The 72089-nt window shown below is 38.1% G+C and overlaps 5 protein-coding genes and 1 non-coding gene across 6 annotated transcripts; 5 read left to right on the forward strand and 1 right to left on the reverse strand.

The window, feature by feature from the left end:
- The first annotated feature begins 4716 nt into the window (after window positions 1-4716).
- Window positions 4717-6995, forward strand: LOC107791027 (RNA-binding protein 1). Its single transcript, XM_016613011.2, has 2 exons — window positions 4717-5074; window positions 5810-6995. Exons 1-2 carry the CDS (start codon window positions 4850-4852, stop codon window positions 6644-6646), a joined length of 1062 nt encoding a protein of 353 aa, XP_016468497.2. The 5' UTR covers window positions 4717-4849; the 3' UTR covers window positions 6647-6995.
- A 1217-nt stretch (window positions 6996-8212) lies between these two features.
- Window positions 8213-8316, reverse strand: LOC142167630 (U6 spliceosomal RNA). Its single transcript, XR_012697720.1, has one exon. It is a non-coding gene; the product is annotated as a U6 spliceosomal RNA (small nuclear RNA).
- A 23299-nt stretch (window positions 8317-31615) lies between these two features.
- On the forward strand, window positions 31616-43139 carry LOC107804776 (uncharacterized). Its single transcript, XM_016628708.2, has 5 exons — window positions 31616-32061; window positions 32356-32483; window positions 32577-32689; window positions 41939-42124; window positions 42820-43139. The coding sequence occupies exons 1-5, from the start codon at window positions 31685-31687 to the stop codon at window positions 42847-42849; spliced, it is 834 nt and encodes a 277-aa protein (XP_016484194.1). The 5' UTR covers window positions 31616-31684; the 3' UTR covers window positions 42850-43139.
- A 5644-nt stretch (window positions 43140-48783) lies between these two features.
- Window positions 48784-49233, forward strand: LOC107804775 (uncharacterized). The gene has a single exon (XM_016628707.1). It carries the CDS (start codon window positions 48784-48786, stop codon window positions 49231-49233), a length of 450 nt encoding a protein of 149 aa, XP_016484193.1.
- A 3856-nt stretch (window positions 49234-53089) lies between these two features.
- LOC142167049 (secreted RxLR effector protein 161-like) lies at window positions 53090-53755 on the forward strand. Its single transcript, XM_075227203.1, has one exon. It carries the CDS (start codon window positions 53090-53092, stop codon window positions 53753-53755), a length of 666 nt encoding a protein of 221 aa, XP_075083304.1.
- Window positions 53756-62296: 8541 nt separating this feature from the next.
- Window positions 62297-66616, forward strand: LOC107809390 (AP2-like ethylene-responsive transcription factor ANT). The gene is made up of 10 exons (XM_016634002.2): window positions 62297-62867; window positions 62959-63370; window positions 63474-64038; window positions 64264-64346; window positions 64518-64526; window positions 64615-64703; window positions 64791-64864; window positions 64999-65049; window positions 65173-65249; window positions 65608-66616. The coding sequence occupies exons 2-10, from the start codon at window positions 62998-63000 to the stop codon at window positions 66216-66218; spliced, it is 1932 nt and encodes a 643-aa protein (XP_016489488.1). The 5' UTR covers window positions 62297-62867; window positions 62959-62997; the 3' UTR covers window positions 66219-66616.
- Window positions 66617-72089: the final 5473 nt, after the last annotated feature.

The following is a 72089-nucleotide window of genomic DNA, read 5'->3' on the forward strand; positions in this document are numbered from 1 at the left end:
AGGTGGTGCCTGAGCTAGTGCATCAACAACTGGAACCTGGTCCTGATCTGGGACAACCGGTGGATCTGCAGGTACTGCCCCGGCTGCTGTACAAGCTGCACCTCTGCCCCTACCACGGCCTCTACCGTGGCCTCGGCCTCTCGCAACCCTGGCTGGTGGTACTGGTGGCTGGCCCTCCTGGCCGGTAGCATGAGTCCTCACCATCTGTAAGAGAATGAAACAACAAATGTTTAGTTAATAGAATCAACAGATTCGCACGACAAGAATTCAAGAATGTGGAGTTTCCTAAAGGTTCTGCAGCCTCTCGAAGATAAGTACAGACGTCTCCATACCGATCCGCAAGACTCTACTAAACCCGCTCATGACTCTTGAGACCTATGTAACCTAGTGCTCTGATACCAATCTGTCACGACCCAAACTAACCCCTATCGTGATGGCACCTATCATGGAACTAGGCAAGCCGACTCATTTCCAAAACAAACCGATATTTTCATTTCAAAGATAATTTCAATGTTATTTAACATAAAAACCTTCGTAAAGGAGTTTCAATCAAAATAAAAGTGCGGAAAGAAAAGCCCGACATCGGGGTGTCACTACTCGTGAGCATCTACTATAATCTGTCTTATAATATCAAGGCTAACTCAGCTTGGAAAATAGCTAAATACAACTAGAGGAAGATAAGAGGGAGAAGAGCAGGGGCTGCGATCGCCAACAGCTACCTTGCTATCTCCGAAAAAATCTACAATCAGAATAATCAACAACCGCTACCGTGTCCAGCTACACCTGGATCTGCATACAAGGTGCAAGGAGTAACGTGAATACGCCAACTCAGTAAGTAACAACAATAAATAAAGACTGAGCAATAGTGACGAGCAATAAAGCATATAACATTCATATCATGAAATCTCAGTAAAGTACAACATGCTTTAAAAATTAGTGTTTGAATCAAATCCTCTCGTTTAAACCCGGTTCCAATAGAAATCATTTAAAGATATTTTTCCATAGTTTTTCAAACAAAGTCTCAATGCAAAGGTGAGCAAAAATGATAAAATCATAAACAGCCCTTCGGGCAAAACATCGCTCATATACTGCCCCTCGAGCAAACCTCACAGTCACTCGTGCCACTCGGGCATACCTCACAATCACTCTTGCCACTCGGGCATACCTCACAATTACTCATGCCTCCCAGTCACTCAGCACTCGTCACTCGCACTCAGTAGGTACCTGCGCTCACTGGGGGTGTGTACAGACTCCGGAGGGGCTCCTTCAGCCCAAGCGCTATAATCTGCACGAACAACTCACGTGCTATAATAATAAAGTATGTTGCAGGTGGGCAGCCCCGATCCACGCTCATCCTCACAATCAGGCCCTCGGCCTCACTCAGTCATAAACCTCTCAAGCCACTCGGGCATTTCAGTAAAACAGGGTGCTCAGCCCAAAACAACATTAGTCATAAAACTGAGTTATGCAGTAAACAAGTATAATCATGACTGAGTATAGATTTTCAATCGAAAACAATGAGAGGATAGTAAGAAAAAGCCCCTAAGGGTCCAAACAGTACTGGCACAAGGCCCAAACATGGCATTCAGCCCAAATTTACAAAAACTCTTTCTAAAACATATAAGTATCATATAGTTTCAACAAAGTATGCAACTTTACAGTTGCTACGGGACAGACCCAGTCACAATCCCCAACAGTGCACGCCCACACGCCCGTCACCTAGCATGTGTGTCACTAAAAATAGTAGAATGATACAAAATCCGGGGTTTCATACCCTCAGGACTAGATTTACAATCGTTACTTACCTCAAACCGGTCAAATTTCTACCCCGCAATACTCTTGCCTCTGAACTCAGCCTCCAAATACTCCAAATCTATTCACAATCAGTACAATACCATCAATATACGCTAATGGAATGAATTCCACAAGAAAAGCTATAAAATTAGACCAAACCCTGAAATTGGCTCAAACCCGTCCTCCGGGCCCACATCTCGAAATCCGACAAAATTCACAAAACTAGAAAGCTCTTTCACTCACGAGTCTAACCATACCAAATTCATCAAAATCTGACATCGTTTGGTCCTTCAAATCCTTAAATTGCTCTCCAAACATTCCAAGCCCTAACCCCTTATTTTCACTAATTACATGATTAAACAACGGAAAAATCACCATATATACGAGTATTGGGCTCAAGTAACTTACCTCAACGAAACTCCCTTGATTCCCTCTTCAAATCTCTCCCCAAAACCTCCAAAAATCGGATAGAAATGGTGAAAAATGCACCAAAATTCGCGAAGTGTTCCTATATACCTTCTGCCCAGGAAATCTCGCACCTGCGGCCCCTTTTCTCGCACCCGCGCGACCGCACCTGCGGTCTAGGGAGCCGCACCTGCGCAACTCACTTATTCGCCCAAACTCCGCATCTGCACTAAAATTCGTCGCACCTGCGCGTTTCCTCCGCTTCTGCGAAGCCTGCTCAACATTCCCCTTTCCGCATCTGTGCCCCAGGCTTCGTACCTGCGGGCTCGCAGACGTGACCTCCAACTCGCACCTGCACAACTTTCCTAGCCCAGCGTTTCCCGTACCTGCGCACTCCTTACGCACATCAGCGGCCTCGCACCTGCGACTCTTCCTTCCGTAGGTGCGGAAATAGCAGAAGCAGCAGCTCCAGCTACAAATTCCAACTTCGACAAATCCGTTAACCACCTAGAATCACCCCGAGGCCCTCGGGACCTCAACCAAAAATACCAACAAGTCATATATCAACATACAAACTTAGTCGAACCTTCGAATCACTCAAAACAATATCCAAACACCAAATTACCCTCGGATTCAAGCCTAAGAACTTCTAAATTTCCAAATTCGGCAACCGATGCCGAAACCAACCAAACCACATTCGAATAATCTCAAATTTTGCACACACGTCACAAATGACACTACGAACCTACTCGAACTTCCGAAATTCTATTCCGACCCAGATATCAAATTTTTTACTGCCGACCGAAATCGCCAAATTTTTAATTTCGCCAATTCAAGCCTAATTCTACCACGGACCTCTAAATCATATTCCGGACATACTCCTAAGTCCAAAATCACCTAACGGAGCTAACGGAACCATCAGAATTCAAAATCCGAGATCGTTTACACATAGGTCAATATCCGGTTGACTTTTCCAACTTAAGTTTCTACTTAAGAGACTAAGTGTCTCAATTCACTCTGAAACTACTCCGGTCCCGAACCAACTAACCCGATATAACATAATATAGCTGAATAACACAAAAAGAAGTAGAAATGGGAAAAACGGGGCTATAACTCTCGAAACAACCGGTCGGGTCGTTACATACTACTAAAAAGAATGGGGAACTCTCGACTACCTACTAGCCAACTATCCTAATTTTCGACCTCCATACCCTTCTATCCTGGGTCATGTCCTCAGTGAGTTGAAGTAGTGTCATATCCTACCTAATCACCTCTCTCCAATACTTCTTCGGCCTACCTCTACCCCTTCTCAGCCCCCGCCACGGCCAGCCTCTCACACCTCATAATAGGAGCATCCGTACTCCTCCTCTGCACGTGCCCGAACCATCTCAGCCTCAACTCCCGCATCTGAACAATGCATATATCATAATAATTTAAATTTCATATTTAACCTTGAACTATTCATTCGCCTCTTTTAGGTATAAAACACACGCGCGTGAGCTGTAAAAAGTGATGTATCTAAGGCACACTTTGAAAAATTTAAGTATGTAAGGTAATTTTTGTCCACAAAAAATGTGAAATAACGATTTGGTCCATAGTTTAAGAGGTAACCTATGTATTTTGCCTACTGGAAATCATAAACATTTGGCTTAATAGCCTAAAATTATTTACAACATTTTTTGCCTCGCTGAAATTTAAACTTGAGATGTCGTAACTTTTAATCTATTTTATTGATCAGTAGGCAAACCCTAATGTGCAATATCTATGAACGTTTATTCACGTGACAATTGATTTTTTTTGTTTGCTTGCTTTTATCTTTTTACAGTTTGTGGTTTTAACTATTTTCACAACATTACACTTGAGTGCCACAGCAAATTTTTGTCCGATCCTTCATTGACGATCTTCTTCATTTTCCGCGGAATATGCTCAAGGCCATACTAAAGATTAATTATTATCATAAATCAATATTCATATAAAGCAATCTTCCAATCAGGACTGGTCAGTCAAGTCGCGATGCTTACTAAAACATATTTTACTGGTAGTTTGGATCATTTTAGGCTAAAAAAATATTAAAAGTCACTCGAAAACTCTAAAGTAAAAACAAATTAAATTTGTTCCTAAACCATCAAATATTAAGAGATTTCAATTTGAATTGAAGTATACCAAACTTGAATCTCAATACTGCTGCTGAATTAGTTTTTTTTCTTATTAACCATGTAAATAAATAAAATCAATTCCTTTAAATTTTCCTATCTTTTCGGTTTTTAATTTCTAAGACAGTTTAGACAAAAAAAAACAGGTGGCTCACGATCCCCTACTAAGGGAGTGAAAGGCGAGAATAAAGGGTTTTGGTATGAGTGTGTGACCTATTCGACTGCTTTTTCACAACTCCTAAAACACTTGCAAACAAATCATAACCAAGTGTGTACTTTACTTTCTCAACAACACTACTTAAATCCCTTTCACAATAACAAATCTAGGTTGACTTCAACATACAAAATCCCCTATTAATCCCATATACAATTCCAACTTCCAACTTTTCCCCCAAAAACCCTCTAGCCAGTAGGGTCCATTAGGGTTTCTTGTTTTCGCTGTAAAAATTATAAAGCGACGATTTTTGGGGTTTTTTACACTATATTGTATCTTGGGTATGGAGGATTTGGACAAAAACAAGCTATTTTGTGGTGGGATTCCAAGGGATACGACTGAGCAGATGCTTAAGGAGCATTTTTCTAAGTATGGAACTGTGGTTAGCTCTGTTATTGCCAAGGACCGTGAAACTGGTAGACCTAGAGGCTTTGCTTTTGTTTCCTTTTCCGATTCATCTGCAGTTGATAAAGCACTCCAAGATACTCATGAAATTCTTGGAAGAATGGTTTGTCTTCAAACCCCTTGTTGTTGATTTTGTTTCTCAGTCTAATTTATGTTTTTACTTGTTTAATTCTTGTTTTTTAGGACCCCTTTTCTCTTCTTGTTCAATTGGATTTTCTAAAAAAAAGGTTTTTCCGTTAATATTTGAGAAAAAGTCATATATTTTTCTCCATTTTTTGAGTTAAAACACTATTTTTTTCTGAATATTTTTTGTTTATTTTTTAAAATAGAATTGTTGTGACACCCTAGGCGATTCTTACGTGACAAAACATGGGATGTTTATAAGTAAACAAGCCTTGAACCCTAGTGATGCGTAGTAGAGCCGTGCGGGCCTCGAGCGGGGCTGTTACACTTTTCATGTTGAGATAAAAATGTATAGATGGAAGTTGTTGCTCTGTTTTTTGGCTATCTTTGTTGCTGATACATGTATGTATGTTCTGTTATACAAAAGGTGAAGTCTTTTTTATGGTGTATTAACTTCAATTGGCTACCTGAAGGACAGATGTTTGGTTAACCTTTTTAGTTGGGCTAACCTCTCTCATGTAAATAACTCTGATGTATTTTTGGACTTTGTCGACTCTCTAGTTTTGTAGCACTTCGATTTTAAATGAGCTGATAAACTTTGTTTTGTAATCTTTTTGCATCTTCTTGATGCCTTTAATGATATCCTGCTTACTTCGTCAAAAAGGTGAAGTCTTTTTTTGTTTATCTGATATGTGGTATATTATGTCATTTATAGGTAGAGGTGAAAAAAGCCATACCCAGAAGTGAACAACACCAACAACAGAGTCAACAACAACAACAACAACAACAACAAAATAGTAGGGGGTTGAATAGGAATAGTAGAACTAATTGTAGAAGCAATGATCAGTTTAGGACGAAGAAGATCTTTGTAGGGGGTCTATCAGCTAACCTAACTAAGGAAGACTTCAAGAGTTACTTTGAAAGATTTGGTAGGATTACAGATGTTGTTGTGATGCATGACAATGTTACCCATCGACCAAGGGGATTTGGTTTTATTACCTTTGATTCGGAGGATGCAGTTGAGGAGGTTATGCAGAAGAATTTCCATGAATTAAGTGGCAAGCTTGTGGAGGTGAAGAGGGCTATACCAAAAGATGAAAATAGCAATAGTAGTAATGGTTATCATGTTAGAATAGGTAATGGAAGTGGTTCTAATTATAACCCTTACCAACAAGGGATGTATCCATCTTACAGTCCTAGATATGTATATTGTTGTGGGCCTGTCTCAGGTTATGGGAATGTTGCGGGATATCCTTATGGAGTTGGAACTTTTGGAGGTAATTACCCTGCTGGAGCATACCCTGGAATTGGTTATGGTATCGCTTCTTTGGTGCCGCCTAGAGGTCCTTGGAATAACCCCACGATGACTGGTCTGAGGGGAAGTAGTCCATTGCCTTATGGCAATACCGGGGCAATCTATCCCACCTACATGAATGGTGGCATCGGAGTAATGGGCGTGGCTACTAATGAATATGGAGGGATTTTGGGTGCTGGGGTAAATGAGAAATCCGGTCAAGTTATTATTAGAGATGTTCAAGGGGTGTCTGATTAGGTGCCTATACTAATTAGATGGGGAACTGTAGATATCAATTCTTTTATTCTGCTGGAAGCTTCAGTGCTGCTGCTACCAAACAGAGTGAAAAGGTAATGAGGAGCAACTTAAGCCTTATTATGCTGGTCATTCTAACCGACTGCTTGACTGAATGTGGATATGATGACAAGTTAGAGATTCTCATGCTGACCTATTGAGGCTGTCTTCCGTCTTTTATTCTCTTTTACTTTTATGACTGTTGCGTGTGATGTGCCTTTTCTTATTTAAACTCATTTACCTAGATTCAGACAGCTGTATTATAATCTTTTAAAGTTTATATTTCGCATGTGTGCTGCCTCTGTTATCATTCTAAGTTTGGTTGTTCCATTTTTATGGGTTTCATTTTTTGGTCATAGTTGTGAAGTTTTGTTGTTTGTACATGTATATCTTGGTGCACTTTATCCAGTATTTATTGCCTTGCTGATGATGATAAAAATTATGGTGGCCCTTCCTTCTGTCTGATTACGCCTCCCTTTCTTTTCTTCTTATTTTGCCGCCTTCTTTTTGGGCTCCCTTTTATTCTTGCCTTTTTTTTTTAATTATTTCGTGGTGTCAAAATTTGTTACAGGCTTGGATTTATATTAGTCTAGCTTAGGAAAAATTATAATACAAGTATATTGGGACATCTTGAAGCTCAGGATTGAGCTGTCTTCTTACTGTTATCATGCTTTTCTTTAGCATGTCGTAAACTTAGCTGAGGAGAGAGTAGGCTACTGCTTTTAGGTGCATGTATGTCATCAACCATTGTTTCATTTGTTTGTGTATGCTTCAGCTGAAAACATTTACTGTAAAATAGGCAGCCAAGAAAAGAGAATTTGCAGGTTGACGTCTAGCAATCTTTCTTGGATCATCGTAGTAGTAAATGACGTGTTTGATTAGTTAAAAGCAGAGTTGAAGGAAAATTCTACTTTAGTTTCCTCAGCAACTTAAGGCATCTCTCTGGATAGAAAACTGTACATTTTCAGCTGAGTTCTATTTGAACGAACAACTAAGAGTGCTTGCGTGTATGCTCATTGCCTAGAAATATTGTGTGAACTAATGCTCTTCCACATTTTCTTTCTGCTTACTATTGACTAATTGCCTATAAATCTTTACGCTGTAGTTGCCTAACTCCTTCAACCACCTTATCGCGCGAGTTTGAAAATTTACAATCTTTTGTTTTTTGGCTATTCAAATGATGACTTCGTGAAATGGGAATTCCCAAGTACCAAATATGCAGCTGTTTAGAAACTATAGACTATAGAGTATAAAGCATCTTGAATGCTTCGATTCTTTTACTATTTGGGTTGTATTGTCCTAATAACATATTGCTCACTAGCTTGTATTTATACCTTTTCCTAGTTGCACAAGATACTCAGGTTCAAATGATATAAACTTCCACATTAAATGATCTCTCATATGATCAAGTACAGATGGAGTCAAACTGTATTGAAACTTATCTGTCAAATGTGCATTTGAGACTTTTTCTTACTTTGGAATATGTAATTTTTTTCCGATTTTCGTAACAAGTTCGACATTTTTTTTAAAAAGAATTTGGACCATTTCTCGATTGTGCTTGTCATCCTTGCGTAGGGGCATGCTAATCAACATTGAAGTTTACAAAACATATTATCATTATACCAAAGATCTTATGTTTCTGATGGTTTGAGTGTAAAACAGATTTGTACAATGCGGAAACATCAGTGTAAATTGTAAGGTAGAGTCGCTCAATGAGAAGCAACATGGAACAAGTACCTTCTCGCATTTTCCTCTTGTTCAAACAAAGTAGTGTTGAAAAAAGTTCTATTTACTTCTTTTCGTATTAAGTTTTATTTATTGTTATATACCGTATTGAACCAGCAGTATTCCTGCATTATTTTGATCTCTATCTATTGCTCCTAATACATCAAAAGACGTGGGAGCAAAGGGAAAAAATGTGAGAGATTGCTTCATTTCTACTTCTCAACAGCACAAGAGAAAGGAACCAATAAAAAGTGAAAAATGCGTAAAGAGAAAAGTATTATACTTTCTTACACCCTACTGGTCAATTGATAATCTTATTTTACTCTCTTCCTTTTCCTTTTCTATTGCAAGCAAACCATCAAAAGTCAAAATAGTCCTCTCAAGAAGCAAATGATAATTAACTAATTCGTTACTTAGCAAATGACAACCGATAGAAAAGAAAAGGTAGATGTGTGGTTCTTGCCGAAAAATAGAAAAACATGACTGCGTAAGTTCCTGGCACACTAAAATACGTACTTTGCTAATGGCAAAATTAAGAGTAAAACGTTGATACATGAGAATTTACTTTTTATATTTTTTATATAAAACTAAAATAGAGGTAGAAGGCTTACACAAGAAAAAAGTCCAATAACAACTAAAACACAAACTTTACTGTTATCTTGCAAATTGATAATTATACTGTGGCTCATGTACTTTTATGTGGAGGGTCTGTATCTCAGCGGAATGATAGATATTGTCAGCAACATTCTCGCCTCGTGGCTAAGAACCGGATAGTCTCTATTGTTCATAACCATGTAGAGGCTAATTCAGTAGTTGACGGTTTAGGCAATTTAGCCTTTAGTGAAAAGTCTCATTTTGAACGGCACGCGCTTATCTAACTAGAATGCCTTTTACTTCTAATAGACCATGAAGTAGATCAGAATTATTCTCAACGACCATAAGTAGTGCTCCCAACTTCTTCCATTTCTTCATACTCTACTAGCTTTCATGAATTCACCCAGATCCTTTACAATGAGGAATACAACTCATCCTCCTGATCCTCTAGCTATGCAACTTGATGCACCACCTCCCACTCCTTCCAAATCCTCCTTTCTAACAACCCTTTTAACTCCTTCCCCAAATGACCTCCCTTCCACCCAATACTCCGCCATATGGGCACGTCTACCTAAATAACCTACGGAGTATTATGATCTTGAACTCCTAAAATTAGTGGGGAACAAGCTAGGACAACTTCTCAAGGTTGACACTTGCACCTCCACTACATCTAGAGGTTGTTGTGCTCGCATTTGCATTGAAATAAAACTCGCAAAACCTCTGAAAACACATGAATATATTGGCACGAATAAGCAACTTGTTGTGTATGAGGGTTTGAACATACTTTGTCTCCGCTGTGGGCACTTTGGTCATAACTCCAAAGCCTGTCCCTTTCATGTTTTTACCACTGATACTCCCACTACCTCTTTGCCGCCCCCCCTCTCAACTGACGACACATTCGTCCCCCTACATCGACTACATCTCTTGAAACTCCAAGGCAAATAGTGAAGTTCTCAACAATATCACGTCCTCGCAATGGCACCATCAGTCTACAGCATCATTGCATATCAATCACCTCGGAGAAACGTATACCTCCACCTGGGCTACCAAGCAATGATGCTGCCCCTGCTCCTAAGGCTCAACAAGGGACCCCAGGTATGTTGCCCAACCCTAATCCTCTCAAAAAAGACACCTCTAACCCCCACTTCTTTAATTCTACTACACTCTCTTTAATTAATTCTAATGATGAATTACCTGAAACCTCTAAATTAAATAACCTCTCTATTAATTCCTCCACCTTACCTCTCAGCTCTATCACTAATTTTTCTAACATTGCTAACCCTAGCTCATCCACCATTCTTGATCCTATAACTACTACTCCTTCAACCCCAGCCCAAACGCCTCGTATCTCGGCAGCCCAAGCCCATCCCTAGTTACCTCCCCCACAACTTCTATTATTGGGTCATTGTTGCCTATTGTTCCCCCCTGTCCAGCCCAACTAGCACACGGCCCAAACAATTGTTCACCGCTTACTTCTCATGATTTTCCACCCCACTTCTCTTACTACAAATCACGTTCAAACAAACTCATTACTACACAACAACCGTGCTTCTCCACTCAAGTAAAAGAAATTTTTACTGAGTCATACCTTACTACTCCCTCCTACACTACACCGTCCCCCCGTACTTGTCTAGATAGTCTTCACCTCAGCACTCTACATGCTGACTCACACGACAAGCCCACCTTTTTTTTCTCTCCCTCAGAGACTACGGTCCACTTAGACAGCACTGCCCCATATATCTCTTCTCTTTCTAATAATAACAACACCCCAATTATATTACCTTCCTAGCAACGTCCTCCCTTCCCTTAAACTATAATATCATCACTGCCGGCCTTCCCTAGCACCTATTTCCCATACTGCCACCTCCATTTCCTCTTCGCCACACACTCATGGGATACCCACAACCTCCGTACCCTCCACCACCATACCTCACGATATATGTGACTCAAAGCAACTCGGAACTTCCACCCCAATCTTGGTTGGAACAAGACTGTCCGGCCAAGCTCTCCTATTTCGCCTCACAATCAGCGAGCAGAAAATCATCGTAGTTCTTCAGAACTCCTCTTACCTAGCTCAAGTTGTATCGGAGGGAATGAGACTCGGGATGGATGCCTTTGGCCAGTCCCATTGGTCGTTGAACTCCCCACCTCCACACACTCTCCTCCCGATCCTAGAAATCGTGTTCTATCACCCACCACTACTAGGTCCGATTTTCCACCCATAGAGCAGTCAACAAACCATACACCTACCAATGGAACTCACACTTCCCCCCTACAGCCCAACGATCTCTCTCTATTACCCTTACAGCCCCCCTCCACCTCAACCATTGCCCATAGAACTAGATGCAACATTGCTACATCAAGACCTAGCAACCACCTTACTTGAAATGAGAGAAATAAGACCCTCCCATGCAACTCTAGACGATCTCTGTAGCTTCGTCTTAAAGGAGCAATATGCAAAAAAAAATCGGCTCAAATGCCCGTCCAATCTGATAAAGTGTTCTGTCACCGTCCGTCCAACTCAAAATTCCGAACTAGGCAAGTATAACATAGTAATGATCTCAACCCTCCGTCAAGCGAGTCCTCTATCACCAGACACACAACTTGCTTTGATTCCCAGGGAGACTCCTTCGACCCTACTGAACAACTCTGAAGACACCTCTAACACCACTACTAATATGAATTTTATGCTCTGGAATTGTAGATAACAATGATTTTCGTCCTAATTTTCGCTCACTCCTTGATTAGCATGCTCCTGCTTTAATTGTACTCTTTGAAACACACAAGCAAAACCACACTGTTTTAAGAGATGATTTTGGTTTCACACACTTCTATGAGGTTCCGGCAATAGTTCAATCATGTGGCATTGTTATGCTTTGGCACGACCATCTCTTATGTGTTGAAAATGTAGCTATGACTGAACAGGAGATCCACGTCATGATCCAGGTACATTCTAACTCTCAAAAGTGGCTTTTTCTGTAATTTATGCTAGTCCTTGTTATGCTAACAAATTATTATTGTAGCAAAATCTCATGTGTTTGTTCGATCATTACAAGGGTCCTTGGCTCATTGGGTGCGACTTCAATGAAATTCTACACTCCACTGAGAAATTCGGTGGTCGTGTTATTAATAATTCGTGTTCTAACCAGTTCACGGATTGCATTAATTACTGCAATTTAGTAGATCTTGGTTATAAGGGCAGCAAATATACCTGGACAAATTAAAAAAAAATTGGATTCCATATATTAGAACGACTCGATAGACCTTTTGCAAATTATGATTGGTTTAATTTATTTCCAGAAGCCCTTGTTCGTCATTTGCCCCGTACCCACTCTGACCACTCACCCCTCTTACTCACACTTGAGCACCCACGAGTTACCAAATCCCCCATTTTCATTTTGAAACAATGTGGGCCTCTCATCCTGATTTTCTTAACATACTCTGTGATAGTCGGCACCCTCCTCCTACCTTAATAGACGCCATCACTCTTTTTAAGCATAATAGGCATAAGGCGAGATATTTTACATATGCCTCAGCGAGGCGTAAGCCCCGAGGCACGGGGCGTAAGCCCCATAGGTATTTAATTTTTAATATTTTATAAAATAATATAATGATAGTAAATATTTATAAACAGGTAAAATTACATAAAAATTGAAGAAAATTATATATATATATATATATATATATATGCATATTCATAAATGTGTGTGCGCGCACGCGCGAGAGAGAGAGAGAGAGAGAGCTCCATCCCCACAAAAAACTAATCAAAACAATCTATTATACGCTACTTACAAGCACAAGTAATTTGAGTCTAAAAGAATAAAGTTTTCTATATGGAGGAACAAAAAGGATAATTAACCTGCAATTTGAACTTTGAACTTGCTGCTATGAAGGAGAATGTAGTTCTTCTTGTATTTGTAAAAAGAATTAAGTAATCGTTGCTTTTGGGAGATATTAGCAGACTAGCAGACAAGATAAAAATTTGGAAAATACCATGAATTATGGCTTCAATCAATAAAAAAAGGTCTTGACTTTTAAATTTAATACTTTTGAGTTCCTTTTTTAAACATTTTGAGTAATTACCAAACTGACTTTTGAGAATTTGGGTATTATATGAAGGACTTATTCAACAAATTTTATTTTAATTTGAAATAGTCTCTGGGGCTTACTCCTCACTAAAACAACGTGCCCTGAATGCCCGGGTGTACACCCCAAATTGCTGGGCGTATGCCTCTTGAGACTTTCGCTCCACACCATCACCCCAGGGTGTTTTTGGTACGCCTCGCCCAGGAGCTCGCCCCGAAAATACCTTTTAAAATAGTGGCTGGAATAAAGACTCCTTTGTTAACATCTTTCATCGAAAAAGCCACTTACTTGCCAAATTAGGAGGTATCCAATCCTCCCCAAATTTCCCCACTGGTTATTTCTTACAACAACTAGAAAGTACTCTATTACTAGAATATAATGATGTTCTTCGTCTGGAAGAAGAATTTTGGAAACTAAAATCCCGTATTCAATGGTTACAAGACGGTGATGTTAATACTAAATATTTTCACCTCTCCACATTACACCGGCATCGCCGGAATCATATTCATGCTTTAAAGGACCATGCTGGTAACTAGTGCTATGATGACCTTCAAATTCATGACACCATCCTCAACTACTTCATAACCCTCTATACCACTGAATCCACCCACTCCTTCCTACATCACGCTCCTCATTACTCATCCCCCTTACTTTTGCTGCGAGCGAATCTCTTCTTATCCACCAGCGAAATCATTTCAACTGTAAAATTATTTAAACCTTTTAAAGCACCAGGCCCTGATGGGCTACACCTATTTTTTTTTTATCAACATTACTGGTCGGACGTGGGTACAAAAGTTATTGACTTTTGTCACCAAATATTTTCAAACTATCAAATTCCAGAAATCATAAATCAAACTTACGTGTGCCTCATCTCAAAGTACTTCATGCCTCCATGATTACTCAATTTCGACCTATCGGACTATGTTTCACCATATATAAAATCATTACAAAAAATTTAGTTCAACATATTAAACCTCTTATGCCAACCATTATCAGCCCCACCTAATCTAGTTTTCAACAACATCGAAGAGCGGTTGATAATGCTATAATTTTCAAGAAATTTTATCCCACTTTAAAAAGAAATCGGGTAAAACTAGTCTTATGCTCTATAAACTAGATCTAGAAAAAGCATTCGACCGCATTGAATGGTCTTTTGTTCGTCAAGCTCTCCAATACTTTAACTTTCCCCCCTCCCCTAATCCAACTAATTATGTCATGCATCACCAGTCCCTCACATTCTATCCTAATCAACGGTACCCACACCCTTTTTTTCTCACCCTCATGTGGCATCCGACAGGGAGACCCCCTCTCTCCTTACTTATTCATATTATGTATGAAATTATTTACTTGCAAAATTGATATGGCCGTTGATCTCGTCCAATTTCACTCCTCTATTTGAGGTTATGAAAACGATCGATGCAATAGAGAGTCAGGGTCAAATTTCACAGGGAGCTATATGAATGGGAGTTAGTAGTATATATCTTACCGTATGAGTTTGTATATCTAAATTTGCACTTTCGCAAAGTTTGGTTGATTAAAAATCTAAATTACACTACGATTGCAAGTGAAAGAATGAAACTAAGGAATTATTTTTGTTGTTTTTCAAATGATATAAAAGGCCTAGGGCTATGACCTTCACCTAGGTGTTTGCCTAGTGGGTTGTAAACTTTAATGCTTGTTTTATTGGTCTGGGTATATTATAGCTATCAACACTCAAGTACCCACTCAATACCTCTCGGTCAGAGAGTGATTTTGCCCAATTTGGCTTTCTCAAATCCAAATGGGTATTGAACAAAATAGTTGATAAGAAGCTCAAGTCGGGTTTTACTATCTCTAGGTTCATCCCTTTAATTGGGCTTATCAATCTCTCGATTGACCCAATTTCTTGCTAGCCAAATTTTCCTAAACTAAGTCTCTCTTTCTCAAGTAGAGACCAAGTCAAATAAAAGCAAGAAATAGGCTAAGATAATAAGCACCCAACCATAAACAAGCAATAAATCAAACATCCATTAAGTTTACACACTAGGGTTGGATCACAACCCTAGTGAAAATCTAGCTACTCATGCTTAAATTGGAAGAAAGAGGAGAAGAAATGATAATTAAACCCATATTGATAATTAAAATGATGAAATCAATATTCAAAAAGCTCAAAATAACAAAAACTACTAAAAAGAGTAAAAGAAATTGTCTACTGTAGCAGCTGATGTCAAAAGTTAATATAAAAAGGTGAAACTCTTCTATTTATACAAAGCTGGAATTTTCGGACAAAAATACCCATTCAGAGGTTCTGCGGCCGCACAATTCCATGTGCGGTCCGCATTTTTCTTCAGCTTGACAGGAGTGGAAATCTGCGGCCGCATAATTCTAATCTGTGGCCGCACTGCTTTCTTTCTGCGGTCCGCACAATTCTGAGTGCGACCGCACCTTGCTCTTCTGCGATCCACACAAATGTGAGCGCGGCCGCGTGGCTCTTCTTCTGCGGCCGCACAATAATTGTGCGGTCCGCACTTTGATATACAGGTTCTCTGAACTTTTGCTCTAACCCAGCTTCTACGACCGCACAATTTATGTGCGGACCGCACTTTGCACATTTCTCTGATGGGAATTTCTTCACGACCTGTGGCCGCAGATGATATTCTGCGGTCCGCACTTCTGAGCTTTTGTGCCTGTTTTTGTCCTTGAGTTTAGATTACTCATTCTTGAGTTTGATTTTATCTTGGGAGCTCATCTTCCAATATTCCTACACTTAAGCATATTTTATCAGTTTTTGAGAACACAATTAAGCGCTTTTGGACTAAAACGAAAGCTAAGGAGCGCTAATAAGTAGTCAAAATCTCCACTTATCAACTCCCCCAAACTTAAGCTTTTGCTTGTCCTCAAACAAATAAAGTAATTCCCATGTCCACAAGTTAAGAGCCATTCCAGCTAATCAAAGGTGAATCAATCACACATCAATTGGGACCAACAATTACTCATACCACTTATGAATTATCAACAAGGCAACAAGTTAAACCTTTAAGCACAAATAGTTTTAGTTTGACACTTAAGCATCAAGAGTTGACTTTATTCATCAAAGAAGCCCGCTCTTTCATGTAGATTATTATAGATTCCAAACTCCTCCTTCTCTACTCTTTATTTGCCTATCACACTTAGGAATATAGCACTCAATCCAAATATTTGCGAAAGGTTCACTCATCTCTCTCAAAAGAATGTCGAAAGTACGGCTTTAAGTACCATAGGCTTGCCCCTCATATAAATCACCACTAATGTAAGCTCACTCGGCTTGAAATCATATAGGACTTTTTCGGAATAAAATGAAGGCTTTTGGAATAAGGTTGGATATGCTATGATAGAATGAGTTCATCTTTCCTTAAGCACTCCATTTTCTTTTATCGGCTCATGTTTTGCCAACTCTTTGAGGCATTTTTTTTCCTTAAGGGAACTAGAGAGACTTAACATCACTCTTCCTTGGTCATGATATTCATTTTCTCCTTCTTTTCTTTCTCCATGCTTTGCATCATTACTTTTCTTTGAATCCCTTTAACTTTTCAACTTATTCACTTTCTTTTTGCATTTTTCTTTTTCTTGCTCTTTCTTTTTCTTGCCTTTCCTTCTATTCATTTCTTTTCTCTTTTGTGCCTTGATACCTTTTTTTAAACTCCTCATCTCTCCCCTAAACTTATGTTTTTAGCCAATTATTTCACAAGAGTGTTAAGAAAAGCTTGGGTGCCAAGAGAGGGTCACGACAAAACTGGTAAAGGCTTGTAACATTGTTATCAAATAAGAAAGGTTTTAGACTCAAATGGGTTGACTAGAGATAACAGCATTGGTGGGAAATGAAAAATTTCAAGCGAGTCAAGGAGAGTCTACAATCACTTCTCAAGCCAAGCAAAACTTAAAATTTTGCCTACAAACACATTCGAGGCAAGTTCTAGACCATTCGCACGGGTACTTGGACTTACAACAACAACATCTCATCTCTCATACAACTGGATTGTTAAAGAGGATAGAGTCGAGGGCCTACAACAACCATATTGAAGATTAAAAATCACTATGGTTCGACTAAACCACTCGATGATTGCCTAAGTCAACACAAGAGTCAAAAGGTCACTAACTAGAGCTATTTCTTTACAAAAAACTTATTTTTAACCATAAGCATGTAGTTAAGTGTGTTGGTACCAAGTGAAGCATATTTGACTCTTCGAGCATGACTCAATTAGGTATTTTTATTCATTATTACTACTATTCTTACCTAAATACCAAAAACGGACTCAATCCTTTAAGAAGGTTGTCCCTCCATCTATCGTTAGGAAGAGTCACCCGGTTCACACAAAACACCTTTGGAAAGAACTGTGGCATTAAGAAAACCAAAGGTTTATTATCCACTAAAACATAAAAATAAGTTATTAAAGCAAAAAGAAGCTACAAATTCAAAAAGTAAATCCAAAAGAAGCTACTTAGTCAAAAAAGAAGACAAGCAAAAAGATAAAGAAGCTATAAAATAAAAACTATTGAAAGCTAAATGAATATACATAATGAAGGAATAGAGAGAATATATACATAATGATAAAGAAGAAGAAAATAGTAATAAGTTAATTACATGCCAAATGTGTCATAGATATCAAAATACAGAATCAAAATCATCAAAATGTCACAGAAACTCCACCCCCCTGAATAGAAATAAGCATTGTCCCTAATGCTTAACAAAATAAGAGTATAAGAAGGGTGAGAGTGAGGAAAACTCCCTATGGCTCTATGGCCATCTCTGTGTCCCCCTCAGTCTACAATTGGATCTCATCATCCTCAAGTCTGGGAGTAGCTAGGTTGGTGAACATCTAACGGACTGTCTCAGCAGTGTCAACATCAAGGTCTGGCTCCTCAGATTGGCCAGCTGCTATGGTGGGCTCTGTGGGAACTGGGCCTAGGTGGTACGGGTCTATCAACATGTCGAATGGAATGTCTCCAGCTGCTGCAAGCTTGGTGACCTGTCGCCGGAGCTTATCCACTGATTTCTTCGAAACATGTGACTTTCGCATCTTCTTTACTTCTTTGCCCAATTCTTCAATCACAGACCCATGCTGTACCAGAGTAGCCATGATAGTGTTCTGGTTGTCCAGGATCTTCTTCAATGTTTCTTCGACTGAGGGAGGAATCTAGGTTGCCAGAGAGGATGATTGTGCTGCAACATGACTGGATATGTCATTCAGCTTTGCAGTAGCTTTTTGCATCCAGTTGTTGAGGCTCGCCAGTGTTTGGGAGACTCGCATCGCAGAGAGTGGAGCAGATGGCATCGGTATCGTCTTCAAAGCCGAGGTGGGAGGTACTGAGGCTGAAGGTGGAGGCATGGTAGCTGCACTGGTAGAAGGCTCTGCTGAAGTGGATGGCATATCAGCTGTCTCTGTAACCACCACCGATGGCTCATCAGACTGGCTTACGGTGATAGTCGGTTGACCCTTTCTCTTGGGGTTGTGTGCATCCATCAGAGAATACCAAGAGAAGGGCGTCTTCACCCGAACCTTCATGTCATAATTTGTGGGCTCTACCCGTGCATCCGTAAGGTACTCAATGATGGTGTTGGGATACGGGTAGGAAGTATCAGCCTACCTGGAGACCACTAACATATTGGCTGACATCACGGTACCCACATTAATCGGGTAGCCGACCATAATAGAGGCGACTAGAACTGCCCATGGAATAGGTAAGTTTGTCTCGTTCTGGCACGGGTCTAGTCTGTTGCATACGAAGTTCTGCCATCCCTTCGCCTCGAAATTTAGGGTGTTCCGCTGAATAGGAACCCCTGCAGTGATCCATGGTGGTGGTAGCCCCGGGGCTGCAAGAAGCTCAGCTAGCCATAGGCGAGCTGCATCACCCATCGCCAACTTCTCCAAGTACTGCACTGGCTCCACATCCTCAAAACCCAAGTAGGAGTACAGTGTGTGCTGGTCGAACCGCACCTTCAGATTTCTCACTTTTGTAACTTTGCTCCCTTTCTTGATATGTGCCATATTGGCATAGAACTCCCGGACCAAATACTCCTTGGCATCCATAACTGACTGGGTGAACCACATCCACCCCTTTCTCTCTCTGAATTGTCTCAACACTTCTGGATTGTACTTGTCAAGGTCTTGAAGTAGGAACTTTCGCTCAAGAGTGAGCGATCTCACCGGCCACCACCCACGGAAACTGGTGAAGGAAGCTAGACTCATAAATCGGTCCTCCCAGATCTCTTTCTTCTTAGACCTCTTAAGGCCGACAACTGTAGTATCACCCCCTCGGCCATCATCTGGAATATCATCAACAACAGCTGCTGGTGCCTCAGGGACATGTGTAGCAGAGGGCTCTGAAGACTGACTTGCACTCTCCGAACCCTCGGAAGTGCTATGTGAGGAGGAAGGTTCGTCTCTAAGTTGGTACCTTCCCTGTGGTTGTGATTGAACAACAGGCTGCTTTTGCACTGAGTCGCCCTCCGATGCTTCCCAAGATGGGGCATATGAACTATATTCGGAAGGCTCAGGCTGTTGTTCTCGGCCTATTGTAGCTTTCTTGGTGATTATCTTCTGGAGGGCGAGGGGTAAAGTGCTTTTGGTTCAGCATATGGAAGGCTCACCCCTCCCCTTTGAAGTGTCACCACGACCTCGAGATCTGACCATTTTCTTTAACAAGCAACAACAGAACTCAGTTGTAATTCAGTTGAACACAGACAATATATCACATTGCAGAACATGAGTGCAGGGTGGGGAAGTGCGGTCCGCATAATTGCAAGTGCAGCAGCAGACTGGGTTGTGCGGACTACATAATTTGGAAGTGTGGCCGCAGAGATGGAACTGCGGTCCGCACAATTTTGAGTGCGACCTCAGAATTGAAGTGCGGTCCGCACATTTCTCATTGCGGTCGCACATTAGAATTCCCAAAAGTGCCAACTCTCTAATGACAGAGATTGGCCTGATCTGCGGCCGCACACACTTTTCTGCGGCCGCAATAGAATTTTTGCCGTCTGCACAATTTCAAGTGCAGCCACAGAATTTAATTAACCAAAGACCCTAGATTACAACTTCAGCGGACCGCACAATTTCTTGTGCGGCCGTAGATTTCAAAATCAAAACGATCAGACTTCTAGGGTTTTCAAGTTTTTGCACAGATTCAACATGGTATTAACAATTAAGCATGCAAATAAATTTACCCAGTCCGCATAAAATAATTAGTAGTTGACCTATTACAGATTAACCCCCACATGGTATTGAAATTGAAATCTATTGACAAATGGCCTAAGACTACCTAAAAGAAAAAAATGTAAATTAAACTAAGAAAATTGAAAAATTCTATGAGAAATTAAACATACCAGATATGAAGGAGTACAAATAAATGATCATAGATGTGGGTGGAGTGTGGCAGATGATTGAACAGATGATTTCAAAGTGTTAGAGTTTAGAGTGCTCAAAGAGGAAAAACTTTGTACAGTAGCCCAAGGCTACTATTTATACTAGCAGGCAACTTTGGGAAATAAAAGAGGAGTGTGGCCGCAGAATTCCTTTTGCGGTCCGCACTCTGTTACCTGAAGTCTCAGTAGCCTATGTTGATCTGCAGTCCACACAAATTGTGGTATGACCGCAGATTTGGACTGCAGACTGCATAATTCGATGTGCTGTCACAGAATGGCCAATTTTATGATAGACCAAACTTCAGAGAGTTTGCATTTTCCCCTTCCAAGTTGTGCGGTCCGCACAAGAATTGTACGGCCGCAATTGCCTTCTGCTGTAGCATTCAAAATTGTGCGGTCCGTACTTTTTCCACACTTAGTCAATTTTTTTGAGCATAGTTCCTGTAAAGCATACTCATTCTTGCAACACACTTCAAATCCAGTTAGCACAAAATAGCACCTATATACAAAAGAAGAAAAGAAAAAGAAAAAGAAAACATGGGTTGCCTCCCAAGAAGCGCCTGATTTAACGTCGCGGCACGACGCAGATTACCATCACTTCAAATGAATAACTGCCACCATGTGGTCATCATCAGCTTGTCCCAAATAATGCTTCACCCGGTGACCATTGACTCGGAATACCTCATCATTTTTGTTCTTCAAGTCCAATGCACCAAAAGGTGTCACACTCATAATTTCAAAAGGACCACTCTATTTGGATTTTAGCTTTTTGGGAAACATCTTCAAACGTGAGTTGAACAACAAAACAAGATCGCCCACCTTGAACTCCTTGTTTCGGATGTATTTGTCATGAAGGTACTTCATTCTCTCTTTGTACAAGGACGAACTTGCATATGCATGGTACCAGAACTCATCCAATTCATTCAAATGTGCAACCCGCAAGTTAGCGGCTGCATCCCAATTAAGATCAACTTCTTTAAAGCTCACATGGCTTTGTACTCAAGTTCCACCAAAAGATGAAAAGCTTTTCCAAACATCAACCGGTATAGAGACATCCCGATAGGAGTTTTGAAAGCAGTCCGATAAGCCCATAATGCATCATCAAGCTTCTTCGACCACTCCGTCCGGTTAGCATTCACTGTTTTGGACAAGATACTCTTTATCTCCCGGTTGGAGACTTCCACTGATGATAGGGAGTCATAACTTTATGAGTGACACCATACTTGCTAAGCAAAGTATCAAAAGCCTTGTTGCAAAAATGCGACCCACCATCACTTATGATAGCCCGCGGAGTACCAAATCTTGTGAAAATATTCTTCTTCAAAAATGCCACCACACTTCTTGCTTCATTGTTGGGTAGAGCAACGACCTCAACCCATTTAGACACATAATCAACTGCGACCAAGATGTAGGTGTTTTCACAAGAACTCACAAAAGGACCCATGAAGTCAATACCCCACACATCAAAGATATTAATCTCCAATATGGTAGTGAGAGGCATTTCATTCTTCTTCGAGATTCTACCAGCCCATTGGCATCCATCACATCTTTTCGCCATATTACTTGCATCTTTGTATAGAGTGGGCCAATAGAAACCCCAAATTAGCACTTAAGCCATCGTTCTTGCTCCGCCATGATGACCATCATAAGGCGAAGAATGGCAAGCCTCAAGAATAACATGTTGCTCTTCATCTGGTACACATCTTCTAATTACCCCATCCGTGCAAATCCGGAAGAGGTAAGGTTCATCCCAATAATAATCTTGACAATCCCGTTTGAGCCTTTTCCTTTGATTTGAAGAGAACTCATCCGGGATGATTCCACATACAAGAAAGTTTGCTATATCGACGAACCATGGCACCTCCTTCATTGAAATGGCCAAGAGTTGCTCATCGGGGAAGGAGTCATTGATTTCAAGGCCATTATGCGGCCTTCCCTCCTCCTCCAAACGAGACAAGTGGTCTGCCACTTGATTTTCACTCCCTTTTTGATCTTGAATGTCAATATCAAACTCTTGAAACAATAGCACCCATCTCATCAACCTAGTTTTTGAATCTTTCTTGCTCATAAGATATCGAAGTGCCGCATGATCCGTATGAACAATAACCTTTGCACCCATCAAGTATGGGCGGAACTTCTCAATTGCAAACACATTGGCAAGGAGTTCTTTTTCAGTAACTGTGTAATTTACTTGGGCATCATTCATGGTCTTACTAGCATAGTATACCGGATGAAAAATCTTGTTGATGCATTGCCCCAAAACTTATCCAACCGCTACATCACTAGCATCGCACATGAGCTCAAAAGGAAAACTCCAATTAGGAGCGGTGATAATGGGAGTTGTTGTCAACTTGAACTTTAGCAATTCAAAGGCTCTCATGCAATCATCATTGAAGTTAAACTTAACATCTTTCTCTAAAAGCTTGCACAAGGGGTTTACCACTTCAGAAAAATCCTTTATGAAGCACCGGTAGAACCCCGCGTGACCCAAGAAACTTCTCACGCCTTTCACGGATGTTGGAGGTGGAAGTTTAGAAATCACTTCTATTTTTGCCTTGTCGGCCTCATTGCCCTTCTTTGAAATCTTGTGGCCAAGGACAATGCCTTCCTCGACCATGAAATGACATTTCTCCAAATTCAACACCAAGTTCATTTCTTCACACCTTGCCAATACTTTATCCAAATTTGCCAAGCAATCATCAAAGGAATCCCCGACTACCAAAAAGTCATCCATGAAGACTTCAAGATAGTCCTCTACCATATCTATAAAGATCGCCATCATACACCGTTAAAAAGTTATCGGTGCATTGCATAAGCTAAATGGAATTCGCTTGAAAGCGAAAGTGCCATAGGGACAAGTGAAAGTTGTTTTCTCTTGATCTTACGGGGTAATAAGGATTTGGTTGTAGCCCTAATATCCATCTAGAAAGCAATAGAAAGCACGGCCGGCCAGCCTATCAAGCATTTGGTCAAGGAAGGGGAGTGGAAAATGGTCTTTCCTTGTGACTTTGTTTAGATTCCAATAGTCCATACGCACTCTCCACCCGGTCAACGTTCTTGTTGGAATCAACTCGTTCTTATCAATGGTAACCACAGTTATGCCCTGCTTTTTCGGAACACATTGCATGGAAAAGTCCACGAATTGTCGAAAATAGGCTAGACCACCCCGACATCCAACCATTTGATAATATCCTTTTTGACCACGTCTTGCATGGCTTCATTGAGTTTCCTTTGATGTTCAATGGATGGTTTGGCATCGTCCTCCAAGTTAATCTTGTGCATGCAAAATGCGGGGCTTATTCCCCGAATATCCGCCAAAGTCCACACAATAGCTTTCTTCCTCTTGTGGAGTACCGCCAATATAGAGTTAACCTACACGTTAGTCAAACAAAAGGAAGGAATAACTGGTAAAGTAGAACAAGGGCCAAGGAATTCATACATGAGATGTGGAGGCAATGGCTTCAACTCCAACATAGGAGGCTCTTCAATTGAAGTCTTTGTAGAAGGAGTTTTCCTATTCTCAAGATCCAAGGAAAGCTTCCGGGGTGCATAGTTGTACGACCTCATTCCTTGCAAAGAATTAACACATTCCATGAAGCCATCCATCTCGTCATCATCAAAATTTAGCAAGACGGCCTCCAACATATCACCCGCATTAATCGTGGCACTTGTATCATCAATAATCACATCGGTCACTAAGTCCACGAACGAACACACTTCATTACTATTCGGTTGCCTCATAGATTTGCACACGTGGAACACCACCTTTTCATCACCCACCCAGAAAGTGAGTTCTCTGACTTCCACATCAACAAGAGCCTTCCCCATAGAAAGGACGGGTCTACCAAGAATAATTGACATCTCATAGTCCACTTCACAATCAAGAATAACAAAATCCGCCAGGAGAATGAACTTGTCAACTCGAACCAATACATCCTCAATCACCCCCAACGGTCTCTTCATTATGCGATCGACCATTTTTAATCTCATAGATGTGGGTCTTGGTTGCCCAATTCCTAATGTCTTGAAAATCGAATAGGGCATCAAATTGATACTCGCCCCAAGATCACAAAGAGCTTTTGCAAACTCGGCACTTCCAATGGTACAAGGGATTGTGAAAGCACCGGGATCTTCCAACTTAGGAGCCATCGAATGCACAATTGACTCACTTGGTGAGTGACTTTGATAGTTTCAAAATTCATCAACCACTTCTTCGTCACCAAGTTCTTCATAAACTTTGCATATCCAGGCTTTTGCTCCAAATCTTCAACTAATGGCATATTTATCGAGAAACTCTTCATCATATCAATAAACTTTTTGAATTGATTCTCGCCATGTTTCTTGGCAAGCCTTTGAGGATAGGGAGGAGGTGGCTTAGGCAATGGTGCCTTAGCTTTTTGCACTACCGGTTCTGGTATGTCAATCACATGATCCCTAGACGGGTTCACATCCTCTTGAGTCTCTTCCATCATGTCATCAATATTAATCTGCACTTCATCATTTGCTTACACAACATTGTTCGGGATCTCCTCTTCTTCAACCACTTGCTCATCATCCACAAGTTGCCTTTGACTTGAGGTAGGTACTTTCCACCTCTTCCACTTCTTGTAGTAACGGCCATGGCATGCCCCGTATTGTTCCTACCCTTCGGGTTCACCACCGTATCATTTGGTAGTGCCTCCTTAGGACGAGAATTTAAAGCTTGAGAGATTTGACCCATTTGCACTTCTAAGTTTCGGATTGATGTGTTGTGTGAAGCAAGTTGGGCATCGGAATTGGCATTCTTCTCCATTATTTGCTTGAACATGTTCTCAATACGACCCATTTCATTGTTGGAGGAACTAGGACCATGAGAAGGATAAGGAGGAGGGTTGCTCGGTTGTTGATACATCGGGGGCATTTGAAAACCCGACCCCCAATTTCCTTGGTTGTTGTTCCACCCGCCTTGGTTGTTGCCTCCCCAATTGCCTTGGTTATTATTGTTTTGCCAATTTCCTTGGCTATTGCTTCCACTCCAATTGCCTTGATTGTTGTTATTCTAATTGCCTTGATTGTTTCCACTATTTCAATTACCTCGGTTGTTAGAATTCCAATTGCCTTAATTATTTGAAGGTCTCCATTGTTATTGACTATGGCCTTGGAAGTTGTTTCTTTGCCCTTGAAAGTTATTCACATATTGGATCTTTTATTCTTGATCATTGTAAGAATCACCTTGATCAAATCCACTATCATCTTGCACAAAATTGTTCACTCTTTGTTGCCCTTGTGGACTTCTTATTCTTCTCTTGTTTACCATCATATTAACTCCCTCCATAGCATTGACTTGCCTCGGGTTTTGCATTTGTTGAAGTTGAGCCTTTGCCAATTGGTTCATGGTGGTTGTCAACTCGGCTATGACTTGCCCATGGTCATTTAACTCTTTATGAAGAAGAATCACATTTGGATCACCTTGTGGAACATTGGCTCTAGATTGCCACGCCGATGAAGTATCTGTTATCTCATCCAAAATATCGCACGCCTCCGCATAAGGCGTAGTCATGAAGTTCCCACCGGCAAGTTGATTCACTACACATTGGTTGGTAGTATTGATCCCCCGATAGAAAGTTTATTGAATTATGTTCTCCGTCATATCATTGTTGGGGCACTCTTTCACCATTGTTCTATACATTTCCCATATCTCGTGTAGTGATTCATTGGGCTCTTGCTTGAATGCTAGAATTTCATCCCGAAGAATAGCCATGTGTCCGGGAGAGAAGTACTTTGAAATAAATTTCTCCGCTAGTTCATCCCAGGTATGAATGGAATGATTTGGAAAACGTTCCAACCAATCTAAAGCTTTCCCCCATAGAGAGAAGGGAAAAAGCCTTAGCCTCAAAGCATCCTTGGAGACATTTGTTTGTTTGCTCCCCCAACACATATCTACAAACCACTTCAAATGTTTGTATGCATTTTGACCCGATGCACCAGTGAAGAACCCTCATTGCTCGAGTAAAGTGAGCATCACGTTGGTTATTTGGAAGTTGTCCGCCCTAATACGGGGAGGGACTATAGCACTTGCATACCCTTCATTCGCGACACCCGGTGTAGAGCCTCTCATGGTGGAGGTGGGGGCGGAGCGGGTACATTGTCTTGAGGCGGGTCGACCTCGTCTATTGGCTTGAGGTTCAAAAGGGACCTCATCCATTTGATCATCCTCAACATCCACATCCCCCACGTCTATGTTTCTGAGATCATTGTTTGCCATGATCGCACTTACAATACTCACACGTTAGTAACTAGGAAGGAAAAGAAGATATCCCCAAAACACACTTAAATATATAGCTAACACCGTTTTTAGCTCCCCGGTAACGGTGCCAAAAATTAATCTCGTTCAATTTCACTCATCTATTTGAGGTTATAAAAATGGTCGATGCAATAGTAATGCCTAACATGAGTAGGGGTCGAATTCCACAGGGAGCTATATGAATGGGAGTTAGTAGTATAAATCTTAGCGTGTGAGTTTGTATATCTAAATTTTCACTTCCGCAAAGTTTGGTTGATTAAAAATCTAAATTACACTACGATTGCAAGTGAAAGAATGAAACTAAGAAATTGTTTTTGTTATTTTTCAAATGATATAAAAGGCCTAGGGCTATGACCTTCACCTAGGTGTTCACCTAATGGGTTATAAACTTTAAAGCTTATTTTATTAGTCGGGGTGTATTATAGTTATCAACACTCAAGTACCCACTCAATACCTATCGGTCAGAGAGTGATTTTGCCCAATTTGACTTTCTCAAGTCCAAATGGGTATTGAACAAAATAGCTGATAAGAAGCTCAAGTCGGGTTTTACTATCTCTAGGTTAAACCCTTTAATTGGGCTTATCAATCTCTCGATTGACCCAATTTCTTGCTAGCCAAGTTTTCCTAGACTAAGTCTCTCTTTCTCAAGTAGAGACCAAGTCAAATATGCATGAATTAGTATTTGCAACCATTAATTCTTCAAATAAAAGCAAGAACTAGGCTAGATAATAAGCACCCAACCATAAACGAGCAATAAATCAAACACCCATTAAGTTTACACACTAGAGTTGGATCATAACCCTAGTGAAAATCTAGCTACTTATGCTTAAATTGGAAGAAATAGGAGAAGAAATGATAACTAAACCCATATTGATAATTAAAATGATGAAATTAATATTCAAAAAGCTCAAAATAACAAAAACTATTAAAAAGAGTAAAAGAAATCATCTATTGTAGCAGCTGATGTCAAAAGTTAACCAAAAAAAGTGAAACTCTTCTATTTATACAAAGCTAAAATTTTCGGACAAAAATGCCCTTTCGGAGGTTCTGCGGCCGCACAATTTCATCTGCGATCCGCACTTTTCTTTATCTTGACAGGAGTGGAAATCTGCTGCCGTACTGCTTTCTTTCTGCGGCCGCACAGTAATGGTGCGGTCCGCACTTTGAGATACAAGTTCTCTGAACTTTTTCTCTAACCCAGCTTCTGCGGCCGCACAATTTATGTGCGAACTGCACTTTACACATTTATCTGATGGGAATTTCTTCACGACCTGCGGCTGCAGATGATATTCTGCGGTCCGCACTTCTGAGCTTTTGTACATATTTTTGTCCTTGAGTTCAGATTACTCATTCTTGAGTTGGATTTCATCTTGAGAGCTCATCTTCCAATATTCCTGCAATTAAGCATATTTTATCAGTTTTTAGGAACATAATTAAGCACTTTTAGACTAAAACGAAAGCTAAAAAGCGCTAATAAGTAGTCAAAATTTCCACTTATCAGCCGTCGATTATCAACTATGGAAATCCATCTGTATCTCTAGACATGGCCCCGCTATCTCTCACTTGTTCTTTGCGGATGATATCATCCTTACTTCTACGACATCAGCAAGCAGTTTCCATACCATCATTGACATCCTTAACGACTTCAATCAAGTCTCAAGTCAAAAAATTAACTTTCAGAAATAAATAAAAAAAAAACTGAAAAAATTGTTCCTCCCAGGATATGAATTTTGTTCTCTCCTATTTTAACATGCACGAAGGTACATCTCTTGGTAAATATCTAGGCTTCTCAATTTTTACTGACCGGCCTAGTAAATGTGATTTTCAGTTCATTCTTGATAACTTTAAACAAAAGCTTGCGGGTTGGAAAACAAACTTCCTTTCTATGGCTGGGCGCACAACTCTTATTAACTCTAACCTAAACAACCTCCCGAATCATGTAATGCACTACCTTAATATTCCTCGTACTATCATCTCTCAATTAGAACGATGCCAACACAATTTTCTTTGGGGCACCACTCTCAATAAAAAGAAAATCCACCTCATAAAATGGAGTATTGTTACCACGCCAAAAACTCATGGCGGATTAGGTATACAACGCCTTCATAAAAAAATCAAGCCTTACTAGCTATTCAAGCCTGGCAAATGCTTCGCAACCCCTCCTCCTTATGGGCCTCTACCCTTCTCCATAAATACTTTTACCGAACGACCAATCTCCACGCCTGTAGCTCTTTTATCTGGACTAACCTACTCATGGGCTGTAACCTCTGCCAACAAGGCATTAAATGGCTCATTGGTGACGACACTCTCATTAACTTCTGGTTTGATTCCTGGATCGGACCTAATCAACCCCTGAGACAGTGTATCATAAGTAGGGGTGTTCATGGTTCGGTTTGGATCGGTTTTCTCCTAAAAAAAAAATCAAACCAAGTAAGTCGGTTATTCAAATATTGGAACCAAACCAAACCAATTAAGTCGGTTTTTTATCGATTCGGTTTTTGTCGGTTTTTCGGTTTTTATCTTCTTTTTTAAAAAATATGAGACATACACTACGAAAACACATATTTTGGCGACTATATTTTCAACATAACACTATCAAACACATATTTTGGCGATTATATTTTCAACATAACACTATCAAACCAATTGCTCTTTGAGAAATTTATCATTTACCAAGATATATTGATGATAATTGAATCAAATATTGATGAATAATTTAGCTACTCAATTAAAAATCGATTTTAACGTGAAATAAATTCTTGTATTTAGCAAAAGAAAACTACCAATCAAACTAAAATGTAAAGACAAAGAATTAGATTATTAAAATAGCAAAGAACTAGACAAAATACAAACGACTAATATGTACCATAAAATTTTAGTAACATATATATATATATATATATATATATATATATATATATATATATATATATATATATATATATATATATATATATATATATATATATTTTAAATAAAAATAATAAATCGGTTTGGTTCGATTATTTTTGGTTATTTTTTGATTAAAATCAAAACCAACCAAACCTAAAAAGTATCAATTTTTTTGATCGGTTTGGTTCGGTTTTTCGGGTTTTTATGAACACTCCTAATCACAGGGCCTCTACCAAGACATGTCGTCTTTGATACACTATACACTTATTTTACCCGAGGTCAATAGGACTTCGCATCTCTCCCTTTTGAGCTCCCGTCACGATTCTTCCAGCAAATTCTTAATACATATATTCCTTCCTATACCACTAACCCCGATTAGTTTGCTTGGACTCTCGATCCACGAGTAACATTCACCATCAAATCACTTTATAACCACTTACTCACATCCTCAGAACCCTCCTTTAATTGGATATGGAAACTTCATCTCCCACCAAAAATTAAGCACTTCCTTTGGTTGACTAAGCTATAATTGCCTCCCTACTGCCTCACATTATCATCACATAGGCATCTTCCGAGACGCCACATGTGCCTTATGCCTTACCAGCTCCAAAACAATTCCGCATTTATTCCTCCACTGTCCAGTAGCAGTACAACCATTGTCAACCTTCTCCATATTACCAGAAATCATAAAACTCGATAGTATTGTCGCCCCCTATAACATGGCTACAAAAACTCATTTTGCATTCCTCATACCATATCTATACGTTTCCCTATGCAAATAAAGTGGCACCCTCCTAGTGTAGATTCCTTTTAAATACTGATAGTTCCGCTGCACAACACACTAACCAACGAGGGCATTGATGGAGTCATCCGTGACTCATCGTGTAACTGGATTTTGGGCTTCGCAGGTCACCGCTTTATTCATGGGACCATTGAAGCTGAACTGCTTGCACTCTACCATGGACTAAAATTGTCCTTCACTCATGGCTACACACCCCTTGAAGTCAACTTAGACGCCAAGGCTATTATTACTCTACTACATACCTCCCATCCACTTTATGCTAACATTATCTTTGATTGCAGGTCTCTGGTCGCCCAACTGGATGATTCAGTCATACTTCATACGTACAGGAAGCAAAACCAAGTGGCTGACTCACAAGTCAAACCTGGTTGCCAGATAGACAGTTCACCAAGCATCATCGTTTTTGCTCAACCACCACCTTTTGTTTAGAAGACGCTAACAGAAGACCGTTCGGGAACGCTTTTTGTTAGACAGGTTCAACCTAACTGCCGGCCCAGCACCTTTGGCAGGCCTTTTTGTAACCCACCGGAAACGGCTTCCCCTAATACTAGTTTCCAACATGCATCCCCTTTTTGTTACGACCCATCCCGAGGTCGCTCCCCTAGGCCATTGTGTATGTTGCCTCCTGCTCCTTGTAACGTTCAACCTTAATATTATATATTAAGTATCTTTTGAACCAAAAAAAAAAAGATCTCGTGCGACCTATCCCACAAAATTACTTTAACAATATAGAACTATGGTTAGTCTCGTCCAAGCACCTTTTAGTATTCCTTCGCGTATTGAAGAAAATGTTGTTGTAATTTCATTCTCTTGCTTAATTTTGAATTATTTTTTTAATTTGTTGCTTTGTTTCTCCTTGCAAATAAAAAAATATAAATTTTAGTCGATTGGAAGATAGTTTAACAACTTCAAAAAAGGGTGCTGCAGGTTTTTTTTTTCCTCGATGAAAAGGTTTTGATTTAATATGACACTAGAAAAAAACTTCTTATGTCTAGGAAAATTAGAGAAGTTTTGTAACCTTATCAATATTTTATTTTTATTTTTTGGGGCTGGGTTCTTTTCAAAAATCATTTTCCTGTTTTCCACCTAGGTTTTCTCTCAAAAAGTTTACAATATTTTTTCTGGCAAAAACAGCTTGCTCCCACTAAGGTTGACAATGTACCACTATTTTAATTTAAACCAAAAATCCAAAAAACGGAAATCATATCGAACGATAGCCACGAATTGGAAGCAGTGGAAACAATGAACCTTCTAAGCCAAGCTCCCGCCGGAGCTTTATCGGCAACTCATCGTTGTTCCCTCAAATTCACTCACCCAATTCCTCCGCTCTTCTCCAATCGCCGCCCCACTAAACTTTCCACTACTAACCCAATTCACGGCCCAAAAGATCGCCCTAAACCCCTCACTCTTGCTAACGCTGAATCTTCTTCCGGCGCCGGCGCTCCTCGTCAAACTAATACTGCTACTACTAGTACTAGTGGATCAAATAATGGGTCAACTTCTTTCGGCTCAGATGATGGAATCACTTTCGTGGGCCAAGATACTGTTCCTCTTGAAGGTGTTATCCAGTTTGAGAAACCCAATTCTTCTTCCTTTAGTGATAAACTCAACAAATGGGGGTAAGTCTTTGTTTATCTGATTAGTACTTCCTCTTTCCCAATCTACGTGATGCACTTTTCTATTAGTCTGTCCCCCTTTCAATCTGTAGAAAAAAATTAACTTTTTTTTACCCTTAATGAGATGATTACATACGGAGTATGTAATACTGTTGTTACTGAGTATTGGTTTTAAACGTGCCCGAAATGGAGTGGGGTGGATAGTGAGGACTGAGGTGTAATTGTTGTTGTGTTGTTTGTATGTGATTGTGTTGTTCATTGGGATTTTTTTTTCTTTATGAATTTGTGGATTTTCAGTTGGGTGGCATTGTTAGCTGGTGGAGATGTAGCGGCTCTATTGTTTTTTTCTGCAATTGGAAGGTTCAGTCATGGCTTCCCTGTTTTTGATCCCGACACGCTGCGAACTTCTGATCCTTTCATTGCTGGTTGGAAAATTGATATGTTATGCTTATCTCTCTAAGTTATTATGTATTCTTGAACATAAAGATTGAATTTTTAATGATGATTGTGTTCCTTAGGTTGGTTTTTGAGCGCATATTTCCTTGGAGGATATGGGGAGGATGGTCGAGGAAAGAATGATTTTTTTAAGGCTTTCATTGCTGCTACCAAATCATGGTCATTAGGCATTCCGGTTAGTCCTTTTTATATACCAGTTGATTGGATACTATAATTTATAGATATTTATTGGTTATTCTTCTCATTATCTGGTGGTTACCAAACAAATCCAATATATGGGTGACTGGTATTTGGTCAACCTTGCTTCCAATTTACAAGTCTAGATAGTTATACATCTTGCAGCTTCTCTAACATGAAAATTTAAAATCTCAGTTGAATGCTTTCTATTCACCATTTTCTACTATTTACTAGTTGTAAGCTGTGGTTGTTAGTTAACTATCGCAGAGCTAGATATTAATGGCGGGGAAGTCATCCGCATGTGATGATTGAAGGTAAAAGGCAAGAAAGAGGAACAAAAAGGAAGCAGACGAAGGAAAATGACAAAGGAAGACTTCTTCCCTTCCGTTGCTGACCCAAAGGATAAATTGGCAGTCGGCGAAAATTGGCAACCGGATTTGGACAATGAATAAGTGGGAACCTATTTAATACGCTGATATAATTGATGATGTCAATACAATATTTTTGAAGCCCATAAATAGGTATCTTCCGTGCCTCATTCAAGCATCCAATTGGAATTTAATCTAGTGGATCCACCAAGGAGCTCTCAAGAATAGAGAGTTGTAGATCAATGAGTGAGGTATTCTCTATGTGGAAAGAGAGTTGAGTGGTGGTGGAGAGGGTATTCCTTTTTGAGTGTGTTAAACTCGGGGATTTCGTGATATTCGATTGCTTATTGTATCTCATCTACTATAGTGGTATTGTTGTGCTCCTCTTGGGTCTTGTTTTATCAGTTCCTTATTTCTCACTTTTATTCTCATTGATTTACAATGAATATTCTGTGGATTTCAAGGGTCCCAATAAGTGATCTACATCTCTATTCCTAAGAAATGTGCGAAGCATGAAAGAGACCTATTACAGACTTCAAAATACTCTACTGACGTAATCAATTACATTAGCGTATTAATTAGGCTCCTACTGTTCTTTGCCAAAGTCGGTTGCCATTTTTGGCCCCCGACATTTCTCCGTTGGGGCTGGCAATGGAAGGCTGTCTTCCTTGCCTTTTTTCTTTGTCTATTTCTTTTTATTTTTCTCTTTCTTCTCGTTAGCCAATCACATGGGGATAACTTTTCCCAACAATTACAGCTTGGAACTTCCTCGGGCTTTGGCCAATGCTATCAGGAGATGAGGAGCAGAATTTCAAGAACTTAGGATTTTCTATCATTTTAGATAGACAGGAACAAATTCAATATGAGGAAGGAAATATCTTAGGAATTAGATTTTTAGTATTGGCACTCCCAATAAGATGCAGAGATCTGCCAAAAGAAAACTCATGGATGTGTGGTAGTTGCGCATAATGCAAAATGCATGGTTAAGCCGTTAAGGCGACAAACTTGAAGAGGAGAAGGAGGTGCAAAACCTCTTTTAGGGTGACTGTGCCATGAAAGTTGTCGGTAGTGAGCTGAAATGGTGCTTCCAGATCGGGAAACTAACGGCAAGTAAGGTGTAATAGTGTAATTAGAATGAAGTTGTAATACTTATGTAAAACATTCTGTGCCCTTAACAGGAGAACAAATAAGCTAGTAATCTAGAAACATTTCAGAGTGTAATGAGGCCTTAAGTAGAACTATTGCTCAGTAACTTGGTTTGTGCTTGACTGCATGTGACCAGGAATAAGCTTGAATATGTTGAACTGCATCATAGGTTAAAACCAGTTTCGGTGTGCTTAGAATTTACTCTCTCTTTTCCATTTTATGTAACACTCTTTCCTTTTAGTTTGTTCAAAAAAGAATGACACTTTTCTATGTTTAGGAACGATTTAACTTCTAAACTTTTCATATTATACTTAAAGACATGATATAGGCAAACAAATGTTATGGCATGTTTGATGCTAAAGTTCCCAAAGTTTTTTTTTTCCTTTCTAAACTTTCGTGCCCAATCAAACAAGTTACTAAATGAGGGATGATTAGTTATGTCTTAATGAAATTTTTAACTTTGTTTGGAAAGGTTACAAATTCCGCCTTGGCAAAACTCCATATATGATGTGTGGTATAAGTTTTCTTATACGATGGCTCTCTCTAGCTTGCATATACAAAATACTCTCTTTCTTTATGTGACATAGTGTGAATGGGTACAAGTAGTACAAGGTAAGATTCCATTGTATCTTCTTTTGGTAAAAGTAGAAAAAATATCAACTTAATAATTGATAACTTAGTATAAGCCAGAAACATCACATTACTTAATGTTACAACAACAACAACAAACCCAGTAAAATCCCACAAATGGGGTATGGGGAGGGTAGTGTGTACGCAGACCTTATCCCTACTTTATGAGGGTAGAGAGACTGTTATCGATAGACCCTCGGCTCAGGAACAGATAAGGGAGCAATAAATAAACAATAGCAATAACAATGTAATAGGACAAAGAAAGCAAATGGCCAAGTAATAACAAAGATCAAGGAATAGGAAAGTACAAGAATAGTGCCAATACTACCGGTAAGGATGACACACCGTGCACCAACACGAAACTAGGAATAGTAAACTAAGACTAGTACCAATACTGTAGGTGAGACTAGGAGAAACTTTCGACTACTTGTCAACCCACAACTCTAATACTCGACCTCCACACCTTCCTATCGAGGGTCATGTCCTCGGTAAGCTGAAGTAGCGCTATGTCCTGCCTAATCACCTCTTCCCAGTACTTCTTAGGCCTCCCTCTACACCCCCCTAGACCCGCTATGGTCAACCTCTCACACCTCCTAACGGGTGCATTGGTGTCTCTCCTATTCACATGCCCGAACCATCTCAACCTCGATTCCCGCATCTTTTCTCCCACAGGGGCCACGCCCACCTTGTCTCGTATAACTTCATTCCTGATCATATCTCTCCTGCTATACACACACATCCATCTCAATGTTAAACTATTTAAATGAAGTACAATGCTTTTGTAGATATGAGAATTTTCAATTGTATAAATAGAGTATTACTAGTTGCAGAAACATGTCGAATATTTTGGGATGTCTCGGAAGTGGTTGCGTGGACGGAGAGAGTACAATATGTAAAAGCGCTAAAAAGGGCTGCTCGGTGCACAAAGCCACGCAGGGTCCGGGCAAGGGCTGCACCCCGAGCGAGATTGATGTAGGCAGCCTACCCTGATGCAAGCATCAATGACTGATTTCACGGCTCGAATCCATGACTTATAGGTCAAAAGCGCTCTAGCCCATAATCAAGAGTTTAAAACTACCTTTTTTTTAAAAGTAGAATGTAACTAAAGGAACAAAGTATCTGCTAAATACAACTTATCAAATTTGAAGAAGAGGAATTGGAATAAAGATGTCAACAAAATAAATAACTGACCAATTTCCAATTGTGAATAGAGTCGAACATCATTTCAATTGGACATCTTGCTAGTTAAAAAGTTTGTGAAAGAAAAATATGGTAATCCAACTTTACTTACGAATTTGTATCATATTTGATAAAGTGATGGTGAAGAACATTACGTTGCTGCAACCTGATTGTTCATTATCCATATTATTGATAGCTCTAAGGCCAAAAAATATGGGTAATGAACTATGGGGTTGCAGCTAAATTTATTTTTGATAGTTGTGTTCGAATATTCTACCCTGGAGGCTGCAACAATATCTTGATGAGTATATGATTTGATCAGTTTACAACTTTCTCTCTCTTGGGAACTGACTAGTGAGCCAATCTTCTGTTCTCATACTTACTGTCATCTTTCTAGCGACTTCCTTCTTTCTACCCCTTGCTTAATCTTTGTTTCGTTTACTTGATTCTCTTTACCGTGGAAATTTGAGATTGTTTCACTGACTAACTTAAACCTAGGATATGACAACGAGAAACATGCTATTTTCTGCTAAATTAAAGATGGATACAAGATTGCCTTTCGTTGTTGGTCACAATTCACTTGAGAATGGAAGAGAGCGGAGAAGGGAAATTCTTGTAGTTTTGCTGGTGGAAGAGGAAGGAACTTTGTTGGCAGCATTTTCATCAACTATCACATTCTTTTCTGGATTTGAGTAGAGAAGACTGAAGAGATCAGCATCAGAGAACAGTGGAAAATTTGTTCGTAGCCGGAGGAAGCAAGATCAGCTGTAAAAGTACTACATCAAGCAAAGCTTTAACCACTACGTAAGTTTCGTTAGAATACATCGAATTTAAGATAGAAGAAGAAGCCATTTTAATCCCTGAGAACACTTGTAACTCTGCATATAAATCATCGGATTCAGGAGTTTGCAGAGCTAGGAGAGCATCTTCAGACTGATAATAGTCAAGTTATTAAACAAAAGAGTTATGTTGAGGTCGTACACCCCAAGGAATGGCCTAATAAGGGAGTTGCTGATAAAGTGATGAAAAAGGAAAACAAAGTGACATCAATTGCATAAGAAAGGTTTCTCATAACCAAAAAGGACTTCCTTTATACAACTTTGGTTGGTAGTTCGTCGAAGAAAAGGAAGATAATCCTTCTATATGAATTGAGAGATGGGTAATATCGCGGAAAATGGATGTGACAATGTACTGAATTATTTGGATCACAATTTTTGTTTGATTTCCCTTCTAGAGGCAAAGAGGGAATAATTTAATGGGGGGATTGGTATTAGGATAAGTATAAATTTCTACTAGATTAATGGTCTTTGCAAATATTTAAGGCGTAGAGGCCGGCCGAAAAAATTGAGAATAGGACTATTGGATGTTCGACTGAACCTGTGTTCTGATAATGTCTTCAAGTCCATAGGTGACTTTAAAAATAGCCGTAAAATCTCCGAGTGTTGGTGGCGCACTGTTCGAAACTTGCTGGATAATAGGCCTGCCCCTCTACTCATCACTTAATACCAGGCATTTTATTTGTGGCAGGGTTCAAAACTTATGATGTGCGTCTAACCCGCACATCACAAGTTGCACTCATGCTAATGATACACTTATATTGTGTAGAACAGATGAGAGAGTTGGAATTATTGAGAATAATTTTGATTGTCTTTGAAACCATTTGAGAATAAAACCTCTAGTTCTCCTCAAACAGTACTCTCCTATTGTTATAGTGGGTCCTTGAAGTGTTATTGGCATTCCAATTCAATCCTTACAAGTTGGCTGTTTATATGTTGCATTTTTTCTGATAGGAAAAACTTATATGGTTAATCAAATTCTGCCTAAGATTCATTGGACAAGCCTCTGTTAGAAATAAACCTCCAGTTCTCATCTAACACTTCTCTCCTTTGTTTACCATATATATTCAGTATAGAGCTTGGTGCTTGAAGTTTAAATGATTTTGTGAAAATAGGTGTTTTAGGGGTGTTCATATATTGCAACTTTTCCGATAGGAAAGAATATATATGGTTAATCAAATTTTCCTAAGATTCATCACAAGTCTATGTGATAACAGCAGCGACAACAGTAAGAATGTGAATCTCTTCAGTGGTGTTGATAGGGAAGATGCTGTCATGCGTCACATAAAATGAATTAAAAAAAGGGAAATGACTATGGATAAGTCTTTATTTGAGTACCAACAAATCACATTGGGGATCTTTCCCCTGTTACACTCACTCTTGTGTGGCTGATCTACTGTCTTCGGTAAATGTTTCTGGTTATATTTGCTTAAAGTAGTCTTTTCATAAGATTTGGTATGCAATACTTGCTTTGACATTTCCATGGATGCTTTGGCCTTCCATTGGAGTTTGATAGATAACTATCATTTTCTAGTCTCAAGATTTCCTCGCATCTTGATACATTGCCCGTGAATTTCATTAGTCATTGAACAACGAAAAAGTTGTCATTTGCATAATTTGTTGGGCATTTTCTAGGCCTTACCCATCATGGGAAATTATTTGCATGTGTAAAGCTGGAACAAGGCAGCATGTTGTGTGACTGCAGTTGTTACAGGGCCAATTTTTCGCAAATGGCACTGCACGGCAGCAGCCTGACACTCAAGCTACTCAGCCTTACTTTTCCCTTACTGTTTAGGACTTAGAATTATTTCAGACTTCTGAAATGGAAGCAACACAATTACGGGTAAACACCCAACCTTTTATTATTCTCGCAGAATATACAAAGGACTCTCCGTTGGAAGGCTCACAACTGACTTCCTCTCAAGCCAACGAAATACAACACCTATATATAGGGGCTGCCACTGGCAGATTACAAGGGGCAATTACATCATAGTGCTTGTCACCTGTCAAACACTATAAACAAACACTTAGCCATGTAATGGAGCACTTCCCACGAAATGGTCCTCTTCAGCACTTAGCCATGTTTGGTGGAGCACTTCCCACGAAATGGCCCCACCATTAGCACTTTAACTCAATGTAACATGTCTTGCACACAGCTTTGCCCACACTTTGTCTTTAACTTGCCTCGTCATTTGACCATGCCTCGCACATTAGCTTATGACAATGTCTTCGTCACAGCCTTGCCGTCCCATTGATCCATACGCATGCCTTGGCAAAATGCCATGCGTATGTCTTTGTTTGCCATCGTCGTCGCCTATATCAAAGGCTGCCTTGCCATCACTCAAGGAACCTTGCCTAGCTGACCTGCCCAAGTCTGTGCACTGGCTTAAGCATACTCCCAGCTTCGTACATTGCTTGTCAAACCCAGACGAACCCATGCCAAAGGGCAATGTACAAGCCCTTGACATTGGTTCTGCCCGACATCCGTCACGTCTCACCATTAGGGGCTAACAAATCACTCCCACTAGTTGAACTCGACGTCCTCGTCGAGGCTGACTTCAAATAGTCCTCTACTTGCTGTTCATATTGCCACAATGAAAAGTCGCATCTGTCTCGGGCATTCCTTTCCATTGAATCAGGAATTCCGTCCGCCTATTCTTCTTATGCATCCCAAGAACCCGGTGGTCAAGAACCTTCTCAATTTCTTCCTCAAGCTGAGTGCACATCTCATGAGGAGCTCTCTTTGTTTTGTGTCTGCCCGGATCTTCAGGATCTTCAACATAAGGCTTTAGAAAACTCACATGGAAAGTCGGATGTATTTTCATTCTTTCAGGCAGCGTCAGTCGGTAAGCAACTTCACCAACTTTTGCAACAACTTCTAAAGGACCATCATACCTTGAAACCAAGGATCTATGCCTAACTCGACTGTCAATCTTTTTCCAAATCTGCGGAGTTTGCTTTAACAACACCTTGTCACCCACTTTGAACTCCAAGGGACGCCTATTTTTGTCAGCATATTTCTTCATTCTTCTCTGAGCCTTTGCCAAGCTATCTGTCGCTTCTTTGATCATAGCTTGTCTATCCCAACCATAGCGGTAAGCAGCTGGACATTTACCCCAGTCCTTTGTTGTGCAATCGCCACTGGTTGTGCAGGGTGCTTCCCCAATACAATCTCAAACGGACTCATCTCCGTTGATAGAGACTTGTGCAAATTATAAGAGAATTGTGCACAATTTAGCAAATATGTCCAATTGCGTTGACTGGCAGTCACGAAGTGCCTCAAATATTTTTCCAACAGATGGTTAATTCTCTCGGTTTGGCCATCAATTTGGGGATGATTCGCCGTTGAAAACTTCAAGTTCGTACCCGTCTAGTTGAACAGATGAGTCCAGAACCGGCCTGTAAATCGAGCATCCCTGTCACTAATAACGTCCTTCGGCATTCCGATATATTTAACCACATTCTTGAAGAACAACATCTTTTGAAGAACATTCTGTAGGGGCAGCAATAAAAACAACATATTTAGAAAACCTGTCAACCACGACCATGATCGACGACAATCCATTGACCTTAGGGAACCCACTGATAAAGTCCATCGAAAGAAGCGACAGATAGCTTGGCAAAGGCTCAGAGAAGAATGAAGAAATATGCTGATAAAAATATGCGTCCCTTGGAGTTCAAAGTGGGTGACAAGGTGCTGTTAAAGCAAACTCCGCAGATTTGGAAAAAGATTGACAGTCGAGTTAGGCATAGATCCTTGGTTTCAAGGTATGATGGTCCTCTTTAGAAGTTGTTGGTGAAGTTGCTTACCGACTGACGCTGCCTGAAAGAATGAAAATACATCCAACTTTCCATGTGAGTTTTCTAAAGCCTTATGTTGAATATCCGGGCAGACATAAAACAAAGAGAGCTCCTCCTGAGATGCGCACTCAGCTTGAGGAAGAAATTGAGAAGGTTCTTGACCACCGGGTTCTTGGGATGCATAAGAAGAATAGGCGGACGGAATTCCTGATTCAATGGAAAGGAAAGCCCGAGACATATGCGATTTGGGAAAATGATGTTTCATTGTGGCAGTATGAACAACAAGTAGAGGACTACTTGAAGTCAGCCTCGACGAGGACCTCAAGTCCAACTAATGGGGGTGGTTTGTTAGTCCCTAATGTTGAGACATTACGGATGCCGGGTAGAACCAATGTCAAGGGCTTGTACATTGCCCTTCGGCATGGGTTTGACAAGCAATGTACGGAGCTGGGTGCATGCTTAAGTCAGTGCATGGACTTGGGCAGGTCAGCTAGGCAAGGTTGCTTGAGTGATGTCAAGGCAACCTTGGATGTGGGCGACGACGATGGCAAACGAAAACAGACGTATGGCATTTGGCCAAGGCATGCGTACGGATCAGTCGGACGGCAAGACTGTGACAAAGACATTATCATAAGCTAATGTGCGAGGCATGGTCAAATGACAAGGCAATGCAAGTTAAAGACAGTGTGTGCAAGACATGTAAAAGTGCTAATGGTGGGACCATTTTGTGGGAAGTGCTCCATTACATGGCTAAGTGCTTGACAAGTGACAAGCATTATGATGTAATTGCCCCTTGTAATCTGCCAGTGACAGCCCCTATATATAGGTGTTGTATTTCGTTGGCTTGGGAGGAAGTCAGTTGTGAGCCTTCCAACGGAGAGTCCTTTGTATATTCTGCGAGAATAATAAAAGGTTGGGTGTTTTTACCCGTAATTGTGTTGCTTCCGTTTCAGAAGTCTGAAATAATTCTATGTCCTAAACAGTGAGGAAAAAGTAAGGCTGAGTAGCTTGTGTCAGGCTGCTGCCGTGCAGTGCCATTTGCGAAAAATTGGCCCCGTAACCGCTGACGTTATAGTTTACAGATCAGTAGGAAGTGATGTAATTTGAGGATAAAGGTTAGACAAATAGATTATGCTCAGTCCCTCCCACTTACGTGAAGCATGAGCTTGATCATGTTTTTGTTTAAAAAAATTTATCAGCCTTTCATTTTTTCTCGGTTTGTTGAGGATCAAGGATTCCTAATCATCAGCTGACTCTTATTTACTCTCTGCTTCTCTTCATTTGCAGGTGGGTTTAGCTATAAGGGCTGCCTCTGTGGGTCATATACCACCAGTCAACTTCATAATAGTTACCATGGGGAGTACTGCTGTATTACTTATCGGATGGAGGACACTCTTGTTCAGCATCTTACCGAAGGACCAGCCGAAGAAGAATGATGTTTATAAGAGCGGAAGCCCTTTTGAACTTTTTGAGGTAAAGTTTCTCTTGTCTAATCAGTAACTTGGGATATTAATGGCGCGATAGCTGTTTCTATGAACCTTTTCTTGCTTCCCTAACATGGCTACCCTGTTTGAGCAATCAAATCTGTTAACTCAAGCCACGGAACTTTATATGCATGTGGCGTGTGATAAGAGGCAGATCCAAGATCTAAATTTAATAGATTCAACTTTTAAGATTTTTAGCATTGTACTATTAAAATTGTGGGTTCAAATCTAATATTTTTTGAGATTTTAATAAGTTTTTACATATAAATTCGTACTCCGTGTCGAAAGTTATGGGTTCAGTTGAACCCATAGCCGAAAGCCTACATCCTCCCCTTTGTGTGATGGCTTTTATTTTCCCATGCACTAAACTCGTTATTTGTTGAAATAACACTTGGTTGACATTTGATCAATTTGTTTGCTAAGAGCTGACTTTTGGGTTGTTCTCAGACAAGCATGGTTTTTTCTTTACTTGATAGTAAATATTTGAAATTTTCACGTTCATTGAGGGAACAAATGGAAACGAAAACGAGTGGGCGTAAACCTGTGCTTACTTTCTATTCTTATTCTTATTCTTCCTACGCCATGAAAGTTTGTTTCTTACGTGACAACTATGCAGTAACTGTGTAAAACATGGTTGCTTGTTCAATTTCTGTATTTATTAAGAAAAAAATCGTTTTGTTGCAGTTGCTGACATCATTGGTAAGAAGATGGTGATTGTGGTAGCAGTGCACGCGACATGTTATTGCAATTATACTCTTTCTAAAGGAAATTTTCCAGTATGTACATGTTATTTCTCATTATAAGTAGATGAAGTTGTAGTTCATGCGTCTGAATAGCGGTGGAAGAAAATACAGTTTCATATTGGTGCACGAAAATGTGGCATATGCTTTGTCCAGTGCAGATGTATCAAATATTTGATTCGGATTGCCTCGTGACCTAGGGGAATTGTATGTTATGCCGATGCTTCTGCTTCTGCAGAGAAATCTAATTGCTTCTTGAAGGTCCTTGAACTCTTTATCAGTCGCCATTCACCAACATCAACAGAAAGACGATACAGTTAGTAACATTTGAGTTAATAATTTATAAGAAGTTGGCTTCATCTTTAGGAGTGGCTTAGTTAAATTTTATTAGTTAGCTCGTTGTATTAAGATTAGAAATGATAAGGAAATCTCTTCAGTAGTGCAGCTAATTGCTTTTCAACTGCTAAAAATGTTTGAGAAAGGGTGAGATAATTGCTTGATGAGTTGGCGCGTGTTACAAAAATAACTACTTTGTGGAAGTGAACCAAAACTGCTGCTAATTAGGAGAGAAAAGGGTTGTCAATCTTTTGCTTTTATTTACACCTGAGAGTTTAATAAATAGTACTACTACCTTTTAATCAGTGCTATTTGATGCCCGAATATATATAAATAACATTGTTTAATGTGTGATTTTGTCATGTAAGAAATTTCAAATCTGTTTTGTGGGAAAAGGCAACCGATTTGCAGTGATGAGACGTTTGCAGCATTATTTCTGGGTGGAAAAGGGCCTATGTTGTTGTTAATGGGAAGGGAATGTAGGTAGGCCGGCCAAGCAGTATATGAATAGTGTGAGTTGTAGTATAGTGTATATATATATATATATATATATATATATATATATATATATATATATATATATATATATATATAGGCCAAGAAAGCTGTGAAAGAAGATTACATTGTCAATTAGCCGTCAGTTGAAGGTTGATGTGTGGCATCTAGACATGATTTTTTCACATTTACTTTAGTCTTGGAGGCTAAAATTATCCGACACTAATATATGATTAAACTTAGTTGAAACAAATGGAAACTGGTTCTTTATTATTATTAAAAATAAATAAATACAAAATTAATTGAAATAGTTGAGATGGGCGCAAAGTAAGGTTGATATAGGTTTCCATCAGATGGATTTTTGGGCAGCCAAGAAATGCCACCACTCACTGCCTTTGCCAGTTTGAAATTTGCCTTCTCTTCCTCTTATTATTGGTGCTGTCAGATCAATCTTTGTTTGACTGAGTTCTGTTTTCTTTTTTTCCTTTTTTATTTATTTTTAAATTTGCTTCTTTTAATCTTACTTTTCCTTTTTTCTGAATTTCTGATTGATTTTCTGGTCAGTCATGTCTTCGTTTGGTGTTAATAAGTCATCATCATCACATTATATCAATGTCTAATGGTGTCTGAAGTCAAACTTCTCGTAATTTCAGATTTATCGAGAAACTCAAATGCTCAAGTTTCATAAAATCGAAATAATTCCTACTTAGAATCAAACCCTTTTGCATTGAAATTGACAATTGAAGATCATTTGCTCTACAATGGTTGACCTTGCACTTTGACTTTATATGATTAACTTGAGATTGTCTATTTAGTTATCTGCATGTGTTTTACATTAGTCAGCACTACAAGAATAAGCTTACTTTATCCAAAATTTTAAATTATTTCTGATTACTAAGAAGAGCAATAACAATGTATTATTTAATTAATTAGTAATACCAACTTTTTTCCAAATGAAACTAAGTACCAATATAACAATTACTTATAAAATTTGCTAAGAAAGCAAATTCAAACTTTAAGGAAAATATCAAGATTTATATCTTAAATGGATAAATATTTGAAAAGATATTTAATAATTTGGAAGTGGAAATATCCAAAATAAAAGCTAGTGAAGGTAAAATCAAAGTACTCTGTGTAGCTGTAATCTAGTGGGTACTAGACTAGTAGCTAAGAGGGGAAAAGGGATGGAGTTTTTAGCAAAGGAATTAATGAGGTGAAAGTGGCAAGGCATTGGTACATGTTTGCCCTTAAAATCCATCTTACACCATTGTGGAAAAAGAAACCTTATAGTCTTCCTTCCTTTTATAGTGAAAGTTGGTTTTAGTTACAAAACAAAGTATAGTGAATTATTAAAGGGGAATTTCAGACCATTGCATCAGCATAAACATTAAAGGCACATTTTGTATCTAAGTGGATATTTTTTTGAACTTTCGAAAGGTATTGTCTATTACCTATTGGATTTCCACTAGTCTGAATTTTCTTTCTTTCTTTTGAGGTCTGATTTGTATTTGATTTTAATCAATGTTTATCTTAAAGGGGTGGATTCATAATTTAAGTTTTATGGGTTCAAATCTATTATTCCTTCTGTTTCAAAAAGATTGACATAGTTCGAAGTACGAAGGACAAAATACTTAACTTTGACTGTGAATTTAGACATAGATTCTTCAAGTTTTTGAAAATAAAATGTACATTTTCAGAAACTACATAAAAAGTATTATAAGTCATAATAATTCATAATTCAAAATATTTATAAAATGCTTAAGAAAAACGTGATCAAAAAATAACCTTGTAGACTTTCCAAATAGTAATAGTGTCAATCTTTTTGAAACGAAGGGAGTATATTTTTAAGAATATGTGTTCATATCTATTATTTCTTGTAATTTTAGTGAATTTTTTTACTTAAATTTATATATTGCATAAAAAATACTGAGTTCATATAAACCCGATGTCCAAACTGCATACGCCCGATTTATCTTGTTTGTGTAATGATTTTTTAAAACTTGTTTGGTTTTTATAACTTATAAGGTAAAGACTAATGGATTCTTCTGCAGCATATATATATATATATATATAGAGAGAGAGAATATAAGGTGATAGTGACTATACAATTCAGCATAGACGGTGACATATCAGATGAAAGTTTAAGACCTGAGAGACAAGGAAAGGGCTACAACAACTACTATACTAAACCCTATAATAGGCTACAAATGAACAATTCTTCTTATTTGTGGATGTTGCCGTTAAGTTATCATTTGTTATTAACATTGTCCTTTCAATAATATGCTTCATTATAGCAATTATTATGTGCACTTACTTGGGCCACATTGTTGAGTTAATTGAATCAAATCTAGATTATGTACTATGTTTCCCTAGTGAATTATCCTGTTTTGTACATTCAAGACTAATGTTCATTATACTCTGATGTTACATTAATGTCAACTTTCTTGTCTTTGGAAACTAATTACTCTTTCTATTCCATTTTACATGGAAAATGATTTAGGGAATCAAATCATTTTGTCTCTGACTATTGTTTTTTCAAACTTTTTAAAATAGATTGAACTTATAGTATTTTTTAGTTAATTTCTTAAATACATAAATTTAAAATTTTAAAGCTTGAAGAATTCACAATAAAAATTAGATATTTTAATTTCGTACTTCGAATTCTTTCACGTAAATTAAGATAGAAGAAGCAACACCATAACATTTAACAAAGAAGGCTTGTCTTTTTTTGGTGTTTCGGGGGGTGTTTGGTACTAGATTTGAGAACTCCGACTAATTCATATTCACACAGTGTAAAACCTAATTTAAGAGCAAAATGCTTCCTATAAGGATCTTGTTTTATTTAGATTCAAATTTGAAAACTATATTTAAGGGTAAAAAGACATTCTTTCTAATTGTACTTTGTTGTGAGATTAATAGTGGGCTAGGGGGGGTTTGGGGCCAGAAGAGGAACAGTGTAAAGGACAGATTACAGATATAGTCAGAGACATTAAAACAGCTGGATCCATTAGAGAGGGAGGGAATAGCAAAGGTCCTAAAAGCAGAAATAATTGTGAGATATAGCCATCATAAAAATCCATAAAATCCAACCACTGTTTCTTCTTTGGCCAATATGTTAAGTGACTTTGGGATCTTCCTTAGATTTTGTTTTGGATTTTATGTTTTTTCTCCCCCTCTTACTTCTCACGTGATTACTTTTGCCCCCCTAACCTCATTTATTTCTCTTCTATATCAACCTACTACTACACTTACGTGTTGAAAGTTATGCACTGAGCTGGCCTTATAGCTCAGGCTCTATAGTTTCAATATATTGCCAGAGTTCATACTAGGAAATGATCTCTTCATTATTAGTACTTTGTAATTTGTAAATTGTTGACAAAGAGGTAGGTATCTCTCAATTACACAAATAGCTACGTAATTATAGCGCCTTAAGTGAGAAAGATGGTAGATGCATAAATCCTAAACCCTCCGAATAAATTTTGGACTTCATATATATTGGCAAAAATGGACCTCTGGCTCTATTGAAATAGTTATTTAAATACAAATATTTTGAAGTCAAAAAGTTATTTGAAAAGAAATATCACTGTATGAGATCAGAGATTTACAAAAATCTTATAGCATGCTAGTGCCTGTATGTTATATTAATGGTTATGTCACGTAGTTTTATTGTTTTAAGTGGTGAATATAATTACTTACATTTAATTATTCACAACTTATCAATCAATTAAGATAATATCTTGATCCTACATAACTTAATTTGGTGAAAGGTTCCAGTATTAAAGACCCTTTCGCTTGCTATTTATGATTCTGACCCCACAAAAATTTGGAAAAAAAGGGTACTAACATATTGCAAGGACTTGATAAGATGATCAATATTGATCAAACCAAGAGGCGTAAACCAAATTAAGAACACACCCCCTCCCCCCCCCCCCCACAGCCCCAACAACCAATCCACTCAAAAAAAAACAACAATAAATAAGTCTCAATCTTAAACAAATTTGAGTTCGCTATATGAATCGGTCGACCTATGTGATGGGTTTAAAGTATCTTAAATTTATGTTTTGATACTCTAACAAACTTATTGTTAAGAACCAGATAAAGGATCTGATGTACGCTTGGTATATATCTCTATCAACAGACTCAAGCTAATGTGTGATGTATGACTTCAGACAGAAAAGAATCAACTCAGGGACCTGATCCCTTTGAGTTTTCCAAGTCAACTCTATAGTTGGAAAGTGATTGCCTGCCCTGTACATGCTACAGTGCAGAAACAGTGCAGCAGTCACTTCTCATTGGGAAGGGCTTTTTACCAACCAAGTGTTTACATCATCCAAAGGATATTAACAAGAAGCATTATAACAAAACATCATTTAACACTTGTGAAATAACTCAAGCGCTCAAGATCTGATAATCAAGCATTGAAGTCACAAGTGCATCAAGAACAAAGTACAACACTACTACGGATCAGTTCCTACAACAAGTCTTTTGTATGTCCTTAGTTGAGTTGTATCTTTGTATTAGATTTTCATTGTAATTCCTACTTTGCTTATTTATAAGCTTTAACTAGGAACCTCCAAAAATCATAAACCCTTAGAGTTTGTGTCGTGACTAGAATTAGTCATGAGTTGAAGTCTTTGTAATAGGTGTATTGCAAAGTGGCTTGTAATAGGTGTATTACAAATCAGTGAGGGATTAAGAGTTTAATTCCTAGGTTACAATAGGTTGTAATCTAAAGATTGCTCAAGTAGTGAAGTTGAAATCCTACAGGTGTAGGTCGTGGTTTTTTATCCCCTTGAGCAGGGAATTTTCCACGTAAAATCTCTTGTGTCATTTACTTACTGGTTCATTAGTTATTTCTGTGGGAACTGGTATAGGACCAGGTCTCTATACAGTTTGGTGGACTCATACATTCTATCAATTGGTATCAGAGCCAGTTCTTTCTAAAAGGTTAACACCTAGAGAGGATACTCACCATGGCTGCTCCACCAAACTTCGAGGAAGGACAATCAACCTACAGGCCCCCGAGATTCAACGGCCAATACTATGGCTGGTGAAAACTTGAATGCATGACTTCATAATGGCAGAAGACTCCGAGTTATTGGATATTATTTGTGATGGTCCATACGTCCCAACAAAGAAGGTAGGAGAACCTACTATAATGGTGCCAAAAACCAGGAAAGAGTACAATGATGCCGACAGAAAAGCTGTAGAAAAGAATTTTCGCGCCAAAAAGATTTTGGTGTGTGGCATAGGACATGATAAATATAATAGGATCTCAGCCTGTCAATCCGCCAAGGAGAAATGGGAAGCTCTACAAACGGCACATGAGGGAACCACTCAAGTAAAGCAGTCCAAGATCGACATGCTCACCACTGAGTATGAGCTCTTTAAAATGAAGGATAATGAATCCATTCAAGACATGCATACCCGATTCACTTCCATTATAAATGAGCTACACTCTCTTGGAGAAATCATTCATAGGAACAAGCTCGTGAGGAAAGTTCTTAGAGTTTTACCCAGCCCCTAGGAGAGTAAGGTGGATACTATTACTGAAGCCAAGGATCTGCAAACACTGACTATGGATGAGCTGGTTGGAAATTTGAAGACCTATGAGATGAAGAGATAGAAGGACAGTGAAAGAAGAAAACCAAAGAAGGAGAAGAACCTGGTACTCAAAGTTGAAAACAATGATTCGAGTGAGGAGGATAGCGATATGGTATACCTTACCAGAAGGTTTCAGAAAATGGTTCGAAGGAATGGAGGTATACCAAAGAGAGGTAGTTCCAGCAAACCAAAGAATTATGACCTCTATCATAAGTGTGGAAAGTCAGGGTATTTCATCAAGTACTGTCCTCTTCTGAAGCAAGAACATTTCAAGCACAACTCTCATAAAGCAGCCAAGAGGAACCCGGTTCCTGACAAACACTTCAAAAGAACAAACGCAGCTGACAATGTTGTGAAGCAAGCTCTTGCAGCATGGGGAGACTCCTCTAGTGAGTCTGAAAAAGAAAATGATACAGGTGATAGCTCCATGTTGGCATTTGAAAGTGAAGCAAATGAATATGATTCAATATTCGCCTTGATGGATTAGTCAGACGATGATGAAGATGATGACAATGATGAGGTAAATTTTAGGGATGTTCAGAGAAATCTGAAATCCTATTCTCCTAAAAAACTCATGTTATTAGCTAATGTATTGATTGATGCATATCATAGTCTAGTGAGTGATAAGGATGCCTTAACCATAGAGTTAGGAGATGCTAAGCAGACTAGAGATGACTTGGTTGTTTGTGTAGTTGACCTGAAGGAAACCATAGAAAATCTGAAAAATGAAAAGGAGGTTCTAATAGAAAAAATTGCTAAAGTAGAACATGAAATGGATGATTTGATGGTAGTTGTAGTTGACTTAAAAGAAACCATTGAGAACCTTAGTAAAGAAAACAATGCCTTAGTGGAGAAAGTTGCTATCACTGAGCAAGAAATAGATGATCTCCTAGTGGTGATTGCAGACCTAGAGGAAACAATTGAGGAACTTAAAGCAGACTTTAGGCCTGAAAATTCTGAAAAAGGAAAGGAAATTTTTAGTGAGGCACATATTAAACTTAAAAATGAGCTGAATATTGTGAAAACTAATTTATGTGCTGAGCTTGAGAAAAATAGGCAGCTTCAAGCAGAATTGGAAAAAGTAAAAAATGATCTTGAGAAATCTCTTAAGTGGACCTGGTCCTCAAAAGCTATTACTGCCATGTATTTTAACAATGGTGGAAACAGGCAGTGAATAAGGTTCCTAAAGGGAGAAAGTTCCCTATAACCCTCATAGCAAGTACGTCATTGTACCTGATAACTGGCTTTGTACCCACTGTGGGAACAATGTGCATTTCAAGGATAATTGCCAAGCCAGAGTCCAGTCTGTTCAGAAAAACAAAGTTTTTGCTGAAAAAGTAACTACTAGAAGAGGACCAGGTGCCACTCACAAAAAACGCATGTTGCCTGCATGGACTAGAAGAGCTCTCATTCATCCCTTTTCTCATTACAAGGGACCCAAACTTGTTTGGGTTCCTAAATCTAACCCTTGAATTCCTTATGCAGGGAACAGTGAGAGGAAGCAGTCAACAATGGATCATGGACAGTGGATGCTCTAAGCACATGACTGGGAATACCATAGACTTTCTTACAGTGAAAGCCCTGCAAGGAGGGAATGTATACTTTGGAAATAGGGAAAAGGGGTACATTCTTGGTGTTGGAAAAATGGGAATGTCTCTCTAACACTCAATCGAGAACGTGTATTATGTCAATGGTTTGAAGTACAGTCTCTTGAGTGTTTCTCAAATTTGTGATAAGGAAAATAAAGTGGAGTTTTTGTCAAAGATATGCACAGTTACTAATCTGGTAACTGGTGAAGTGGTACTTGTGGCCAAAAGATACAAGAACATCTACGTTGCTGATTTCGAGTCCCTACAAAGTGGTGGCATGAGCTGCCTGAAAGTTGTTGATGATGATGCCGAGTTGTGGCACAGAAGGCTAGGACATGCAAGCTTCTCTCTTCTGAACAAGCTGATACAGAAGGACCTGGTTCGTGGCTTGCCAAATTCAAAGTTCAAAGAGCACAAAGTATGTGATGCATGTGCTAGAGGGAAGCATGTGAAATCTTCATTCAAGCCAAAGAAGGATGTTAGCACATCAAAGCCACTTGAACTACTTCATATGGATCTATGTGGCCCTATGAGAGTGCCAAGCAGGGGAGGAAAAAGATACACTTTTGTGATAGTGGATGACTACTCAAGATTCACTTGGACGTTGTTTCTCAGAACAAAGGATGAGACCTTCGAAGTATTTGTAGCCTCTGTGAAGAAAATTCAAGTGAAGATGGAATCAAAAGTGGCTTGTATCAGATCCGATCATGGAACAGAATTTGACAATGCCAAGTTTGATGAACTCTACAGTGAAAATGGCATCACCTACAACTTCTCAGCTCCAAGAACTCCACAACAAAATGGAGTTGTAGAAAGGAAGAACATAACCCTTGAAGATATGGCCAGAACAATGCTTATTGATAGTGGGATAGCCAAATATTTCTGGGCAGAAGCCATAAATACTGCCTGCTACTTGGTGAACAAGTGCATGATCAGATCTTTCTTGAACAAAACTCCCTATGAGCTGCTAAATGGAAGGAAGCCCAAGCTAACTCACTTAAGAACGTTCGGGGTGCAAGTGCTATGTTCTCAACCATGGAAAGGATCAGCTTGAAAATTTTGATGCCAAAAGCGATGAAGGAATTTTTCTGGGGTATTCTTCTCAAAGCAAAGCTTACAAAGTTTACAATAAAAGGACTCAGTGTGTGGAAGAAAATGTTCATGTAATCTTTAATGAGTCCCCTTCATCTGGTGAGAAGAGCAACAAGGATGATCAAGACAGTGAGCCACTGCTGGTTCCAAGGGAAATCATTGATATGGCAAATGGAAAGGCAGATATGATGAGTCAAGTGAAGGAGACAAATGAAGGCAACACAACCTCCTCCACTCCAACTCAAGAGGAACCAGGTACCCAAATCACAACTACTGAAGCTGAAGAAAGAGTGGTTGATGCAGTTCAAAGTACTCCATAGGTAGCAGAAAGAAGAATGCAAGGGAACCAGTCAGGATTACCTAGTTCCTCCACTAATGATATTCAAGTGCCAAACTGGAAACACAAAAGCTCTCATGCTCTCGATAATATAATCACCCCTTGATTCTGGAGTCCAAACTAGATCAAAAGCAAGAAGTTCACTTGCCTTCTCAGCCTTCCTCTCCCAAATAGAACCCAAAAATAGTAAGGAAGCCTTGAAGGATGCAGACTAGATCACAGCTATGCAAGAAGAGCTACATCAATTTGAAAGGAACAAAGTATGGCACCTGGTACCTAGACCCTCAGATAGAACCATCATAGGGACCAGGTGGGTGTTCAGAAACAAGCTTGATAAGCATGGAAACACTACAATGAACAAGGCAAGGCTAGTTGTTCAAGGCTACAATAATGAGGAAGGGATTTATTATGAAGAGACCTTCGCTCCAGTTTCTCGTATGGAAGCCATCAGAATTCTCATTGCCTTTGCACCACATATGGAATTCACCTTGTTCCAAATGGATGTCAAAAGTACATTTCTGAATGGTTTTCTCAAAGAAGAAGTCTATGTTAAGCAACCTCCACGTTTTGAATGTTTTGAACATCCTGAATATGTGTTCAAATTGGACAAGGCAATGTATGGTTTAAAGCGGGCTCCTTGAGCTTGGTATGAAAGGTTGTGAAAGTTTCTCTTAAAAATTGCTTTACAAGAGAAAAAATTGACAACACTCTGTTTCTGAAGAAACGAGGAAGGAACCTGCTCATTGTTCAGGTATACGTTGATGATATTATCTTTGGGGCAACAACTGACTCTTTGTGAGAAATTTGCAAAATTCATGAGAGGTGAGTTTGAGATGAGAATGATGGGGGAGCTGAACTTTTTCTTGGGTATTCAAGTGAAGCAGTCCACGAAGGGAACCTGTATCAGTCAACAGAAATACATCAAGGAGCTTTTGAAGAGGTTCGATATGGAAGCATCAAAAGTGATCGACACTCCCATTGCCACTGCCACTCGACTGGACTTGGATGAATCTGGCTCTTCTGTAAATCAAACAATGTATCGAGGCATTATTGAATCTCTCATCTATTTCACTACCAATAGACCAAATACTGTATTCAGTGTAGGTCTATGTGCAAGGTTCCAGTCAAACCCCAAGGAATCTCACCTAAAGGCTGCCAAAAAGATTCTGAGATATCTTAAGGGAACACAGGACCTAGTTATGTATTACCCTTCAGGTGACAATTTTAATCTTGTTGGGTACGCTGATGCAGATTATGCAGGTTATCTAGTGGACAGGAAAAGCACATCCAGAATGGCTCACTTCCTAGGATCCTGTCTGATTTCATGGGGCACAAGGAAGCAAAACTCTGCAGCTCTCTCAACAGCTGAAGCAGAATATGTTGCTCCAGCTTCTTGCTGTGCCCGGCTCTTGTGGATAAAACAATAATTGGAGGATTTTGGAGTATACACTGACTGTGTACCTCTTCTATATGACAACACCAGTGCACTCAACATGGTAAAGAACCCGGTCCAGAACAAGAGAACCAAGAACATTGATGTGAGACATCATTTTCTCAGAGACAATGTGGAGAAGGGGCTTATTTGTATGAAGTTTTGTAGTACAGAAGAACAAATTGCAGACATCTTCACCAAAGCTCTGAGCAGGGAACATTCTGAGAAAAACAGGATGGCACTGGGGTTAATCAAGCCTAATTGAGAACCTGATTCCCTTCCATATAGCTATGAAAGTTACATTCAGGTAAATCTAGCTAAAGTATTTTCCGGCCAAGCCTAACTCACTTCTATACCGTTGCAGGTAGACACGCATGGTGATTATAGAAGCTGAAGAAATAATGCATGAGCGGTAAAAGAGAGTTGAAAAATCTTTTTTGAAAGACCGGTCAAGAACCTGGTTCTTGTACCACAGGTTAGTAGTCTTATGTTTTTTCATGCATATCTCAAAAGAAACAAAATTAACTGCCACGTCATCCACCTTTTCAGACCTTGTATAATATGTCTTTTCTTTCAAATCTTTTCACTTCCCTCTGCAATGTTGCATCTTCCCACAAACCTACAGCCGTTTCAGAACCCGTTTCTCTTCCCTCATAATTATCCTTTCCCTCCTTAAAACCCCTACACCTCCTAAACTTAAGCGATCATCCTTCTCTCTTTCCACTCTTCCAAAACTTTCTACCCAACTATCTACCATGGCTGAAGAGCAAGCAAACCTACCCACCTCTGAAGAGAAAACCCTTGACTTATCCGCCATGTTAGAAACACCACCAAACGCCCCCTCTTCTACCATTGCTTACCCAGAAACACCCAAACTTGATTCCCTTTCACCCCCTATCTCTCTCATCACTCCCTCTGTCGATACTCCTTCCTTAAGTGTGGAGGACTCAAAAGCACCAAAAATAGATAGTGTTTCTTTTCTATTGCCTGATACTCTCAAAGAACAGAACAAGAATAAAGAAAAGGGTGAAACTCAACAAGGAAAAGGGGTGTCCGAGGAAGATACTGATCAGTCTACTAGTCCTCTAGTTACTGCTGCTGCTATGGAACCTCAAGAAAAGGAGACCATCAAAAACATGTTGGCCATTGCTGCCGAAAGACTGGTGAATGAGGTAACTTCTTCCTTGTTTGAGTCTCAGGGGGAAGGGACTCCGCTCTTAGGAGAAGAAGGAACAATGGTGCTCTTCGGATCTTCTGCTCCTGAAGAAGCTACTGGGAACCCTGCTGATGAACCTGATCCCCTCCCTGAGGAAACATGTCAGGAATCATCTTCCCAGGTCAGCTTCAATCCTTCTCCATCTCCTCACTTTGATGCTGAATTATTGGATTCCATCCCTCCCGTTGTGAGATCTAGTGATAAGGATGAACAAGATAATGTAGTTCTCAGTGCACGCTTTAAGATTAGAAAGTTCGTGGTCACTCCTGAGCCCCCTCCTAAGCGACCTACCACAAGGTTGCAACAGAAGGAGGCATTTGAGTCTTCCTTGAAGAAAAGCAAAAGGAGTAGCAAGAAAAAGAAGAAGAGGCTGGTGAAGGACGGGGAAATTATGTGTGAAAAAAGTATACCTGTAGTGGAAGTGGATGAGGATGCTCAAGAGGAACCAAGTTCCCTGGTTAAGAGATCTCAGAAAAAGAAATAATCTGTTGAGAGTGCTTCAAAGGAAGCTGTTGAAACATCAAGTAAAAAGTCTGTGAAAGTTAGTATCAAGTCTAAGCAAGTTGTGGAGGAAAAATAGAGTTTGATGATGATATTCTGGTGAAATCAAGTAGCAAGGGTAAGTCCATTGAGAAGTCTAGTAAAAGGAAGTTGGAAACTGTTGGGGCACCCGGTTCTGTCAAAAGGGTGAAAAGTGTAAGTGTGCTTGGGCAAGAAAGGTTGCAGTACCAGAAGGTATTGTGGGGTCGCACGTTTGACCTAGAGATTTCTGAAATGGCGGTATGAGATAAATTCTTGAGATGGTGGAATTTCAGAAGTGGGGCCATCTGTTCAAAGAGGATGTGCCCAAGGTGTATGAGGATGAGGTCCAAAGTTTCTATGCTGAACTCTTCACTGTTGAAGATGGCCACATCTGTGTCCTAGAGAATGATGTGGATATTGTTATTGATGCTACTGTGTTGGTAAACATTCTCAGGGTTCCATCTGAAGGGTTGCCATCTGTGAGAGGCACTTGTGGCTCTAATTTTAGGCGCGCCATTGTGAAAGAGAAAGTTGTCCAGCATGGGGAACAGGTATACAAGAAGGCTCTGCTTCCTGTATACCAATTGTTATTTGAGTTGGTTAATAAGGTTCTGCTCCCTCGTGCTGATAAAAGGTCCATCACATCCTGGTCTGATCTATACTTAATGGAAGCATTGGATGAGTTTTGCTCTATCAATTTGCCTGCCATTGTGATTGAACATATGCAGAAAGTAGCAGCTTTCAAGGATGGGAACCATGGATTACCTTATGGCTTTCTTCTCACGCGTGTCTTCAAGTTCTTTAATGTGCCCTTGGGACAGCCCAAGATGAGAACCAGGAAACATACCTTCTGAAAAATTACACCGGAGGAATGTGAATGTGTTGAAAAGGTTGGAGGAATGGGCAGCACTTCGACGATCTCCCAGCTGATCAATGCCCAGAATAGTGCTACAGAGGAGATCAGGAAGCTGAAGGCAAGGAATGCCATTCTCGAGACTCAGCTAAGTCAGGCTATAGGGGCACCAGGACCTTCCAGTTCATCAAGTGAAGAAGTTGCTCGTCTATCAAAAGAAAATGCTAAGCTCAGACAACAGGTGGAGAACCTGCGAGAGAAACTGCTCCCAGAGCAGATGTCCGCAAATGCTCGGATTGACCTTGTTCTCAACACTTTTGTGGCCTCCCCCAAGCCTTCTTCCTCTAGCTCTCCCTAGGAATATCTTCCAGTGACCAGTGCCAGTGACCGGTGTCAAGTTTCTCTCTTTTGTTTTGATGACTTGTGGTAGTTTTTTTTTTTTTTGTGATGTGGATGGACTTCACCTGAACTGCTCCCGCTTTGAATAGTCCAAACTTGCCTCTGCTTTCTTGGCAGAGGCTTATGTCTTATAAATCAATGTAGACTCTCTTTTTGCTGTTAAATGCTTGTATTTTTTTGCATCTCTTTTCTATCATGTTGTGTGCACACATGTGGCATGAGTTAGCTGGGCTAGACTTCTTTATGCTGATTACTTGTTTGTGTATTTTTAATGATGCCAAAAGGGGAAGATAAATTGAAGCAGGGGCATCTGAGTAAGGGGGAAGCATAGAGTCAGGGGGAACTTGTGAAGTTTCGGTACTTTATCTGGTTTATTGTGTTCTATAAATGGTTTTCAATTTTTAAGTTTGTCATCATCAAAAAGGGAGAAATTGATGGGTTTAAAGTATCTTAAATTTATGTTTTGATGATCTAACAAACTTATTATTAAGAACCAGATAAAGGACCTGATGTACACTTAGTATATATCTCTATCAACAGACTCAAGCTAGTGTGTGTTTTATGACTTCAGACATAAAAGAATCAACTCAGGGACATGATCCCTTTGAGTTTTCCTGAAAGAAGTACGAAGTCAACTCTACAGTTGGAAAGTGACTGCCTGCACTGTACATGCCACAGTGCATAAACAGTGCAGCAGTCACTACAGTACATAAACAGTGCAGCAGTCACTTTTCATTGGGAAAGGCTTTTTACCAACCAAGTGTTTACATCGTTCAAGTGATGTCATCCAAAGGATATTAACAAGAAGCATTACAACAAAACATCACTTGAACACTTGTGAAATAACTCAAGCACTCAAGATCTGATAATCAAGCATTGAAGTCACAAGTGCATTAAGAACAAAGTACAACAGTACTACGGACCAGTTCCTACAACAAGTCTTTTGTATGTCCTTAGTTAAGTTGTATCTTTGTATTAGTTTTTCATTGTAATTCCTACTTTGCTTATTTAGAAGCTTTAACTAGGAACTTCCGAAAATCATAAACCCTTAGAGTTTGTGTCGTGACTAGAGTTAGTCATGAGTTGAAGTCTTTGTAATAGGTATATTACAAAGTGGCTTGTAATAGGTGTATTACAAGTTAGTGAGGGATTAAGAGTTTAATTCCTAGGTTACAATAGGTTGTAATCTAAAGATTGCTCAAGTAGTGAAGTTGAAATCTTACAGGTGTAGGTCGTGGTTTTTTATCCCATTGAACAGGGATTTTTTCACGTAAAATCTCCTGTGTCATTTACTTACTGGTTCATTAGCTATTTTTGTGGGAACTGGTATAATAAGACCAGATCGCTATATAAATCGGTCGGACTATGTTTAATCAAATAAAATTTAATTATCATACGTTGTGATTAAGATTCATCACGAATTGGATGGTGTTACCTTGACTGTCATTCTCCACAATCATCCTCTTATCTGAAGCTGGGACCAACAATATAAACAAACTCACAGAAGCTAATGTTGTTTTGTTTAACCATCTGGTTTCTTGGATTTATTAGTCAACTAATTCGGATTTGCACCGACGACGAAAGGACAAATGCTTCCTATCAAAAATATTTTTATTTTCAAGAATTAGAACGGTATGGTTGGGTCTCACCATATACTAATGATTTCATAGCAGGGAAAGAAAGGTAGGTTTATTTCTAATAGTGTTTGGTGGAGTCACTCATCATTACCATATAATCAAAGGAAAAGAATCCACACGCACAAACCCCTCTCCTCCCTTCAATTCCCTCTCTCCAATCCTCCATTCTCAGTACTTCCCTCCCAAAAACCTCAGTAATGATCAGTCTGTTTTTTTTTTTCTCTTTCAAAGATTCAAACCAAATGATTTGCATTTGGAAAATCTGTCTCCACGAATACCTCCATCCATGCAGTTTTGGCATGCAAAATGTTACCCTTATTCTTCCGAAAGTAAAAATAGTGCTATTTATCTTCTTTTTTTCTCATAATTACCCACGACCACTAAAAGGAAATCATTTCTTTTCTCATTCTATATGTTGATTAGCACTCAATTAACTTTGTTGAAGGATCGTGCATTACCTTAAGATCCTTAGTAACTAAGCAAATTAGGTCATTAAGTTTCTTATTTGTTCTCCCTTGATTTCTTTAATTTTGTGTTAAAGAATCATTTAATATAACGTACGTGCACAATGTATAATATCATTCGACACATTTTTTTTGAATTAATTGACTAGTTATTAGAGATGCCATTTTGTATAGTTTAGATTTAAATTATTTCTTTAAAACAAATGTTGAAAATAAATTAACTATGTTCTTCTAGGAAAGAAGAAGAGAAGTGAAGTAGGGTATAAGGTGAACCTGCGTAAACTACATTTGTTTTTCTTTATTACTTAATTCTTTCTGTTGGAAAAAATAGATAAAAACAAAAATGAAGACTGTTGATTAGATCCCGTGAAGAAAATAAATGAAACTAAAGGACAGCACACAAACAATAAAGATGATGGACATTTTAATCTTTTAGTAGCTTTTTTTAATTAAAGTGTAAAACATTCTGCAGTGACTATCCAAAAGAAGACTTTCTCTTGGATAAACATGTGGAAGAACAGCAAATCTCTAATATAAAAGCTTTCGTTTAATAAATTAATAGATTGTCAATTTAATAAACGCAAGAAAAATACTTTTTAAAGAAATAACTTATTAGTATAAAGAATTATCAGTAAAAAGCAAAGGATTTTCTTTTTGAGGGCCCTTTATTAATCATTCCTGGAATATTTCAAGCAAAAGGGAGACCCACTTCCACTTTATGTCTAGCAGCAGGTGTTGACTACGCTCCTTATTGCCCTTAGAAAAAGCAACAACTATCAATCAAAGGCATGCCTTTCTTTTTTTTTCTTCTTTATGTTAAAAAACAACTTCACGTACTCTACCAAAGCATTCCTTATGCAAGCGGAGATATAGAAAAATTAGAAGGAAAAAAGAGACAATAAATACTCATGGTATACATTTTTAATAGTATTAAAAATTTAATCCAATAAGCATCTTTTAATAGTTCAAGGTGGAGACGATGAAAAAGGGAAGGAAATGTTACGCTACTAATGGGGTCTGACTTCAATCGTGGAATGCAGGAAGCTCACAAACTGAGCTAGCCCTCAACCAAAATTTGATATCTTTTTGCCTTGAATATAAGAAAAAGTTGTCATAAAACCAATATCAAAGTTTAAATACACATAAAATTAACTCCGACTAACTATATTTGTCAAAACAAGTTTCTTGATAATCATAAAGTTCCTTTCCCGGCATAATGGTTTTGTACTTATATGTGTGAATAATGATATTCACACGAACATGCTACAGTCCTGCGTAAGTTTGGTTTACACTATATAATTGTGTTTAAAAATTCACTTAATATTTTATAAGCTAGTAAGATGTATTTTTAGAATTTAAAATTTATAAACTCAAAATTCTAGCTGCCTGCACAAGAAGGCGGCAGCAGTCGAATACTTTGTGACCGTGAATGAATTTAGAAAAATCCAATACTGTATTCCTGAATCGTAGCAGAATATCTTTGGCATAAGGTTGTTATAAGCCTTAAATGCTGATATATTCCTTTTCTCTTCTTTCTTTTTTGGTTATTTGATCTGTAATATATATAATGTCGGTAACATTCTCCCTTTTATAACTTTTCGTTTTGACATCCATAAGAATAGCTTTCTGTTCAGTAGTTAAGCTCTTGTAAATCACGCTGGTATTCAATAATCGATCATTCATAATTTTGCCTAATAATCGATCATTCATAAATTTGCCTAATTAAGGCATGAATAATTTCTTGCTCAGATCATTCATGAGAAAATGACACTCTCGTTTATTCCTCAACAAGATTGTAGTCTACAAGTTATAATATCGTTTATTCTCATTTGAACAAGTTATTGCATTCAAAAGTCATTGAGATACGAATAGCTAAACAAGTTCGCACCAGGCAATCCAATTGTGACTTAGGAAATGAATTGTAGTCTTTTTATATAATTTTGAACAATTCTCCCTTATGAGCTCGTAATATAGCGTTTAGTTAGGTTGATGTCCATTTTTTTTACGGGGCACATATCACCATCTTAGTTTGTCGGAGTTACAAAATAAGTTCATACAATCTTGCATCCCATGAGATATCCTTATTTATTCTACCATTGTACCAAACGATCTCTTGCAGTATAATAAATATCTATCTCTCTCTCCATATATATATATATAGAGAGAGATATTTATTATACTGCAAGAGATCGTTTGGTACAATGGTATATATATAGAGAGAGATAGATATTTATTATACTGCAAGAGATCGTTTGGTACAATGGTAGAATAAATAAGGATATCTCATGGGATGCAAGATTGTATGAACTTATTTTGTAACTCCGACAAACTAAGATGGTGATATGTGCCCCGTAAAAAAAATGGACATCAACCTAACTAAACGCTATATTACGAGCTCATAAGGGAGAATTGTTCAAAATTATATAAAAAGACTACAATTCATTTCCTAAGTCACTATGAGACGGTTAACACCCCTTGCACGCTCGTACACTCAAGATTGGACATTAGTACATGGAAAACATAATACGACTAAGGTCCAATATTAAATAAACTAAAAATAAAGATGTGTCACCTTGAGACCATATAATTAAGAAAATATATGTGAACTTCACTCAAATTTCAAAAATGGGCTAATCAGGATATGTAGATTAGCCAAGACCATGTAACCCCATAACAATTTTGTTTTTCATTTTAAAGTGATTCATTCATGCTATAAATTATTTCCAATGTTCTTATTAGAAATAAAATGATAATCATGATAGGATCTTAAAGACTTAAAGGAAATTGTACCGCTCAAAAATATGGTTAATTGTTATTTATTCATCTATCCTCAATCAGAGATATTAATTGAGATATTAACATAGAACCACCTTTGTTGGTAAAGCTTTTCACCCAAAGTGAGATATCAATTACAGCGCTAACCCGAATTAATTGAATTCCAAAACGTATACCGATCACCAGATTACAAAAAAAATTTAAAGGAGCTTGTGCATTAAGTAGAAAAGAAAGGACTGAGTTTTGAAAATGGTTAACACCTGTGATCTGAAGAGAAATTACAGAAACAAGGTGGTAGGAGTGGCTGGTAGGGTGGTGGGGTGGGGGTAGGGGGAGAAAGCTGTTGTACTGTATGAAGTGACTGGATGGGCAGATGTCCTGCCCATTGCCCGTCAATCAAATCTATCCAAAACCCCTCTCTGCCTTATGCTACTGCTACTGTTAAACATTTGCTCCTTTATTTATTTTTTCTCTTTTCTTACATTTTCTGAACAAAAAGCAAATTTCTTTTGGTTACTACTGATATTTATCTCTGACCACACTCCTTTCTTATTGGTTCTTTATTTCCCACTAGATTGAAATGGCCCTCCTCTCTCTCTCTTCTTCAAATCTTGGTGATCCCTTTTTTTATACAGCAATAAAAATAAAGAATAAGCCAAATATAACCTTTGCTCATGTCATTAGTTCATTATGGTTTTAAATAAATACTGGGGGTTTGTAATAAGTTGAGAATAACATAACAACTTAGGCCTTTTTCTTTTCTTGGTATGAATCTTGGGTATCTCTTGGTTTAAGCTATAAGGTTTTGAGTCTGCTAATTAGTTAAGAAAAAAACAAAAAGATAAAATGAAAAGGTAAAAAAAAGCATATACTAGTATATATCTAGTGTAAGATAGTAGTAAGAATATCTATTTACACAGATCCCTATGGCTATCCAATGCAGGGGTGCTATCCAGCATTGCTCGCTGAAACTCATTCTCTTTGTTTAGTTTAAAGGGTCCAGTTTTTGTTCTCTTTTTAAAGAGTAAGAAAAGAAAGAGAATGAGAAACTACAAGAAAGAGAGTTTGGGCTTTTTTCACCTTGATTGAAGAGAAGACTTCTTTTCCTTTTCCTCTTTACTTGTGGGGAGCAGCACACAAAAAAATTTCTTTGGTTTCATGAGTTCTTACTGCAACTACACTACAAAAAAGAAAAATCTTGGCCAAGTTTTTTCATATGCTGTGAATCTTGAATTTTAAAGGTATGATTTTTATTATTTTTTTCTTTTTCTTGTTTTGAAATGATTACTTTGTTTTCTTTCAATGATTGAACTGAACTATCTTGAACCACAGAAAAACTTTACAAACTTACAAGAACATCTCAACAACTGAATGAAGATGAAGTCCAACAGCAGCAACAGCAGCAATAATAATAATAGTAATAGTCATAATGATGGTAGTAGTAACTGGTTAGGTTTTTCTCTCTCTCCCCACATGAAAATGGAGGTTACTTCTTCTGAACCTCAACACCAACATCATCAGTTCAATAATCAGAGCTCTATCCATCCTAGTACTACTACCTCTGCTCTTGCTCAAAGTTTCTATCTTTCATCTTCTCCTATGAATGTGACTTCAAATACCTCTGGTCTTTGTTATGGTGTTGGAGAAAATAATCCCTTTGGCCATTCTTCTTTATCTGTTATGCCTCTCAAATCTGATGGCTCTCTTTGCATAATGGAAGCTCTCTCAAGATCTCATGCAGATGGTTAGTTTTGTTTTCTTCCAAAGTTTTAATCTTTTTTCACTTTTCTTGTTTCCTTTTTTTTTTTCCACTAAAATATATTTTGTTGTTATCTTTGTGTAAAAAGCTATGGTGCAAAGTTCTTCATCACCTAAGCTTGAGGACTTTTTAGGTGGTGCAAGTCAATATGGAAATCATGAGAGGGAAGCTATGGCTCTAAGCTTAGACAGCTTATACTATCACCAAAATGAAGGCTATTATTCTCCCATGCATTGTCATGGCATGTATCAAGAATCATTATTAGAAGAAACAAAGCCAACTCAAATTTCAAACTGTGATGCCCAAATGACTGCAGTTTCTGGAAATGAGCTGAAAAGTTGGGGACACTATGCTATTGACCAACATATAAATGCCACTTGTAGTAGTATGGTTGGTGCAGGTGGTGGTGGTACTACTGGTTCTGGTGGTTGTACAGTGGGTGGTAATGATTTGCAGTCTTTGAGCTTGTCTATGAATCCTGGTTCTCAGTCTAGCTGTGTTACTCAAAGACAAATTTCTCCTAATGAGCTGGAATGTGTTGCCATTGAAACAAAGAAAAGGGCTTCTGGAAAAGTTGTTCAAAAACAACCTGTTCATAGGAAATCTATTGATACATTTGGTCAGAGAACTTCTCAGTATAGAGGAGTCACTAGGTCAGTCCATTTCTTTCATTTTTTAAAAACCCTTTGAATTTTTTTTTCTGTTGTGGGGTTGCTATTTTTGAGGAGTTTGGCTATTTCTTGTCCTTCAATGTGAAAATGGGTTGCTACCAGTTGTCATGATTTTGCCTTTTTAGTTTTTCTTATTTTCTTGATCTTGAGTATCTGCTTTTATTGTTAAGATTTTCAAATGACATAGTGTGAATATGTTTTCAACAGACATAGGTGGACAGGTAGGTATGAGGCGCATTTGTGGGATAATAGTTGCAAGAAGGAAGGGCAGACAAGAAAAGGAAGACAAGGTTAGCTAATATGAAACTTTTATTGAATCCACATAAATTTGCTGGTTGTATTTTCTTCTTTTACTTTTTTTGGCCCCATTCTGTTCATAGTCTGACTATTGCTATGAATTTTTTTGTCATATATCTACTTGTTGGGGATATTCTATTCAAATCAACTCCACCCTATTTCAGTTTATCTTGGTAAGTGACTTTGTTTTTATCAATATTTTAAGACACCTGATTATATTTTTTTACTTAATACTAAACTGATAATAAATGTGGAATTTAGGGGGCTATGATATGGAAGAGAAAGCTGCAAGAGCATATGATTTAGCTGCACTGAAGTATTGGGGACCTTCAACTCACATTAACTTTCCGGTATATATGAGTTAACTAATTTCTTGAGTTGTTTTTTTAATGCCTATTAACCAACATGAGGCAGTATTTCTTGGCTCATTTTTGCAGTTGGAGAACTACCAAAAAGAGCTTGAGGATATGAAGAATATGACCCGGCAAGAATATGTTGCACACTTAAGAAGGTGAACATTTGTTTGAATTTTCTACTAGGTTCCTTTTCAAGTGTACTCAACTCATATGAGTTTAAATTTGTGTGATATCCTTGTATTATTGTTGAGTTTGTGTTGAAGTTTTTGTGTTATAACATTATATTCAGGAAAAGTAGTGGATTCTCAAGAGGTGCTTCAATGTATAGAGGAGTGACAAGGTATTCTTGACATTGCATCTAAACAAAATATTGTCTTTCTTTCCTTTTAAAATGCGCGGAAACAACCTGTTTTTTCCTTTTAAAATGATTAGCAATTAATTTTCTTCTGTTTTTTAATGGCAGGCACCATCAGCATGGAAGATGGCAGGCAAGAATTGGAAGAGTTGCAGGGAACAAAGATCTCTATCTTGGGACTTTCAGTAAATCCTTACGAACTCTCTTAATTAATTTAGTCCTTTAAACATATGATTATTTGTATAATTTTTTACTTAGTTGGCATCCTGACAAAGAATTTGATAAAGATCATTACATTAAAGAACTGCAATTTTGTGTCTTTCTTTTTGGTACCACATTTCTTTTTAGCCACTAGTAGTAATGCTTGTCAAAGGCTGACTATACTATTACTTTGCCGGTGTATCACTCATACTTGGTGGGACTGAAAAACTTTTCCAAAAGCTGTTTCTTCCTTCTGATCACATAATAAAGAGGGGAAAAAAATCTCTTTCTCGGTATATGTTATATTAAAGTTTTATGACATAAGTTTTGTAATTTTCACAGGCACACAAGAAGAAGCTGCAGAAGCATATGATGTTGCTGCAATAAAATTCAGGGGTGTAAATGCTGTCACAAACTTTGACATATCGCGATACGACGTGGAAAAAATCATGGCTAGTAATACTCTTCCTGCTGGAGAATTAGCTAGGAGAAACAAAGAAAGAGAGCCAATAGAGTCCATTGAATACAATCTCACCGGTCACAAGAATGAACAACCGTGTGTTCAAAATGACGACAACAACAACAACAATGGGAATAATGTCACAGATTGGAAAATGGTGTCATATCAATCCTCTAATCCTTCCCTAGGAAATTATAGAACCCCAACTTTCTCAATGGCATTACAAGATCTAATTGGTATTGATTTGATGAATTCAAGTAACCATGCAATTCTTGATGATCAACAGAACAAGATTGGTAACCATTTTTCAAATGCCTCATCTTTGGTTACTAGCCTTGGCAGTTCAAGAGAAGCAAGTCCTGATAAAAGTGCAGCCTCTTTAGTCTTTGCTAAGCCTACAAATGTCAATGCATGTATTCCCTCTGCTCAACTGAGGCCAATTCCAGTCTCCATTTCTCACCTACCAGTCTTTGCTGCCTTGAATGATGCATGAGGCTAAGGCTGAGGCTGTTGCTTTTTTTGTTACATGTTGTAACAGGTTTTTGCATGAACAAGAAAAAGGAAAACAAATTGGTGGTGGTTGGAAAAAAGGTGAAAAAAGAAAAGAAGATGTCGGATTTTAGCTAGTATTTTTATTTATTACCTAATTTTGAATGTAAGTGGATGACTTTAGGGTACTAATGGACAGGCAAGGTGGGGGGCCAATTACCTGTCTGTAACTATGTATTGGAAACTTTTTCAAACTCAAAAAGAAAAATTTCCTTTAGACATCCATTGATTTAGATTTTGCTAGAAATGGAGGGAATTATGTTGTTAATGGAGGGTCTAATCTAATGATGAAAATTCCACTGGTAATATGAGAAATGAAAATGACCCTATATTATTATTCAATCTACTTTTTCTTCTTTTGTGCTTGATCAAGTACAAAAACTAACTCAATGTTTCTCAATAATGCAAAAAGGTATATCTTTTGACCAAATTATTATGGCATTTTCATTCTGATAATCTCAGCCATATATTACTCAGTCTGCATAACACCATCATTCTCATATCTTTTTCTTTTCTTCTCTTTGAGATAAAGGCAATAAACATTCCTTCTCATATTTCAAAAAGGGCAGGAAAGGGAGATTCTTGGATTGATTTTTTTAAGGATTTGTAGGTCATAATTAGTTAAAACTTTGTCTCATTTTTTATGAGTCATACCTTAGTTAAAAATCACTTTAGCTTTTTAAAGATCACTTATAGTTTTAGTGTTGTACCTAAAAGCAATTCCATGTCTTGATGAGTTGATGTGGCACTAATTAACCTAAAGAAGTATTTTAATAATTGCTCTTTGTTAATTATTTTTATTCACACGTGTGAATATCCCCTCTCGTGCACATACTTGAGCAAAAATTACCATTGAGAAAGTTTAAATAATGGTAAAAAAAGGTATTTGCATTCCAAGGGGATGCGCGATGCCTATTTACCTTAATTCAAGTATTAGTAACTGATTTCGGGGCTCGTACTCGTGACTAAGTCAAGCGAAAATAATTTTATCGTTGATCCAAAACTCCTTTAAAGTTCGAATAATAGTAAATTTTGCATTATTAGGCCGGACAAGGAGGAAATGATGCCGGAAAAGCAGGAATATGTACCAAATAAAGTTAAATTTTGGTTGTTCTTCCACAAAAAAGTTACCAACAAGTCTTTAATTATCATTAATGGTTTGTTAATTCATAGTAAGTTCATGTTTCACTAATATCATATGCTTCAAATTGGACAAAGTTAGATACTGCATGTTCAGTACAAAAAATGGTCCAAAAGTTAAAGTGGACCCAAATTGAAATGACAAGGTGGGTAGTGCCCTCCATAGCTGATATTGTACTGATCTTCATAATCATGATGTTATTGTTCTATCCTTATCAAAAACTTCATTAGCTGGCTATAATTTAGCATATCCTTTAAAGTAGGATATTAAGTGGGCAGAGGAACTAATATATATTAAAAAAAAATTAAGTTTTGTGCACTAATCTTATAAAATATTTTTACATAATCAGATACTTATATGTATTAATTGAGAACTTGATAAAAATAGTAAATGATCTATTATCACTGGTTAAACTATATCGATTGTATAAAAATAAAAGATATTTACATTGCCGGTGTATCTTAAATCTACGAAAGCCATAGGTAACATTAAACTACTTCAATAAGCTAATGGTAACTATAATGGTCTAAAAGATTAATTAGTCGTACTGCATTTTATATGACGGAAAGAAAATGTAAAAAATATAAAATGAAAAGAATGTATTTTTTTCAACAATTGAATGGTCAATGAATAAAAGAAGGCAATATATGCAGGAGGGAACACTCCAACATGTATAAATGATTAAATGGCTACAGTGAATATTGTAATGGTCAAAAGGATTGCAACCTTTGTGGAAAAAAATGGGAAAGTGATTATGGATACTTCTTAATTCTATAACTAAAAGCTATACATAATGTGATATATGAAGTTTGTCACCTTTTGGTTTATAGTCAAAAACAATGATTACTTAATCGGTTGTTGACAGCTATATAATAATAGTGTAAAGCAAAACCATTGTAAGACAGCACTTAATCAGGAAATTAACTATTTTTGTCCTGCAGGCAAGTTTACCCCATAATATATTACTACTAATCTTAGCAGTGTCTCACAAATCTTTCATATTTTAAGTTAATTTTATTTATTTCGCGTCAGATTTAACTTATTCTATAAATATCTTTCACTAGTGGTATTAACTTGGCCACAAATAATAAGTATTTCATTATTTGCTACTACTGAACCTCACTAGTTGATAGTGGTTTGGTCAATCATTATTTGCAAATACTAAACTTCATTATTTGAAATGTTGGTGAAATACTGGTAATTTTCTTGGGAAGTATGTTTCGTGAAATAGTATTTTTTGTTAATTTCAACTCTTTTTTCAAGTGATAAAATTACTGTCTATACATTCAACTTTCAAATATTTTTTCCAACTTCAATCTCAATTTGTTTTCACGATTTCAACCAAATATTATCCAAACGCCCGCCAATTACAGAACAAGTTATCTAAAGTATTTCGCGTTTACGCAGTGTCCGGAGAAAGACCGTATCCAAGGGGTGTGATGTCTCTCCATATCCTAATGCAAGTATTAATGATTGCTTTTATGATTTGAACCCGTGACATATTGATCATATAGAGACAACTTTACCGTTGCTCCAAGGTTCCCTTTATGATTTTTCAGTAATATTCTATTAAAATAAAAACTAACAACCAGTTAGAATCTTAAATGAAGTTGGTGTTAGTTTAACTAGTGAATAGTATAATATATGACTGTATATCCTAAATTATCCAAAACTTAGACAATAGGCCATTCCATAAACAAAAAAAAGTATGCGGCAAAACGGACCACATGCAAATTTATTGAGGACCACGTAATCGAATAAAGTGAGTGAAAATACCAGTAATAATACTTAGAATTATATCCTATATGCTCAAATATTTAAGAAGATTTTGCTTCAAAAGAAAACATAAGAAAAAACAAAGAGGAAAACGAAACCGTACATATTGCAGCTGGGAAAGAGTGGGACAATTCTACTACTCAAAGATGTTGATTCGTTTTCAAAGAGTTATAACACTAAGTAGATTTTCAGAAAAGGACTATGATATGATGAATGCAATATAATGTTCCCTGTAGAGGGACCTTGTTTCCTACTATGAAACTAGATCTGAATTTTTTTCACTTAACACGTATAGTTGAATTTTGTTGCAAAAATAAAAAATAAAAAATGGTCCCTCTTATTTGTACCACATCTCTGTGGCTAAGTCCCCATTACCACGTGAAAATGGCAGCAGAAATATGTGCCAAAAATTCTTAAATCGGATCGGTGACATTATTGTTTCTTTGCCAAACTAAGTAAGCTTTGACATAATTGGTAGGTTTACTAGATTGCTTTTTGGTGAGGTAAAAGTTAAACCCTTAGTAAGGAAAAAAGCAAATCTATGGTTCAAGTTTTTCTTTGCTTTTAACTAATTATTTCGGGGTTTTCATTAGGTTACTTCCTAACAAATCAAAAAGATCCGTTACCTTGAATAATGACTCAATTTAAAAGTTAATTCAAATCTCTTTTTTTCATATATTACTATGTCAAGATTAAAAACAAGAAACTTCGCGTACATGGTTGGACATGGCCTTTTAGTCTATTGATTAGTAAATCCCTTACATTCTCTCACATATATGCTAGCTGCAACCATAAAATACATGTCCTAATACAAGTGAGGAAGTTGAACTGTCAAAAAAAACTTTTATTGTCACAGAAAAAAGGTATAAATAAGTATAGATAAGTATGGTATAAAGCGTTACAAAATGCATGCATACACTAGTTATTCAAAAAAAAACTCCAAATATTAGTCATTTTGACAAATTAAATTTCTTGCAAAATATTTCATGTTTTTGAAAAATTAAGAAATCGTGTATTAATTAAGTGAGACAACTTTTAAGAAATGGTTTAAGTTTTAATAGGTTGTCAGTATACACTATCAGGTCACCCAAAATATATTTATAGGTAAACTTTTTTAAATTAAATAGTATAAGATTTGTAATCTAAAAAACAAAACAAGCTACTTATTACAACATTTAAAGATACCGGATGCTATTAAACATCTTCCTTAAGGGATGTACAAAACCTTAAAAACACAATAATATAAACAGGCGGTAATAATAATTAGGGTACACTTATAGGCACATGATAGAGAAGACAGTAATTCCCAGCAACTAGTAGTACTTTTGACAAAGGTTTTACTGAGGGAAATTAAGATGAGAAGATTGAGGTGGACATGGACATGGACGGACCATTAAAGAGGGAAGATAGCTAAAATTGGGGAGGTATGTCCTGTCCCCTAGAGAAGAAGCCATAAATATGGAACCCTTTATTCTCCAATTTTATCATTTATTAAAGACCAGTGTTAGATCAGCTTCTTCAATTTTTCACCAGTACGTAAGGGGAGGTCCCCCATTCCCAGCTTGCTTCCCCTCGCCGTTGCGTTAAGTGCAATAATTTGCAGTTTTGCCCAATGGACATGTTTCACTTTCATTTACATTCATTTGCTTCCTCTCCACAAAATTCTACTACTACGAGAACCCAATGAAAACCAACAAGAAAATAGCCTAATCAGTGTTTCGGGTTGATAAAGCGTTTTAACTTTTGTGTACCGGACAGTTCGGTGCATAAAGCATCACGTATTTACGCATGGCAAGGGAAAGGGTCATATCCCAAGGGGTTTGATGTAGACAACCTACACTATTGCAAGCATTAGTGATTACTTCGAGAGCTCGAACCTGTGACACAGATAAAACTTTATCATTGCTCCAAGACTCCAAGCGTTTCGCTTTTTTTGCACTAATAGTGTATAGATCATTAAACTGTCAAGTTAAGTTAACCTATAACAATAAGTAATTCTTCGTAACAAGTCTGATATATTAGTATAGCAAAAGCTTCTAAAAACATCTATTTAACAAAAAGCTTCTCTAACAAATTGGTCTAAAAACATAACCAAAAGCTACTCTAATGAATTGAAACCTAGCTCGCGTAAGAAAGTTTAAATGTTGTTATTTGTACACTACAAATATTTTCCGGAAAATCATAGATAAACGATCAAAATAAAGTTAAAATTTGTTTTCCTGAAAAAGAATTTCAAATAAAGGGCACTAGACGTGCATTCCCAATGCAAATTGTCGGAGCATGTGGGTAGATTCAAACATATGTACGTTAATGCGTGCAAAAAAGAAAAAGCAACATTTACGAATTTTGTTTGCAGGCTTATGGTAGATTAGCTCATGTATGGTAACTAAATACTAGTAGTACCATTTGATGGGTATCAATAGTCGGACTTATCTATAACACTTAACACTTATCGTACCTCATAAACTTCGACATGTGTGCATACATGGAATATAAATATATAAATAACTTGGTATCATGAAATACTAAAAATATTTAGAGGGCACCAGTTGAGCAGAAAGTGGTGCCCCATCGCGTTAAACTTCTGAATTCCTCTCTGATCACCATATTCTTTGAAATTTAGGGTGGAAATCAGAAAAAATAAAAGGTAGAATGCAAATAATTAAGTGGTATACACAATAAAGTTTGCAAAAGACAAAGAATTCTACTGCAGTAACATTCTAATGAATGCAATATTTGATAGAAATGTCGTGGTAAGAAACTTGCTGGAATAAAGAAATACTATGCCTGCAGGCTGCAGCGTTAGCTTCCGCCTTTGGCTCATCTGTATTTGACAGATTGCACAGTTATTATTTGTATAATAATCATATTAAATTATGCAATTCAAGTAGAAGTAAC

The sequence above is a fragment of the Nicotiana tabacum genome, chromosome 12 (genome assembly GCF_000715075.1).
Source record: "Nicotiana tabacum cultivar K326 chromosome 12, ASM71507v2, whole genome shotgun sequence".
Classification (NCBI taxonomy): Eukaryota; Viridiplantae; Streptophyta; class Magnoliopsida; order Solanales; family Solanaceae; genus Nicotiana; species Nicotiana tabacum.

What these genes read in the sequence shown, in the direction of transcription:
- LOC107791027 (XM_016613011.2), top strand. Translation starts at nt 4,850, where the DNA reads ATGGAGGATTTGGACAAAAACAAGCTATTTTGTGGTGGGATTCCAAGG. An exon ending in ATGAAATTCTTGGAAGAATG is followed by an intron (nt 5,075 to 5,809) that starts GTTTGTCTTCAA and finishes TGTCATTTATAG; the next exon opens with GTAGAGGTGAAAAAAGCCAT.
- LOC107804776 (XM_016628708.2), top strand. Translation starts at nt 31,685, where the DNA reads ATGAACCTTCTAAGCCAAGCTCCCGCCGGAGCTTTATCGGCAACTCAT. An exon ending in GATAAACTCAACAAATGGGG is followed by an intron (nt 32,062 to 32,355) that starts GTAAGTCTTTGT and finishes GTGGATTTTCAG; the next exon opens with TTGGGTGGCATTGTTAGCTG. An exon ending in CATGGTCATTAGGCATTCCG is followed by an intron (nt 32,690 to 41,938) that starts GTTAGTCCTTTT and finishes CTTCATTTGCAG; the next exon opens with GTGGGTTTAGCTATAAGGGC.
- LOC107804775 (XM_016628707.1), top strand. Translation starts at nt 48,784, where the DNA reads ATGGCAGAAGACTCCGAGTTATTGGATATTATTTGTGATGGTCCATAC.
- LOC142167049 (XM_075227203.1), top strand. Translation starts at nt 53,090, where the DNA reads ATGATATTATCTTTGGGGCAACAACTGACTCTTTGTGAGAAATTTGCA.
- LOC107809390 (XM_016634002.2), top strand. Translation starts at nt 62,998, where the DNA reads ATGAAGATGAAGTCCAACAGCAGCAACAGCAGCAATAATAATAATAGT. An exon ending in CAGTATAGAGGAGTCACTAG is followed by an intron (nt 64,039 to 64,263) that starts GTCAGTCCATTT and finishes TGTTTTCAACAG; the next exon opens with ACATAGGTGGACAGGTAGGT. An exon ending in TATGTTGCACACTTAAGAAG is followed by an intron (nt 64,865 to 64,998) that starts GTGAACATTTGT and finishes CATTATATTCAG; the next exon opens with GAAAAGTAGTGGATTCTCAA.